Raw genomic sequence first — 61,212 nt, forward strand, 5'->3', positions numbered from 1 at the left:
ATGACCATGCTCCATCAAAATTGCACTTGACCTACCCCTCTGTAGGTTTTTTCCACCTCTTAATGCCATGGCCAGCTGCCCTTTTAGGTGGTTTGTGGTATTTGTGATACTCAGACAACCACCTTTTAGCTCTAATTAACAATTCCTGAAGTGGTAAAGTGATACCACTCCATAACGCATCATTTCTAGCCTTCCATAAGGTCCAAATAGTCATTAAACAAAGCTCAAAACTTGTTGGTAACAGAGGAGTAACAACCTGATTTAACCAATGCACCAAAGTTAATATGCTACTAGCTTCAATCCTCACCCCCACCGTATAAAACCACGCTACCATCACCATACTGCAATCACGTAACACATGCTCCATAGTCTCGATGTGTGACCCACAAAATAAACACAACCGATCAGAGATGACTCTACATTTGATTAAGTTCGATCTTGTTAGGAGAGAATCCAAACAAGCTTTCCATACATATATTTTTACTTTACCGGGAACACAAGCGTGCCATAACATTTTCCAGAATTTTTCCATTTCACTATTTGATGACAACGAAGAACCATTGGCTCCTTCCCCCGATGCCACTTGAATACTCTTTGCTATGTGATAGACATTATGAACAGAAAATCTTCCATTACGTTCGTGATGCCAGATGACGTGGTCCTCCACCGGACGTAAACTGAGAGGTGGCCCCATAATTAAACTGACTTCCTCCTGACTAAACAGGGAATCCAACATCCACTTGTTCCATTGCCTCAATGCATCCAACATTAGAGAATTCACAGTAGCCTCCTTATCCCAAGAACTTGGGGGTGAACTCAAAACTTTGAAGTACGAATCCCTCGGTAACCATTGGTCATGCCAAATCTTGATTTTTCTTCCATCTCCAACCTGCCACCTGAGCCCTTTTTGTAACACAGGTTGCGCTACTGCCATACTTTTCCATACAGAAGAACTATTAGTATTAACTCTTGCCACCATAAACCTCATCGTAAGAAAGTATTGAGCCTTGAACACTCAATATGCAACAAAATCAGATTGCCCAAGAAATCGCCAAGCTTGTTTTGCCAACAAAGCAAGGTTGAAAGTGTATAGGTCCCTAAAATATAGACCCCCTTCATGTTAGGTTTACACAAAAAATTTCAATCTAGCCAATGTATTTTCCATTTTCCCGGGTCTCCGCTCCACCAAAATTTCGCAATCATTCTATTTAACTCTTCACAAAAGGATTTTGGAAGGAGGAAACATTGCATTGAGTACATAGGTAGAGCTTGGGCAACTATTTTCACCAAAAGTTCACGCCTTGCACTATTAAGTAATCCACCTCGCCATCCTTGTAGTTTTTTCCAAAGCCGATCTTTCATGTAGTAGAACATCTCCTTCTCCAACTTTCTGATCATCACCGGTAAGCCCAAGTATTTATCATGAAAATCAACTCTCCTTACTCCAAGGCAATCAGAAAGCAATTGCTTATCATAATCGGTGAGGTTCGGGCTAAATGAGACGCAACTCTTCTCTAAATTCACAGCTTGACTAAAAGCCAATTCATAAGCCTGAAGCATCTTTTTAATATTTTGACATTCACCCAGAGTAGCCCGAGCGAATAGAAAACTGTCATCGGCAAAAAACAAATGATGTATACTTGGAGCTCATCGACACACTTTGATACCTTGTAATTCTCCGGTTGTCTCCGCATGCGTGACCAAAGATGAAAGTCCCTCAACGCACATGACAAATAAATAGGGAGAGAGGGGATCCCCTTGATGAATTCCACGTTTTGGATACACATACCCCATAGGCTCGCCATTAAGTTTAAAAGAGTATGAAACAATGGAAATACATAATAAAATCATAAGAATCCATATCTCAGAAAAACCCATGCGCCGCATAATTTCCTTAAGAAATTTCCATTCCAGTCGATCGTAGGCCTTGCTAACATCTATCTTCAAAGCCATAAGACCATTCAGCCCTGAAGCCCTCTTATGCATGTAATGTGCTACTTCCGTAGTGACAAGGTAATTATCAGAGATCAAAGGTCCCCGGATGAAGGCACTTTGAGTGGGAGAAATGATAAGAGGAATTACCGCTTTTAATCTATTCGTGAGGACCTTCGCCACAATTTTATAAAGTACGTTACAAAGACTAATTGACCAAAGTTGTGACATCATTTAAGCCTCATTTACCTTAGGAATCAAAGTCACATGAGTATAATTAATTTTCCTAAGAATATGCCCCAAAGAAAGCATTATACGAATACCATTACAAACGTCATGACCGACAACATCCCAATGTTTTTGGTAGAAGCCCGGAGATATACCATCAAGTCCAAGTGCTTTTGTTTAATGCATTTGGAACACCGCAGACTTAATTTCCCCATCCGTAATAGGTCTCAACTAATCTTCATTCATCGCCTCTGTTATCGAAGGTGTAATATGGCAAAGAATTTCTTCAAAATTAATAACACCATTGGAAGAAAATAATTTTGTAAAGTATAAGACTACCACCTCCTCCATGCCGGTTCTATCCTCATGCCAAATTCCAACATCATATTTAAGCCTCGCAAGCCAATTCTTTGTCCGCCTCTTATTAGCCTTTTGATGGAAATATTTGGTATTACGATCGCCAAGTTTGATCCAATTTTTTTTAGCTCTTTGCCTCCAAAATATCTCCTCTTGCTCAAGCAGATTATTTAGTCTTCCAATAAGGACCTTTTTTTTGCCCTATCACTACTACAAAAGAGTCTTATAGTGTCAGTAAATGGTGTCGGTTTAATATAATATGGTAGCAGACTAGACAATTGCGACACTTATTGAACATGATGTCGGATTTACTGTCGCTTATAAGCGTCATAAACATTTAGCGTCGCTTTAAAACCGACATACATTTTAATAATTTTTAAATACCAATGTCGCTTTAAGTAAAACAGTGTCGCTTTAAATATAACAGTGTCGCTTTTAAGCGACATAAAATATGAGTGTCACTTATAACCGACACTAAATTATTTTTTAAAATATTTTGAAACCCAATGTCGCTTTAAATTAGTTTTTTTTTAAATATTTTGAAACCCAGTGTCGGTTTTAAGCGACAGATTGATTACTCTCCCCCGTGTTTTCTTCTTCCTTTCATGTGTTTTTCCTATTCGTTCTTCTAATTGACAAACCCCTCCCCGTGTGTTCTCTCTTGTATCTTTCTTATTTGTTCTTCCAACTTCATTTATTCCTTCTTCAGAGCAGTAAGTTTTTCTTGCTTGTAATATTTTTATTTTCTCCTCTTATGTTTAATTTTAATTTACAATTTATTTTTTGTAGGGAATTTATTTGAGCTAGTTGAGTACATAAAGAATTGATCGACGACGGAATTCTTCCATAATTCAGGTTTTTATCACTAAATTCTTTAATTTTTAAATTGTATGATACACAAGTTTATTTATTTAAAAATTCTAATTTAAGTACTTAGTGTAACATCCCACATCGCCCAGGGGAGTGATCCTTAAATGTATATTCTCATCCCTACCTAGCACGAGGCCTTTTGGGAGCTCACTGGCTTCGGGTTCCGTAGGAACTTCGAAGTTAAGCGAGAAGAAGGCCAGAGCAATCCCAGGATGGGTGACCCACTAGGAAGTTGCTTGTGAGTTCCCAAAAACAAAACCGTGAGGGAATAGTAAGCCCAAAGCGAACAATATCGTGCTACGGTGGTGGAACGGCCCCGGGAAATGGTCCACCCGGGCCGGGATGTGACAATATGGTATCAGAGTCAATCCCTAGCCGCGTGTGTGCCGACGAGGACGTCGGGCCCCTAAGGGGGGTGGATTGTAACATCCCACATCGCCCAAGGAAGTAATCCTTAAATGTATATTCTCATCCCTACCTAGCACGAGGCTTTTTGGGAGCTCACTGGCTTCGGGTTCCGTAGGAACTCCGAAGTTAAGCGAGAAGAATGCCAGAGCAATCCTAGGATGGGTGACCCACTGGGAAGTTGCTCATGAGTTCCCAAAAACAAAACCGTGAGGGAATGGTAAGCCCAAAGCGGACAATATCGTGCTACGGTGGTGGAACGGCCTCAGGAAGTGGTCCGCCCCGGGCCGGGATGTGACAATTAGATAAATTTCTACTATTTTTGTTAAATTAATAAATATTTAGTCAAATTAATTAATTTTGTCACTTGAATTGTTATGCAAAAATGGAAATGAATAATATTATAAGCATTTATGTTAAATTAACAATATTAAATATAACATGAATTTGTAATATTTAGTAATATAAGAATATATTATGTTAAATTAATTTGTTTTGCATTCTAATTGTTATTTTAATTTTTTGTTATTTTAATTTGTTTTTGTTGTTATTTTGATAACTTTTGGTTGTCATTTACTAGAATAGATTAGATGAGCATAATTTTGATAACTTTTTGTTGTTATTTTAATTTGTTTTTACTATAATAGGTGTTGAAAATTAAAAAATTGCAATCGTGGTAGAGTTCGAGGGTTGAAAGATAGAAATTGAAAATTCTAATAGTTATGCCTACATGATAGGGATTGAAAGATTGTAGGCATCTTAGTGTCAACGTAATATTTTGCCCTCGTAAAGTGGTAAAACATGGACAAGAGTTGGTTGATGATACCCCAAAATTGAGACTTTTTTTAGGTTACTTGAAGAGGCGGATCAAGATTTGTGGCCAGGTTGTAAGGAGTTTAAGAAATTGGAAGCAGTTGTAAGACTGTATCAGATCAAGTGTTTATCGGGAATGCCAGACGAGATCTTCACCACTTTACTGGAGTTAATTAAAAGAATGTTGCATGAAGAGGATTGTTTGCCTGAATCTTGTTGTGAAGCCTTTCTCAAAAGTTTAAACATTGCCAATGGAACTCAAAGCTTGCATGTTATTCCTTTTACAAAATCCTCAATTTTCATCGATCTTCATGACATAAGATTTTGTGGTATCCACTTCTATAAATATTTTAAATTGACGATCAAATTAGTTCATTGTATTCCTATAGGATCAAGGAGTGACACACCCCGATCCTAGAATCAAGGCGTGTTGGCCGTCATGTGGGCATGACGTAACCAAAAGTGCGACGCGGAAGCAATAGATAAGAGAAATACGAATAAACAAAAACCAAATACTAGCAATAACAACCAAGTAACGTGCTAGAGTATGTTAAAGTGTGAAACACACAAATTCAAAGCATAAGTACTAGGTGCAGTCAAGTAGGACCATAACTAAATTACAACACCCGCAGGTGAGTCCTACATTTATGTAGTCTGTCAATACGCCGTGGGAATCCTCGTGGGCCACCAACACTGCTAACTAGAACCTGGAGGGGCGCAAAACAAAATTGAGTGGGTCAGTAAAACCAAAGTTTTTCAAAAACATTTCATTTAAAACATTTCTAACCCCTCGCTGTAAAACCTGTATACTTTCCCAGAAAATAACATAATATGCATATAATCTTCATATATCTCAAATCACAATTCTTTATCAAAACCTAGAAAATCTGCCATGCCATAAATGTCAATAACAGATTAAGAATGCATCAATATAACAGGTGACATAATGAATCAACTGGAGACCCTGCAGTTGGTCCTGTACGGTTAATTCCATAGCTCAATATCCCAACCAACCGGAGTCACCACGGTGACCTGTACGGCACTACTCTGCACATAAGTCGGAACTACCTGAAGTAGTCTGTACGACAAGAATGGTGTAATAATACGCTCTAGTGCTTCTCTCATCAATCATCTGTGCACATAATCTAAGGTCACCTACCAGTCGGAACCACCTCTAGTGATCTGTACGACTAGCATGTCGGAACCCTCTCATGGTCTATACGACATGCACCTACTTGGATCCAAGGTGAGCGTGCGGTGCAGTGAATATTATAAGCACTAACACCAAGGGTGCATGTTATGAGCTCTCAACACAATTCACATTACAATAAATCATATGAACAATCTAAACTCACCTGATACTCACATGTGCGTCCACAGCACCATTTCACATATATATGCATCAATTACTAATTCATATAATTCATAATATGCATGCATGGCATTTGAAAAACATGCTTTTATTTAAATTCAATTTCTGGGAAATTCAGTAGTATATAGGTAATAACAGAAAATAACTACCCACTCACTGATAAGTCGAAGGGTCGTAACCCCTATGACGTCCCTGGATGCGCTCGTCCTTGGGATAGGTATCACCTCTTTAGAGCCTCAAAACCTTCGAAAATCACGTCGGGAAACTTCACCAAAACCGGCCACCTTCGAACTAGGGTGTCCCGACGTCCAAAACTTATAAACGAACGTCCCCGAGCTTCGTGGGAACTTCCTAAAGCTCACTATGAGCTTGGATTGTCCAGAAAATGGTACCTTTGAGTTCGTAGGGCACTCACGAACACATTGGTGCTAATCTCCACTTCGATCCATGAAGTTTTGATGGTCCTTGGGTGTGGTCCATACAATTTCGAAGGAAGAGAGAAAGAGTGGCAAAGAATGAGGAGAGAGAGAGGGCACGGAGAAAGAGAAAGTGTCCCTTGTGTGTGGTCCATCCCAAAACAATCACCATTAATTTTTCTTAAGTCCCTAACCACACAAAACACATACAACCTTTAATCAAAATTCAAACTTTCCAAAACTTAGGGAAATATGCATTGTTCAATAATATGTCACACACCTACCTTAGCACCAGTCAAGGATAATTTCGTCATTTCACAACCTCGATAAAAAGAATCACGGGACGGGCTGTGACAATCTTCCCCCTTATAGAATTTCATCCTCAAAATTCATGCAACCAAACAAGCCATTAATATTCATAAAACAACCTCGGATACATCTCTCTCATTCGATCTTTTGTCTCCCAAGTAGCTTCTTCTACTGAGTGGTTCCGCCACAATACTTTTACCAAGCTCACAGTTTTATTCCTTAGAACTTTGTCTTTCCAATGCAAGATAGTCACTGGTTCCTCATCATACGTCAAATCCGGATTAATCACCAAAGGTTGAGGAGGAATCACATGTGAAGGATCTGAAATATAATGTTGAAGCATCGAGACATGAAACACATTATGTACTTTAGATAACTCCGGAGGCAACTTCAATCTGTAAGCAACTTTACCAATCCTCTCAGTGATCTCATATGGTCCTATGTACCTAGGACTTAGCTTGCCTTTCTTTCCAAACCGCATTACACCTCTCCAAGGTGACAATTTCAAGAATACCAAATTACCCACATCATATACTCGATCAATAGCATGTCTATCTACTAAACTCTTTTGTCGATCCTGGGCCGTTTTCAGGTTAGACTTAATCACCTGAACATTTTGAGTAGTCTCATCCACAATCTCTGGGCCTTCTAACACTCTTTCGCCAACCTTTGACCAACACAATGGCGTACGACAAGCTCTACCATAAAGTGCCTCAAATGGTGATATACCAATGCTCGAATGAAAACTATTATTGTAGGCAAATTCCATCAAGTCTAGGCGATCATGCCAAGAATCACCAAACTGTAACACTGAAGATCTCAACATATCCTCCAACGTCTGAATAGTCCTCTCTAATTGTCCATCGGTTTGAGGATGATAAGCCGTGCTGTAAAGTAGTTTCGTACCAAGAGCTTCTTGAAAAGCTACCCAAAACTTAGAAGTAAATCTTGGATCTCGATCAGAGATAATATTCACTGGAACTCTATGATACTTCACAATCTTCGTAATGAACAACTTAGCCAATTTATTCAGGGGATACTTTTCCCTCACGGGAATGAAGTATGCTGACTTGGTAAGCCGATCTACAATCACCCAAACACCATCAAATCCATTTCGTGTACGAGGAAGCCTATACACAAAATCCATAGTTATATTTTCCCATTTCCACTGAGGAACGGGAAGTGGTTGCATCTGCCCAAAAGGCTTCTTTCTTTCTGCTTTGACTTGCTGGCAAACAATACACCTACTTACATATTCTGCAATTTTCCTTTTCATACCCGGCCAATAATAAAATGGTCGAATGGTATGGTACATCTTAGTTCCTCCTGGATGCATCGCATAAGCCGAACAATATGTTTCATCCAAAATTTCTTTCTTTAGTTCCTCATTATTCGGCACATACATTCTGTTCTCCTGCATAAGCATGCCATCTGATTCTCGAATCCTGAGGTCTTTCTTTTTCCCTTCACTTCTTAATTGAATCATTTCTTGAATTTCTTCATCAACCATCTGAACTTCAAGTACACGATCAACCAAAACTGGCCTGACTTGGAAACTAGCAAGAAAAGCTTCTCTTTGTTCTTCTAACTCTAACTTTACTCCAGTAGCTCTCAAATCTGCAAGAAGAGGAACACGACAAGCATACAACGTATTGAGTCGACCTTGAGGTTTCCTACTCAGTGCATCAGCTACCACATTTGCACGACCCGGATGATACTCAATAGTGCAGTCATAATCACTTAGTAACTCCATCCACCTTCGTTAACGAAGATTAAGATCATGCTGAGTGAAAAGATATTGAAGACTCTTATGGGCACGATGAAAAGTAACTGACTTCCCATAAAAATCTATATGGGCACGATTATAATGCAACCAATCTGCCCCTAAAATCACATCAAAATCCATGATATCTAACGGGATAAGATTAGCTGGCATAACTACACCATCTACCATCACTGGACATCTTGGATAAACACTATCAACATAACATTTGTCCCCTCTAGGCATAGCAAACTCTAAATCAAATCCTAGAGGTGTAGGGTGAGGTTGAGTCATTTGAGCAAATGTATGAGAAATCACAGAATGTGCAGCACCACAATCAATCAAAACTCTAGCAAAATGACCAAGAATATTTAACGTACCCATAATCAAATCTGGATGGTTCTGAGCATCTTGCAGTGATATGTGATTAACACGTCCATGAGCTTGCTGTCGTCCACCACGACCTCTGTTGCCTTGGTTACCTCGCCCCTGAGAAGTACGTCCCTGTCCTGACTGATTAGACTGCCTAGATGGTCCTCCACCGCTAGCAGCAACCTCTCCCTGTCGGGGCTGACCTCTCTGATGCCACTGAGATCCGCTAGCTGGCATGGAAGGATAAGAAGTATAACCTCCAAGGTCTTGGGAATACCCAGTCTGAGAATAAGGATCCTAGGAATAGTGATATTGTCCGGAAGTATAGGGAGCAGCATCACCCTGATAGTGGTAAGCATCATCACGACCCGTCTGACCATAACTGCCTGATCCAAAATTCTGCTGAATCGGCGCTGGAGGTAGCATAGCACACTGCTGAGATCTCTGCTGACTCTGGGGACATTGAGCATCCCTATGTCCCATCTGTCCACAAGTGTAGCAAGCACCACCACTTCTCCTACACTCTCCATGATGTCTGAAATTACAACGGAGCACCAGAACCACCAGCACCATCAAAATCTCTCTGTCTCTAAAACCTGGGTCCACCAGCAAATCTTCCACCTCTTCTCAGGCCTGTGACACTAAATCCTCCACTGGAAGAACTCGAGCTCGCTGCACTTTTCTTGAAATTATGTGTCTTACGGGGTCCCTGAGTGGAGATACCTTTACCCCTATCATATTTCTTCTGATTATCATTTTTATCTTCATCATCCTCACTATTACTAAGAAGGTTGTCAGAATCCTCCATCCAAACCAAAATCTCAGAAAACTCATGATAAGTGGTGCAAGGAAGCGCACTAGCAAAAGTCCGCCATTTCCTCTTAGTTCCCAGCTTAAAACGGCGAAGCATCTCTGCCTGATTACCAGCTGTATCAGGGTCATAACGAGACAAGTCTGTAAACTTCCTGTAATACTCATGCGTCGACATATTCTTTTGCTTCAATTGAGTGAACTCATGCTTCTTACGATCAATGTACTCCGGAGGGACAAATCTTTTCTTAAAATTCTTTTTGAATACTTCCCAATCAGCTGCCATCTCAGGAAACATAAACTGAGTCTGATTTACCCACCAAGCTGCTGGCTCTCACCCCAAAAACCAAGTAGTGGTCTCAACCCATCTATTAGCAGGAAGATTCCCTTGACCCTGCATCACCTGAAAAGTCTTCTCAATATGGTCTAGCCACTTTTCTGCCCCTTCATGACCTTCATTACCCATGAAACAGTCCAATTTCAGATTATACATAGTCTCCAGGGGTGTCCTCTGAGGAAGAGGGGGACAGATTGCATTCTGAAAAGCATGGGCCGTCGCTTCCCCTAATTGAGTTATATCAGGGAAATTAGGCTCAGAAGCATGACGTGATTCCCTACGAGGCGGCATAGTTCTGACAGAAGACATCAAAAGATCATTAGAGCATTAACAATTTATACAGGACTGCAACCTAGGCTCTGATAGCAAACTGACACACCCCGATCCTAGAATTAAGGCGTGCTGGCCGTCACGTGGGCATGACGTAACCAAAAGTGCGACGCGGAAGCAATAGATAAGAGAAATACGAATAAACAAAAACCAAATACTAGCAATAATAACCAAGTAACGTGCTAGAGTAAGTTCAAGTGTGAAACACACAAATTCAGAGCATAAGTACTAGGTGCAGTCAAGTAGGACCATAACTAAATTACAATACCCGCAGGTGAGTCATACATTTATGTAGTCTGTCAGTACGCCGTGGGAATCCTCGTCGGCCAGCAACGCTGCTAACTAGAACCTGGAGGGGCGCAAAACAAAATTGAGTGGGTCAATAAAACCAAAGTTTTTCAAAAACATTTCATTTAAAACATTTCTAACCCCTCGCTGTAAAACCTGTATACTTTCCCAGAAAATAACATAATATGCATATAATCTTCATATATCTCAAATCACAATTCTTTATTAAAACCCAGAAAATATGTCATGCCATAAATGTCAATAACAGATTAAGAATGCATCAATATAACAGGTGACATAATGAATCAACCGGAGACCCTGCAGTTGGTCCTGTACGGTTAATTCCATAGCTCAATATCCCAACCAACCGGAGTCACCACGGTGACTTGTACGGCACTACTCTGCACATAAGTCGGAACTACCTGAAGTAGTCTGTACGACAAGAATGGTGTAATAATACGCTCTAGTGCTTCTCTCATCAATCATCTGTGCACATAATCTACGGTCACCTACCAGTCGGAACCACCTCTAGTGATATGTACAACTAGCATGTCAGAACCTTCTCATGGTTTGTACGACATGCACCTACTTAGATCCAAGGTGAGCGTGCGGTGCGGTGAATATTATAAGCACTAACACCAGGGGTGCAGGTTATGAGCTCTTAACACAATTCACATTACAATAAATCATATGAACAATCTAAACTTACCTGATACTCACATGTGCGTCCACAGCACCATTTCACATATATATGCATCAATTACTAATTCATATAATTCATAATATGCATGCATGGCATTAGAAAAACATACTTTTATTTAAATTCAATTTTTGGGAAATTCAGTAATATATAGGTAATAACAGAAAATAACTGCCCACTCACTGATAAGTCGAAGGGTTGTAACCCCCGTGACGTCCCTGGATGCGCTCATCCTCGGGATAGGTATCACCTCTTTGGAGCCTCAAAACCTTCGAAAATCACGTCGGGAAACTTCACCAAAACCGGCCACCTTCGAACTAGGGTGTCCCGATGTCCAAAACTTCCAAACGAACGTCCCCGAGCTTCGTGGGAACTTCCTAGAGCTCACTATGAGCTTGGATTGTCCTGAAAATGGTACCTTTGAGTTTGTGGGGCACTCACGAACACAATGGTGCTAATCTCCACTTCGATCCATGAAGTTTTGATGGTCCTTGGGTGTGGTCCGTACAATTTCGAAGGAAGAGAGAGAAGAGTGACAGAGAAGGAAGAGAGAGAGAGAGGGCACGAGGAAGGAGAAAGTGTCCCGTGTGTGTGGTCCATCCCAAAACGATCACCATCAATTTTTCTTAAGTCCCTAACCATACAAAACACATACAACCTTTAATCAAAATTCAAACTTTCCAAAACTTAGGGAAATATGCATTGTTCAATAATATGTCACACACCTACCTTAGCAATAGTCAAGGATAATTTCGTCATTTCACAACCTCGATAAAAAGAATCACGGGATGGGCTGTAACAAGGAGTGTAGCTGTAAAAAATCAACAAAATCGGAGTTAAAATAACCATTAAATCGTGATTTTTTTATTTATAACCGTCAAAAAGTTTTATCTCCTTACTTGATCTCTGAATGTTTGTTTTTTTGCAATTTTTGACATATGCAATCTCGAAGCATATATAAACAAGTTTGACAGTTGGATCATTGAAATTAGTTTCGTAGAATGCGTATCCTTTCAAAATGATAGATTTACTAACACTTAGAGTTTATTTATATTTTCATTAAGTATAACATAAGAATTTATCGTATCCACTAGGATAAATATTTTAAATTTAAGATCGAGCTCATTCATTGTATTCATATAGGGTCATGGAGTGTAGCTGTAAAAAAATCATCAAAATCAGAGTTAAAATCACCGTTAAATCATGATTTTTCGTTTATAACCGTTGAAAAGTTTTGTCCTGTTACTTGATCTCTGAATGTTTTTTTTTGCGATTTTTGGCGTATGCAATCTCGAAGCATATATAAACAATTTTGATGGTTGGATCGTTGAAATTAGTTTCGTAGAATGCGTATCCCATCAAAACGATAGATTCATTAGCACTTAAGAGTTTATTTGTACTTTCATTAAGAATAACATAAGATTTGTGTGGTATCCACTAATATAAATATTTTAAATTGAAGATCGAATTCATTCATTGTATTCATATAGGGTCAAGGAGTGTAGCTGTAAAAAATCATCGAAATTTGAGTTAAAATAACCGTTAAATCGTGATTTTTTGTTTGTAACCATCAAAAAGTTTTGTCCCATTACTTGATCTCTGAATGTTTATTTTTTGTGATTTTTGGCGTATGTGATCTCAAAGCATATATAAAAAAGTTTAACGGTTGGATCAATGAAATTAGTTTTGTAGAATGTGTATCTCATCAAAATGATAGATTCACTAACTCTTAGAGTTTATTTATACTTTCATTAAGTAAAACATAAGAATTTGTGGTATCCACTAGTGTAAATATTTTAAATTGAAGATCGAGCTCATTCATTGTATTCATATAGGGTCAAGGAGTGTAGCTGTAAAAAATCATCAAAATCAGAGTTAAAATCACCGTTAAATCATGATTTTTCTTTTATAACCGTTAAAAAGTTTTGTCCTGTTACTTGATCTCTGAATGTTTGCTTTTTTGCGATTTTTGGCGTATGCAATCTCGAAGTATATAGAAACAATTTTGATGGTTGGATCGTTGAAATTAGTTTCGTAGAATGCGTATCCCATCAAAACGATAAATTCATTAACACTTAAGAGTTTATTTATACTTTCATTAAGAATAACATAAGATTTGTGTGGTATCCATTAATGTAAATGTTTTAAATTGAAGATCGAATTCATTCATTGTATGCATATAGGATCAATGAGTGTAGCTATAAAAAATAATCAAAATCAGAGTTAAAATAACCGTTAAATCGTGATTTTTCGTTTTCTAACCGTCGAAAAGTTTTGTCTCGTTAATTGATCTCTGAATGTTTGTTTTTTTGCGATTTTTTGCTGGTGTGATCTCGAAGCATATACAAACAAGTTTGACTGTTGGATCGTTGAAATTAGTTTCGTAGAATTCGTATCCCATTAAGTTCAATGGTGTGTGTATATATATATTTATTAAGTAGATTTAAATTTATTTATTTTGTATGTATAACACTTAATTGAATGGTATGTATATTTAAGCTGATCCAGTGGTCACCAATTTTTAAAATTTAATTTAATAATATATATATAATTATTATAGTTTTTAGGGGTATAAAATTGTTACATTAATATACATATAATTATTATAGTAGTTTTTAGGATTATAAAATTAATATATATAAAATTATAGTATTTGAAATATTAGGCGGGAAATTTCCCGCTTGTTTGCATGAGGAAATGGATGGAGAGACTTAGTGTCGGTTTTAACCGACGCTAGTATCATTAAAGCGACGCTATGTGAATTTCAAAAAGTATGTCAGAAGTTGGCACTGGTTTAAACCGACGCTAGTTTCATTAAAGCGACGCGAGTTTCATTAAAGCGATGATATGTGAATTTCAAAAAGCGTGTCAGAAGTTGGCGTCGTTTTAAACCGACGCTAGTTTCATTAAAGCGACGATATGTGAATTCAAAAAATGTGTCAGAAGTTGACGTCGGTTTAAACTAACGCTAGTTTCATTAAAGTGATGCAAGTGTCATTAAAGCGACGCTATGTGAATTTCAAAAAATGTGTCAGAAGTTGGCGTCGGTTTAAAGGGAGAAACGATGGGAATTAGGCGGCAGATGCGAGGGGTGGGGTCGAACTCGTCGGGGTTGGCAGACACGCAAGTGTCGCCGTCATCAGAGCCGATGTAGGTGCAGAGCCACCAGACCCAGCGAATATAGCCAACTCCACCATGGCTTTTGGATTGTTGTTCGGTTTTCCCCAGACTTAAAAAAAATAATCAAAACATGGTTTGTAGTTTTGTATTTTGCCCAAAATGGTTGGGAATAAGAAAATTGAAGGATATGTTGGCAAATATGGAAGAAGAAGAAGAAGATGGCGGTGGGGCGGGTGAACAGACACAAAGGCAGAAGAATTACGTGGGCTTGCGTAAAAAAACCAAAAATTAATTGCGACAGCACGATTTATGTGAATTGCCAAGATTAAAGGATCCCCATGAATCCCTAGAGAGAGATCCAGATAGGATCCTCATCCCAAACATTCAACATCTTAATGGCCACTCAAACAGCCAAAACCAAATTATTCCTCTTCAGTACAAATGAAAATTCTTACCTTTTGTTTTATCAAACCTTCAGACTTCAATATTAAAAAATGCAACAGAATAAGTGGGGGAGTCAAACCTTCCGTCGCCTCTCTCGAACTGAACTTTACGAAGTAGCGTGGTGGCCTTGCCGGCGAACATGGGACCGACGATGACGTGAATCTCACCGGAGCGCTGGTGAGATTTCGCCCCCATTTGTACACATTGGATGTTCTGAGCTGAAAAAATGAATCTTCTGGCGAGAAAAATATTGGGTTTTTAGAAAAGGTTGGAGGGCTGAATGAGAATGACTTGGAGGAGGAGGAGGCTAAAGATAAAAGGGCGTAAAGTGTGGCGAAAGCTGCTACAATGAGAAGAAAAGGAAGAAGGAGAAAGAAATGAGAACTGAAGAAAACTGAGCAGGGGAAGAAGGAAACAGGGATGGATAAGGGGCGCACGAAGGAAATGGGGGAAGAGATATGTTTTATTTAAGGTGAAAACCTTGCGTCTACTAAAACCGTCAGTAATTGTAAATTATGTCGGAAAAATCGACACCGACTCTAAAATTGACAAACATGCATAATCAATATCTGACACAAACTGCAATGGTATCGATTAAAATCGACACCACCTATTTCGCATGCAAATTAAGTGGGAAGTTTGAAAATGAAAACAAATCATGCCAGCTAAAAGCGCCAGAAATAGTTCTTTAACCGACAGAAATTTTTATGTCGGTTAAAAGCGCCACTATTTTCTGACATTCTTGGTTCCGGTCGGTTATAAGCAACAATAATACTTTGTCATCCAACATCATGTAAAAAGACTGTCGGAAATCCAACACATTAAGCCAGTTTTGTAGTAGTGGTAAATCATAGAAAAAAACGATCTGCCAGTAATGCCCATATCAAAATCCACATGATTTTGATAATAAGTTCTCAAGTGCAAGTTAAGTTCTTCCTTCCACATGACATATAAACCTCCTAAATTGCCGCGACTAGCAACAGCAAAAACTCTATCAAACTTCAACTTCAAACGTAAGCGTTCCATGTGATCACCATCACTTTTGGTCTCACACAAGAACACAACTATAGGATCTTTGCTTATAATAAGTCGTTGAAGCGCATGAACTGCTCGGAGGTACCCAAGCCCCCGGCAGTTCCAAACTAAACAACTCATTGTTGTCGACGGGATTGACCACCGCCAATCCCCGCCGATGAACTAAAAGAATACTCAGTGATCATCACCTTCCTGCGACCCACTGGACGAGCCAGAAAGTCCTCCCCTTCCCTTACAGGCCGTTTGCCAAGCTCAGTACTTGGAAAACGGTGAAGCTCATCGCTATTTGTTCTGCTACATCTCGATTGCTTGCCCCCTTTACGTTGGAGTCTCCTCTGTTTCTTTCTCCGTTTGAACTGAAGGTGTTCAATAGTAGGCATAAGATTAAAATGATCTCAACCTAACTAATGATTCCATTTGGTCCTGGAATGTGTGATCCACGATAGCTTGCTTATGGCCCATATGATTGACACCAATGATCAAGGCCACTAAGAATCCCCACTGGACCATTATCAGAGTTAATATTTGACTGGGTGGATGGGATTAAAGATTTTTCCATTTCACGATGAGGTGGACAATTCAAGTCAACTCCAAATAAAATTATTACTTTAATGGCGTCATTATTAGCCTCCTCAACGCCCACTAAATCACCTCCAAAAGAAGTGCCTGATGGTGCGCCCGTTACCTCCAAAAAGGAGAAAAATCCTCAGTGGGAAACGACTGTTGGAAGGGAAATTACCACCCCTTCACATCCCGCATCAGCCGTAAGGTTTTGCACAGTCATCATCATTCTTACCTTTAAACTGCAAGCAATTTTCTTCCATATGCCCAATCATTCCATAAAGATAACAAGTAAATGGAACCTTCTCATATCTTAAAGTTATCTTCACCGTATTACCCTCCAAAACTAGCAGAAGACTCCCACATAAGGGTTTCTTAATGTCCATCTCTGCCCGAATGCGAAGTATACTGCCCAACAATTCACTCTTTCTGCTTTGGTCCTTCAAAATATGCTTCCCTCTCTGATTCCCAACAAATTGTCCCATGTGGCGAGTCATATATGCAAGGGGTAAACCCTTAATCTAGATCCAAAATTCCTGACAACTGAGTGTAATATTATCCTGCTGGGCAAGACTATCAGCCTCCGCCAAAGCCAATAAAGCACCATCAAACAACCATGGTCCACCCTTTTGCACTATTGCTCGTTCACATTTTGGATCGAAACCACAAGAAAACAAACCCGCCTTCAGTTCGACAATCGTAACCTTAGCCTTTGGCCTCCACAAATGCATCATCTAACGTTTGAACCTTTCTTTATTAAGGGTTTTTTTTTGTGAAAGCACTTTTCCAACAAGTAAGACTTTAGAAGATTTCAATAGAGCACCCCCTGATCATCTACAACCACCACTCTTTGCTCCTCAGTAGTGAGCGCAAGATGGGCTGCAAACTTCGTAAACATATCCTCCATGATCCTACACACGGGTAGCAAACCGAGACTAAAGAAATAGTCCAAGCAAGTAAAATACCAGAAACCACCGGTGCCGGGCACCGCCTACCCACATTACCCTTTCCTTCTCTTGCAATACAGAGATGAATATCACAACAGACAAGTTTAAGAATTAATCTACTTTTATCATGTCATTAGGAGGTATTGGGGTTTACAATAAAACTGATCATTTTTGTCATTAATATGCAAACTTCATAATACAACATGTCATTGAATCTATGCAAAAAGTAATATGTATCACATTTACTATATGAACTAATAAATTGCTTCAAAATTCGACTTTATAGCATTCACGAAGCATCAATAAAATGAGAAGTGATAGCCATAAACCATCTCTTTTGTTTACTTGAAGAGAACCGACTGTTTTGCTGAAGATGAGAGAGAGGGTAGCGAGGAGAGAGATGAGCGACGGGAGTCCGAGATTTGTCGAATAATTTTAAGGTTTTTTAGTTAGTTTTTTTAATTTAATATATATTAGAATAAACTGTTAAATGGGTACCCAATTATAATTGTGGGTAATACTCATAACCACCTATTTAAATTTCACAGATAAACGGTTATACCCATAACCGTTTATCAATTTAAACGGTTACCCATAACTATAACCGTTAATTTTAAATAGACGGTTAACCGCGGTTACCCATATCCATGGATATTTTGCCCATCCCTAGCTCTAGCTCAGGAATTAACCAATTGTGTTCCTCATGTAATTGATACTAGCATATGCCCCACACTTTGTGCGTGAATTTTATTTTATTTTTTAATTTTAAAATGGGAAGGAGAAGGGGGGGTTGGAAGAAAAAAAGAAAAGTGGATTAGAGAGAGAAGTTTTCTTTTTTATATTTTATTTTTCAAAATTAAAGGATGTTAGGATCACTTTTAGGTGAGGCTTTGAAAAAAACAGTAAAATTTAGTTTGTGTGAATTTATTTTACAGCCTATAATTTTGTTTTGTAATAGAAGACAAAATTATTTTTTTTATCCTCTTTTCATTGACAAATAGAAATTAATGTAGTTAAGGTTATGCGGTATAAACCTTCCATGTCTTTTCTAATTTACCTACTTTGATTGGATGCAAAAGTCTTGTCTGCATTTGACAAAAAAAAGGGTTGTCTGCATATTTGTCAAAACTAATCAGGAAAATCACAATTGAAAATAATATTAATAATAATATACTAGCATATGGGCACACACAAAATGTGTGAGAGAATTTTTTATTTTTGTTTTTCAAATAGGAGAGAGGAAGAGAGTGATAGAGAATGTGGGAGTGGGAAGGTTTTTTTTTTTTTTTTAAATGAGAGATATGTTAGGGTTACATGTAGGTGAGGTTTTGAAAAAAAAAACTGCAAAATTTGGTTTTGTGAAATTACATTTCTACCCCATATTTCATATTCATGTTCTGTTTTAATTAGAGGGTTAAACTGGTAATTTCATAGAATTTTGGTTGACAATGAGTGTTTTATTAATTAGTAGAGATAATAACAATTGAAGAGCAATTAGAGAAATAGAAATAAAGTAATGGCAAGATTGTTCCTTCTCTGCTTGACAACCAAATAGAAGAATGGAAGAAAACCATCGCGTAGTTAGGGTTATATGGTGAAAAAATGAGTCCTTTTTTTATGTCTCTTCAATTTGGTTCAGTTTGATTTTTTATATTCAATTCTTTTTTTTTTTCCAACTTCATTTCGGTATTCGTTTTGATTTTTTTAGGTTTTCGGTTTTTCAAACTCACCCATAGAGTTTGTGAGAAAAATTTGATGCATTAATCATGAAAATTAGTGTCAACTGGCTACTAGTTCACTATATAATATATATATTGAACTAAGATTAAGCCAAACAACCAAATGAACAGTAAAAAATGTCAACCTCACGTTGTGACGTATAAGTATTGAAAGTGACGAAAATACTTTTAACAACAATGAGAGAGAGTTGTGTGACACGAGATATATCGTCATAGTAGCGTTTTATGTCAATACTACTATAAATAAAAAGAAATTAATGTATATCTTTATATTATTATCATGAAAACACTACTATATAACCTGTGTCACGTGACATACTAGTTGAGAATCCATGCAAGAGATGAAAAAACTGGAGGGTGGAGCCAAATCCAAGAATTAGGACCCTACTTTAGACACGCGACTCTCGCAGTGATATACGTACGTTAGCAAGAGAGCTTATTATTTGGGGGGTAAAAGACTTCATGTTCTTAACGTGGGTCTTTTGAATTTTTGCAGTTACTTTTTCTATCCTATAAATATAGTGGGCACTATCACATGGAAATAACTTATGTGGGCAAGTAATTTACTTGACTAAAGGCACCAAGAGAAAAAACTTAAAGGAAACAAACAAAAGGCAGTTGTTTAATTTCCCGTAAATTGTATTTCTGGCCATGTCTTTTATGTGCAAATGTGAAGTCATTAGTTGGGACTTGTTTCCCCCCTCCATCCCTTTAAGCCACACAAAATTTCCTAACTATAAGACAAATTTTCAGGTTGATTATTTAGAATTAAAAATTTAGGGTGGTGTTATTGGCACTTGTAAGAAATTATGTTGCACCAAATGTATAGAGATATAAATAGAAAAATACATTTGAGAAGAGCGCATAATGACTTTTTTGGAGTGTCAATAATAGCTCTCAATTTTACTGTATTCTATACAACGAGAATTTTGATTTTTAGATATTGATCATTGAATCCTTAACTAAAGATTTATCAGCTAAAAATTTTAGTGTATAAAACACCCGGATTCAGCAAATACTTTAAATTTTATCAAAGGTGATTTAGATTTGGAAATTAATGTACAATACTTGTTTCCTTAAATTTTGTGATGGTGGTAGTCACCCGCCATTACCACACAAAAACGAGTGAGATTTACGGCATCTCTTAATCTAATAAAACTCTGGTCACAACAAGAATACCATTTCCATATTTGATTAGATTTGGAACCGGATAACCTTCTTAATTAAGGTTGATTTTCTTTTAATTCATTTCACGTATAAAAACAAATAATTATGATTAACATATTTGTTTCATGGTTGGCCATTGGATTCTATGAACTTTACCTAAGATTTTGTGTGAAACTTACGACGAGGATTTCTGCATGGTAAATTATCAAGAATTTTCCATGTAATTTTTTCTTCCTATAAAAAATAGGGGGTATGTATTAACTACCATTAAATATACATACTGAATTATTTTTGCTGAATGAAAATTTTTCAATCACAGATGGCGCTTTACCACGGTGGTGAAAAATAATAATGTCTATACACTTTGGTGTGGATTCAATCCCTATTACTCCTCCTCTCTAACATTTAACAACTTAACCCACTAATGCTATTATTTGTCCAAAAAAAAATTTTGTTAATCTTTGAAAACAAAAAAAAAAGACAAAAGGAGATTTTGTAAATTTATTATAAATTTAAGAATCAATATAAATATAAAAAAAAACACACTTAGGATGTATATCCTCAATCCAAAGAGACTTCAACAAAACATAAAACAAAGATAACACTGCAAAGCCAAATGAACTTCCTTCCTGATGAAAAACTCTCAAACTTAATAAGTTGGCATATGAAAAATTATGCGCACAAAACTAGCAATATAATGAACATGAGAACACAAAACCGGCATGTGTTGAGATGGCTAAATTGGTTTTCATCTTTGAGTGATGAGTTATGTGGTCTCTTATGTCAATGATAACTTGGTACGGTCTCGCTCTACTACGATGATCTTATATGAACTCACTATTCAGTGGTAACCAATTTGGCTGCCAGACTCTATTGTGTGTATTTATTGTTACATATCAATATCGTTGACGATTGTGCGCTTGGCAAATGTGTTATTGTGCGTTTGTGGTTGTGGTAGCCTTTTAGGGGCGGGGAACTGTGGCCACCAATGATAAGAACAACTACCTTCCTAAAAGTTGGTTGTATTATTTTCGTTGATCGTATCTTTTTGCGAGTGTGGTCTTCGTCCCCCCGCTTTTATTTGGTTCATTTGTATTATTTTATTAAGAGTAATATTAAGGAAACTAAATTTGTAGATTAAATTTTGTAAACTAAATGACATGGAAGTTGCTAATTTAGTCTACAAATTTAGTTTCCTTAACATTACTCTTTATTAATAGAAAATAAAAGGGAGGAGGGACAAGCAGGAGCTTTCTGAATGTAGTCCTCAACCCCATGGGGAGAGTCGGTGGCTTACAAGTGATCATTATACTAAAGAGTTAATCTCACCTAACATTTCTAAGTATTCAAAAAAAATTATCAAAGAATGAATGCTTACTATTTGAGCTAGAAACGTGTTTGTCAACTTTCACTACTTTTGACAAGTTGCTTTTTTTTTTCGTTAAAAAAAATGCAACTTGTCAAAAGTAGTGAATGTTGTGTTGTGTCTTCAATAGATGAAGTTTCATTTTTGTGATGACAAAATATAGAATCCAAAGGATAACACAAATTGGCATAGTCAAGTTGGCTACACCAATATCCTTTTTCATTTGCATTTAAGTTCAAATTCCTCTGTAGTGCATATTTTGTATGAGAAATAATTTATCAAAGAAATTTATCAAAGAATGAATGCTTACTATTTGAGCTAGAAACGCGTTTGTCAACTTTCACTACTTTTGACAAGTTGCTTTTTTTTTCGTTAAAAAAATGCAACTTGTCAAAAGTAGTGAATGTTGTGTTGTGTCTTCAATAGATGAAGTTTCATTTTTGTGATGACAAAATATAGAATCCAAAGGATAACACAAATTGGCATAGTCAAGTTGGCTACACCAGTGTTCTTTTTCATTTGCATTTAAGTTCAAATTCCTCTGTAGTGCATATTTTGTATGAGAAATCATTTTCACACATTTTTTTCTTCTCCTATGTACCTCTATATATTTACGTCCATTATTGATGTTTCAATTTAATGGACTAAAAAATAAATGAAAGTGTGTGTGAAAATCAATTTCCTCTCTAATTTTTAGTTATTTTACGTGATAAGAAATAAAAAGATAATAACAAAAAAGGAGAAATAGATGATCCTTAAAAAGAGAGTCAAAGATTGCAAGGTTATTGTTCACCAAATTATTTATTTTGGCAATGAGAATGCATATTATTTTGTGAATGAATGAGTGAATGATTCATTTGTACAGAAAGCTTACAATCCTTGTGGCTTAAAATTGAACACACTTACATCATGCGGCGACCTCACTTGTACACTGCACGGCACAACACAATTCAACCGACGACGCGACTAGAGTTTGTGCCATGTCCAATCTCTCATTCCTCGACTTGTGAGGTCGTCACCTTCTACTTGTGGATGCTCGTGACCCCTCTTCCCATCATCAACTTTATATAATCAACTCAACTCCACCAATTATATATCAAGCACTAGGAGTGTCTTCAAACACAACATCATGTATTACTGACCATTAATATCCTTTTCTTATAGTGCAAACTTTCTTATCCAACACAACCAATCATAAAGGTTGGATATGTTTGTTTTTATAATAAGACAATGTACAATTTGTTCTTTATCTTTCACCTCCACGTTAATGACATTTAGAGCTTGTTTGGTTTTGTTTTTATCAGCTAATATTTCTTGTGCACGACCTCATGGTGTCACTAGGTGCTCGACAAAATACTCATGTCGGCAAATTGTACTAGCTATCAACAGGGGTCGACAAACTTTACGCATGCACATTGCTTGGAGAGATTTTTCAGTGGGACTATCACACAAGGTGATACACCATGTGTTCCTATATAAATAATGGGTTTTGTGTGTTAAAAGGTTAATAAATTAAAAATTAAAATTTTCCACCACTTCTATAAAAACAAGTGGTGTACCATCCGTGTTCTTGTCACAACTAAAAATTTCTCCACTACTTGGCCACCCTCATCAAGTCATGCACACAAATCTTGACGTGTGCCAGGTGCTCAATCAAATGCCTAAATAACCTCGTCGCTAAAATTTGTTAATAGTAAACTGATTTTTTTACTATAATTATGAATGAAAGTACTATTTGACTTAATACAGTGACTGCATTGGTACAGAATCATAAATTCATTTTAGTGTGAGGGTTTGCGAGGGTTAGGCAACATAATATAATAGATTGCCTGACAATACCAACTCTTTTATCATATTCTTCAGAAGGTGACTATAAACATGACGCTAGCAACTTCTCATTTGAACCTTCTGATTTTATCTACTCAAATCTCTTTTTTCATCTTTTAATATTGCTTGATAATCGAAACAATCTACTATCTAGATGACCCATTAAATATCAATTTTGTGAAAAATCAACCAAATGAAAAGAAAAAAAGAATAACCGTTCGATTAACATTGTCAAAATTTCAGTATTTAAGTGAGAAACATAATTCGTCTATTTATAGATAAGCATAAGCACTACTGCACTAGTTGATTAAAACATTTCAATTTTTTTTTTTTTTTTTTTTTTTTGGCATGATCTTCAAGTGGTGATTTTGAAAATAGATGGTGATATTGCATGGTGAGAAGGGGAAGAAAGTAAAACGTAAATGTACAAATAAGAAAATTGCTAGGATTATTATGCTTCAACTGCCAACTTCCAACTTCCAAATCCAAATCCCAAAAAATCGAATCCCAAATCCAAGCTTAAAAAAACAGGAGAGTGGAGAAGAAGTCCCATCTCTGTTTGGTCCGACAAGATAGAAAGATAAGGTCATAAAGGTCTGTTTCTCTCTTTTTCTTTAGAAGCTCTACCCTTTAACCCTAATTATTAGGATTAGATCCATTTCAAATTTTTAGTGTCTAGAGTTTAGAGATTAAAAAATTTGAACCACATAAATAGAATTTGATAATTCTTATAAACTTATTTTGCTGATCGACCTCTCACAAATTAACGACTTTGATTTTTTTTTCATTTATTTCTAAACTTCGAACAGTAAGATTCAAAGGTAGACCAATTCCTATTTATTGTCCAAAAACAAGCCTAAAAGAGGAGTCAAATATGAGTCAGGTTGTAGGGTAGGGTTGTTATTATCCACTAGGTAGTCGTGGCAATAAAAGGTTAGGATTTAGAGGGCCTACAATGACGTCTCCCTCCCCACGTGGCACAAATCTGTAACTCTTCTCGACAGGTTGAAGGACGAGGAGAACGCAAAAGTAAAATTAGAGAAACAGAACCACTAGTAGTACAAAGTATTATGAGTTCTCAGATTTCGTAAACGACGATGACGTGTTATATATGTGTTTAATTCAATACATAGTTAGTGACCGATCCATCGAAATCGTAATATATTTTTGTCATAAGAAAAATAGAGAACATAGTGAGAAATATTTATGATTAATTTTGGATTAAATTAAATTGGGAAAATTCGAAAAGGGTAGGCGTCGTTTTTGGCTTATAAAATGGGTGGGAGCGACGGTTTCGTATTTTACTGAGTAGGGTTATGATCTTTCACGTGTCTCTCCCTTTCCTCTCTCTCCGTTTGTTTTCCGTTTCTGTTTGCTCTCCCTGTCTCTATTTATCAATCGCGCTTGCTTTCTGTTTCATTTCGCAGCAAAATAATAAATATATAATAATCTTGCTGCGGTTTTCTACCTTTCTTATTTGTTAAGCTTCGTTTGACGGTGCTATTTTTCAACATATATATATATATACACACACATATATTCCCCTATATAATATATACACCTAGCACTCTCCTAATATATAAAACAGAGAGAGAGAGAGGTTTAGGTTTATAATAGGGAAAGAGAAATGGAGGGAAGAAAGAAAACTGGGTCGTCGTCTTCTTCCTTCACCTCTGAGCTTTTCGGGTCGAAGGAGTCATCTGCTTCTTCTGGGATTTTTGGGGCCATATTTGCGCCTTCGTCCAAGGATTTGGTATTATTCCCCTGTTTTTTGAATTATTTTTCTGAAATTTTTGATGGGTTTTTTCTTCTTGTTTTCTTCGATTGTTTAATTAGGTTCCGATTTTTATCTCTGCATTTTTTCGTTTTGGCTTTTGAATTTTGAGAATCGTAGCTGGGTTTTGTTTGATGGCAAATGGGGTTCTGTTCTTTCCCTTTCTTTCATTGAATTTAGCTTCAAGCCTTCGCCTTTACGTCAATTTACGTTGTTTGGGGATGTTTTTGCAATTCTCTCTCTTAAAATCTTGGTGGGGTTTATATTTTCTCCCAAGTTGGGTGAAATTGGGTGAAAACTCTCAATTGTTGTCTATTTTCTGAATTGGATGATCAAGAAAAGTTTTTAATTTTTCATACTGAGATAACATTATTTTATTAATGAAGGGGTTTAGAATATAAAATGGTTGTACACGTTTGTTCTTTTGATTGAACTTTGCTTTATCTCCTCTTTGAATCTCTCTCTCTCTCTCTCTCTCTCTCTCTCTCTCTCTCCTGGGTGATCTTTTTGTTAGATTCTGTGTATATAGTATTTTATTTTTCTGTTGATTCAGGTGTTTGGGAGGGAATCTCTGCGTTCTGAAGTCACTGGGAAAAAGCTCACGGATGATCCATTGCACTTCAAGCCCAGAGATCAGCCAGGTTTGTACGCTTTTTGTATCTTTCATCTGTTGTTTTTCATACGTTATGGGCGAAGTTTGTATTTTTTTTTTGTCCTGTTTTGTTTAGATTGCTTCTTTCTGCATGCTAGGCATAAGCTGGGTTAACCTATTATTTATGAAGGGGGCCATGGCTAAAAGTGCTTCTGGGAAGTTCTTTCGGTTTTTATTCAGGAAGCAGTTGGATTTTTATTATTTCGACGTGCTTCCAATTAAAACTTTTCAAACAAAAGAGCTCGTGAGCATAACTGCTTGGGGTCCGATATGGATTCTGCACTATTCATTCTGGATTGAAAATTATGCTTACTTTCTTTTCAAATAAAAAAGTTTTAATTGGGTTGACCTTTTTAAAAAAAAAAAAAAATTTGTAATTGTAGATCCAAGTAATTCTTGATTTTGTAAGCGTGAATTGTGTGTTTGGGAAGTGTCTGATTCGGATGGATATCGTGTTGTTGCTGCTGCAGATGGTGCCTCGAAAGAGATCGAAGGTGAGAGTAAGAGCATAACAAATATGGACATAATAAGCTCCATCTATAGGGACCAGAGAGTGCAACAACCTTGCCATTTCAGTTCATCAATCTATTATGGTGGCCAAGATATTTATGCTCACCCCCAGAGTACCCAGAACCCTGAATATAACACTCCGGTGAGCGTTTTTCTTTGTTCTGTTATGTTTTATGTATAAGCCAAGCACAAATAGAGTAATTGTGTAAAATTTGAACATCGAGATGTAACTTGTTCATTTCATGCTCTCTATGGCGGGAAATTTTGCCTTGTCATCAGGTGTATTGTGCGTCTCTATCATTTTATGGCAAGAGATAACAAGTCACGTGATGAGAAATATTGACACACAGTTGTGGCACACAAGATTTTCTCTTATGTGGCATGTTATGTCAGGGGATATTGCAAATTATACAAAATTACTATATAACTAAGGAGTTTCCATTTAGAATATGGCTGTTCTTAATTGGGGGATTATTTCGTGATTATTTCAGTACAAGAAAGATGGGACCGAGGATGATTCGGGAAGTGCTTCTAGAGGAAACTGGTGGCAAGGTATAAGTCATACTGCAATGGTTTACTGGAGAAATCTGTATGTACTGTTCTAAAACTTCTGACATTGTTTTTTCTTCCAAATTTTCCATATCTGCAGGGTCCCTCTATTATTAAGGGCTCCTTTGCCGAGGCTTATACTCGTCAAGGTATGTTACTTACGAAACGTTACTGGAATTTACCATTCAGGTCTCCAACAATTATTCTAATAATTACGTATCTAATTTGACTCATGGACGAATATGCAAGAATACGTTTCAATATACAATATAGACACTTTCTTGTCGGTGACACGTCATCTACCATTTGAGTCTGTAACAATTATTCCATTAATTACATATCTAATTAGACCTATGGGCGAATATGCAAACATACGTTCAAGTATCTATAATATAGACACATCTTGTCAGCAGAATGTCATCTACCAATTGTCGGTGGCACATCATAGGCCATTAATTATATATCTAAGTTGACCTATTGACGAAGGCATACGTTTCGGTATATACTATATAGACACGTCTTGTCGGTGGGACGTCATACACCGTTGAGTCTCCGATAATTATTGAATAATTACGTATCTAATTTGACCTATGCGCAAGCATACGTTTGGGTATTTACACTTGTCGGTGGTACGGCATCTACGTTGTCCTTATCTTTTTCTTCTTTTTTTTTTTTTTATGACCTCGGTGAATTTCGTTTTTTAACATGCCTATATGTTCAATCATGACATTTACCTTTAGAATCTTACCATATGAAGCATAGGTTTTTTCCCTCCTATTAATATGTATACAAAGGTTTTTGTCAAAAATCGTTCATCCGGTTTGCGAACAATAACTTTGGTTCTTCTCGTTTCAAATTGATCAATGTTCCTCTAATAGTTTTATTTGTGTGACCTTTGTGTATCATGTTTTGCAGATAATATAGGAAGGAAATAGGGTAGCAGCAGATGGTTGTGGACACAGCTGGTTTGTTTTCCTCCAGCCCCCCAAACATAGTACTCACATGTATGCACCTTCTTTAGTTTCTCTGTGAAATATGTACTCTCTCTCTCTCTCTCTCTCTCTCTCTCTGTGTTCTACTATAAAGGATGTTTGGTTTAGTGACTTAATCATCCTCAACTGCTCTAATGTGGTTGAAGATTTGGATGTAAATTTAGTTTGTTTAATGAATGGTTTGTACTTCTAAGTCCATGTGGTTCTCTTTATCTCCGTTCTCTGTTGTTGTTCTTCTCTGTGGATGGTTGGATAGATAGTTTGTAGTCTCTAATCTACCTATTTGTGGTCCATGGATTCTGACCTGAGACAGAATCTGATCGATGGGCATGAACCCAAATTTGAACCTATGTTGTATATGTGGCTGGTTTTTAAAATCACCTCATATAGTCCCAGTGATAGGGTTATCCTTCGGGGAAAATGTTCTCTTTTCGGATTGTCTAGTTCACGTTCAAAGTAACAATATAATTATGACAAGAATTCTTTGGAAAAGGCTGACTATGAATTGGTAATCTAATTGATTCTTGTGCAAGTATGTGTAGTTAAGATTCATTATGATAATATAAGTATGACAAGAAAACATAACTTTATTTTTCATTCGTATCTATTTTTTTTAATTCTCTTTTTTACTTAAATTGGTTTTAAAAAAAAATTATTTGTATTACAGTTTAGTAGTATTCTTTTATATTTCTAAGTGAGGTTTTAGATACGGATCTTAAAATACAAGTTTATAACTAATTTATTTCTCTCACAAGTGTTAGAAAAAAACTTGAACACGACATTGCATTATGGAATCGATGGTGGTGCACTGTCCATTGTAATTTCTCAAGTGGATAAAAAGTTAATTCACTTTTCTAGCTCACCTCAAATTTAAGATTCCACTTGTAAGTCCCAACGTGCACGAAACTGACAAATCAGTCCTCAAAGGCGGTGGTGGCCCATCAAAGCCAGGATTATTTTGCTTTCCAAACCGTCTTTTCGATTTCTTATCCCAGCCTTTAATTCTGGAGTCGACCTTATCCAACCTGCAAACTATTCCGGACAAGGATTGTTAGTCCTTTTATTTTTTATGTCTTTTCATATCTTTTTATTTTGTGTGATTACAATTAAGTCACGTTATATTTTATATATTTTTTTTATAAAAATAAATAGTAATATAAAATATTAACATAGTTTAACCGCAACTACATAAACAAAAGAATATGGAAAGGCATGGAAAAAGAGAGAATAGACGATAGTTGTCCAACTATCCCATGTCTGATGAGACAGCTTTCGCCATGGTCGTTAAATTAAAATCTGGCCGTTGAAGGCGTGAAAGAAGATTCTTCTGCCACGCTTTTACAAAGTTGCTTCTGATCTTGATGTTACAATGAATGTTTGTCCCCAATTTCTCCAATCAATCATTCATTAAGGGTACGTTTACTTAACGGAAATGAGCGTGCAAACAAACGGTATTATTTTCGTTCATGATATCTCATGGGTTTCCAATATGATCAGTAAAAAAATTGAGTGTTTCCAATTTAAAAAATAAACTAAGATATTACGCCAACTACGAGGAAGTAGTTTATATTATACTTTTACAATCAGAAATAACACTCATTCACGATTTCTCATTATCATCATTCAAGATTCCTTTCATTTGAATTAAGTAAACATGTCATCAGAATCCAAGACAGCTTACCGTTTAGTTATATCATGAAGTAAACAAGTTACGAGGGGTTTGGCAAATTGCACATTTTATTTTACCAGAAAGAAGGATACGTACATGATACAGGCTACTAGCTTTAATTTATTGCCAAATTACAAAGCAGTAATCCTACTTAATTAGTCACACTAGTGGCCAACTGCTTCAAATTCCTTAACCAGACCACTCCACGGCCTTCAACCTTTCCTTACATTCAATCACGGCATAGTATAGGCTGCAACATTAGGTTATGTTAGTAAAAAAATAATATTAAACAAAAAAAAAGTTAGGTTGTTACTAATAAATCATAGTTTGACAATTGCGTAAAAGAAAGTTGTATTTTTATGTTTTAGTGAGTAATTTTAAGTACGTATCATACTGAGAATACTGAGAATTGCATGTATTTATAAATTTACCTCCGCACTTGTAACCGACTGGGCGGTTGGCAAAGTTGCAGCGCTTGGGAATGGTTATGGCAACCTCAGGCTTGACACCAGAGCTCTTGGCAGTGTTAGAAAGCAGGATGGCGCAGAGGCAGCTAGGGTTGTGGCCCAACCTCTTGACTTGCTGACAGCAACTATCGGAAACAGCAGCTTTTTCATATTTTGCAGCATCTGCACAAGGAGCAAACTTGAAGGCCTCCTCATCTGGACTAGCTTTTCCACAAGCACTTGCCCCATCAGCCCTTTCAATCACAGCAGTGCTTAAAACTGCAAGAAACCCTAGTACGCAAATAAATTTCACTGCAGCCGCCATTTTTGTGTTCCTCACAAAGTTCACTATACAGAAGTTTGGAGTTGATATTTTGTCCTATATCTTACAATTCCACAAGGATTATCTCTGTGTGATGAGGTTTTTATACTTGAATCCGATCCGAAAATGTGGGTTTTCCATTCATCCACCCGGTACTAGTGGACGTGGCACTAGAACCAAATTGCTTATTTAATTTTTAAAGCACTTTTGGATACAGAAACTGGCCAGAGGGATATCTGTTTCATTTTTACTCCAATAAAAAATATAGCATTGATCATTAGATAGTATGAGATGAAGCCATTACTGACAGTGAAGATCCTCAAAAAATCCCTTGTTGCTGAGACACCTCACCCAATTCTCCAAAAACTCCATACCGACATGTTCCATTGAAATTTCTCCTCTTCCTATGTGTGAATACGTGTAACCAACTACCACACTAGGTTAAATCTTCCAAGATAAACAACTGTTCAACCACTTCACCAAAAGCAGATAAGAATTAAGTCGGCTGGTCGACATAATGTATCAGCCTCTTGCACTCGAGTTCGAATAACCCTTGCTGTAAACTTTGTCTTCCATTAATCAGATTTGATTTGTTTATATGGACGTGTGTGCAACTATAATTTGTTTCCTCTAACAGACGTCCTACAATTTTAATGCTAGTTCCTTCTGTTTATAGATATTGGACATTTCCTAATGATCAAGGTCTAAGTAATAAGAAACTTCTACCTCAAATGATTAAGAGCATTTATCATTGTATCCGAAACTATGTGTTCAAACCCCACATCACCAACATTGCTTGAATAAAACATTCCCCTCCAGCCTGTGGCCTTATAAAACGTTGGTTCAGGAATATTATGATGCAAGAAGAAACAAAGGTCGAGGGAAGGATAATGAGTTTATGATGCAAGAAGAAACCCCTTGAAGAAGAGCTAATTATGGCAAACGGACTTCTGTGCAAATTATATATATATATATAAATATGTCTTTATCATTTCATATCACAAGTGGGCATTTGGTCTAGTGGTATGATTCTCGCTTAGGGTGCGAGAGGTCCCGAGTTCAATTCTCGGAATGCCCCTCCTTTTTGCAAGTTTTTATTGTCCATGGGAGATGATGCGAGCACTCCCTTCTCAATATCCTTCTCTCCGTATTTTAACAATTACCAGTATTTATTTTCTTATGATTTTTGAATTCATAGATAATAACGTAATTATGTTGAAAATTGCCGCCATTGTTTTCTTCTATTCTTCATATCCACTGCACGAGAAAATAATAAGAATTCATATACTCTAAATCCAAACTCATGTAAAATTTTCAGTTCTCTCTTTACAACTCTGTCTGATCCATGTCAAACAGCAACACGGGTCGGCAACAAACTCAAAACTGTAATACAGGATGCATATCTAAACATGAAACACTCAACTCGTCACCGTTGCAGACATCTCGTTCTAACGAGACTCGACAACCTAATGAACCTTCCTGGGTTCCCCACTCTCAGAAGTCCTCCTATCTCCTTCATAAAAACATGCATAAAGGAGCTAGTTGAAGTGGCTGAAGACTCGTGCGTGGGCAGCCGATGGATTCATTCCTGCGTGAATGAGTCCTGTGATTCCAGGCTTCTTGATGCTTTTGTACGCTCAAAAGAATCCATTCGCACGTGAGACCCTATCGTTTCTTGCATTGTGTTCGATACTGAATCTGGTTTCTCAATTGGATCACTGTAGTCCTTTCCTGTTGCATCGATGTTAAGATAATCAGTCAGAACTTTTTTTACACCCAACCCATGCTGAGGGATCTTGCCGATGGTGATGAATGGTGATCTGTCTCCCCTCAGAGGGCTAACTAGCTGTGCGGGTGAAAAGCTTGGTGTGGTGAAAGCTGTTTTGTATGGTGTGCTTGAGATGGGCACCGAGTATGGAGTAGGATTGCTCTTGTGTGAAATCAGACTCACGTTCGAGATTGATGGGAACTGATCAGAATGCCGCATCAAGTCATCTACATAAAGCAGGTCATCAATGCGTGCCACAATGTTAAATGCCAGGCTCTCCAAAACCCTTGAATAGCTCTCCAAGATGGATTTCCCGACATCCTAGCAGATCAAATTTGACCAATAAGTACAAAGAAAAAAACAATTAGAAGGCATGAATGAGAACAAATTTTTTAGTGGTAAAGTCGGCACCTTATTGTACTGAATCTTGCTCATATCGAGGGCTGTCTGTGGAAGACCAGGGAACCGTTGCTTCAAACACATTAACAAACTTTCTGCTCTTTCTGGAAGCAACTCCTTTTTCTCTGCATCAATCATCAGCTCCTTGACCATTTCCCATGATGACTTCGAACCAAATCTGTTCACAATACTCGTAGGTTTTGGGTTTGCTTTTTTATGCCACAGATAGATCGAGGCCTCCACTCTATTCGCAATCTCTATGGCTTGATGTTCAGAAGACAAATCAAGGAAATCAAGCAGGCATTCTGCGGAAAAATGATCTGACGTAATGTATCGATAAATAACATCCCCTAAGCTTGCTTTTCCATTCTGAAACCAAGTTAAAACAAAAGATTAACAACCATGTCTTTGCAATTACACATCACCGGAATCTTGAGGACGTTTCAAACCTTTGGAAGAGATTCCAGATATGATTCAGGGACTTCCATATCTGCTAAAGTAATACTATTGATTGCCATGGCAGCTTTTAATATTTGACTCGTGCAATCGCGTTTGTGCTGCAATTGCTTTCTTGAATTTTTATGGAGTCCACCGGAAGGAACTCGGGGCACAGGTAGCCACCATTTTTCCTCTTGGCGCTGTAACGCTTTTCGGAAAGAGGTTGACCCATCCGCATCTGGGGCTAGAATCCCTTGATCAACATACCAGAACTCTGTATTGTCAAAGCCATCTAAGATTTCCTGCAAGGACTGGCTAAATTCAGAATGGAACTCTCAAAAATGGATCTAAGTGGCAAATGAAGAAGTGTTTAGAAGCTTACAAGAAGCATGTTATCCAATTTACGAAGGGCAGGGAGATTAACGTAAAGATCTGAGCGCGGTCTGCAAGTCATGACCTGAATTGAAGTATATACGAGTCAGAACAATTTCAAGGAACCGATCACTTAGGACCTGAAATTGAAGTATAAAAAAACATAGCCCTACACTTTAGAGTTGCTTATCACAATATTATCACATAAGTTTATATGAGCATAAAGGCTCCAAGCCTGCATTTACATTACAAATGCACCATTTATAATGCAGCAAATTAAACATGACGTACGCTTTATTAGTCATTACGGGAACTTATACCTATAAGTTCTCACTTCAACTCACAATTGAAAGTTTTAACCATTCTTTAGGTGTCTGTTGCCATTCTCAGTACAATATTTAATTGCGCAGAGGGTTTCTGTATTGAAAGCCGAAAGATATTGTGCTCTTCTAAAAATCCACATTGGTATCAGATTGTACCTCCAATTTGCTTCCATCAGGAAAAGTCTGCCAAGAAGGCATCAACTCAACAATGTGATCACTCACACAAAGAAGCCATTCCATCTCTCTTTGCCACATTGATTTCTTCACTTTTGGTAGAGGTTCTAGTCTCCAAAGTTGCCCGAAAAGGGTAGCTACAAGAGGGAACCACAGAATAAGAAGAATTAGCATCAGAATCTACAACAAACTTTTCGTTAAACAACGCCGCAAATCAACCAATCCATAGTTTTAAGACATTGAGAAAGTAAATCAAGAGCACGTACCACAAAGATTAGTAATGGCATTTGATATCGCCAATGCTGTGCAAACTCCATTTCCACAACCTGACATGTCTTCTCCAAGCAGCAATTTTGAAAACCTTTCCTTCATCAACTCAGTCTCTACAATCCCATAAGCCAAAACCAAACATTTTTAGATGAAAAACCATGAAATTGACATGTAGCTTGAGTGTCGGGCCTATTTGGAATTGCTTCTGTAAGGGTTAAAAGCACTTTATAACAACTTTAAACGTGCTTCAAGGTCCTAAAAGCACTTTAAACCCTAGGTAGGTGCTTCTAATAAATGCACTCCCATCATAAGGGTGTATAAGCAAAAGTGCTTCCTACAAAAGCAGTTCCAAACCAGCTATGAATTGGAGGGGAATAATACCTGATATGGTCGACCCTTGTTTCTCTAGTTTCCTATCATCCAAATGGGTTTTCTCCGCCGCTTCATCACCATTCTCACTGGTGCAATCCGGCGCCTCGCCTTTCTGAACAGGCCAACCCAACGACGGCGGCCAAGATGACTCCTCCGAGCTGCTGTGGCTCTGCTCCTCCTCGTGCCCCGTCGTCTCCGACGTCAGACAATCCGAACTTGAACTGCTCTCACGACCCTTCTCCTCAATCAAATCCTCAAAGCTCCCAACTTTATCCAAAGCTTCACCAAAAAATCCGTCACTTTTCTCCCCAATAACGTCATCTTTCTCCACCAAACCCTCCATTGAAGCTCCTCCTTCGTCACCAAAACCCGGCGAATCACAGAAAGCAGAGTTGTTCACCATCATACCATCGTACCGAAGCCTTCCCAGGCAGCAGGAGTTGGAGATTCGAGCTCTGCAATGCAAGTTCCGGAGATACTTCGACGCCCAGAAACCGAAAAGAGAAAATGGGTTGTGGGAGCTGAGGCTTCTGAAGCTCAGTAATGGCAGACAGAGCTTGAGGTGGTGATCTTGTAGGTGGGTTCTTCCTTCTCTTTCCTCTTGGTGAGTGAAAGCTCTGTCCATGGGATCTCAACCATGTCTGATAGTGAAAGGCAGATGGTGAAATATGAAGAGAAAATGGTGGGGTTTTCTGGAGAGAAGAGGTTTGTGGAGCCGGTAATGATTAATGGAGCTTGATCAAACACATGAACAGCGAAAGAGAGAGGCGCATTTGAACTTTGAAGAGCGTATTTGGTTCGAGTTTATACTAGGAGAATGCTAGCTTTTATCTTCTACTACTGTTTCCGTCTATTTTTTTGGTTCACTTTTTAAAGATTATTTGTGTGATAAAAATTAGAGTAAATGTCAATAACCATCAAACTTTTTTGGAATGATTTCAAATTAGTTTCAATTTTTAAAAATATTTTAAATAACTACTCAACGTTTTTGAAATTAGATATATGTTAGATCATCAGCATTAAGTGACGACTTTATCAATATTAAGTTAGTCTTTACTAATGTTTTGGACAATACTAAATTAAAGTTTGTCTTTATTAATTGTCGTCTTTAGAGCTTTAATTTCCTAAATCGACTCTTTTTATCCAAGTTAAGATGTAAATTTGCCTAGCTAAATTGCATTGATTTGGAATTTCAAAGCTCTGTAGATGACTTGAGAGTTGAGAGTAAGAACCTAGCCGCTTTAATAATTGTCCAGACCATCACTTAATGCTAGTGAACTTAACAAATGTCCACTTTTCAAAACATTAGGTAGTTATTTGAAATGTTTTAAAATGTTATCACAAATTTGGAATCATCCCTAAAGATTTGGTAGTTATTTGGATGTAACTCTAAAAATTAACTAAAATGAATTCGTTTAGTCATCTAGTGTTTATTCATATAAATGGCTAAACTATATTTCTCACTTAAACATTGAATTGAAAATGTTAGTTGAACAGTTAAACAATTCCTAATTTGATTGATTTTTTTTTTCTTTTGCAGAATTAAAGAGTGAGCAAAAAATTAGAAGGTTTTAATCATCAAACAACATTGCAAAATTAAATGATAGAATATTGGTAGCATCTTCTTTCTATTACGTGAAAGATATACTACTTTAAACTAATCTAAAAAATTTAAACTAGGATGCATAGCAAGAGCCGATCCACTTTAATCAATGTGTTCATCTTAAATCTTGAATATTTTTAATTAACCTAAACCGCCAGTAGCTCGCTCTCTCTCTCGTTAGCATTTGACAAGGATTAGAAATGATACATGTGTATTAAAAATAATAATGCTAACTTGGGTTTGAAAAATACAATAAAGAATCGTTATGGGAATCGTGCAATCGACGGATCTCTCAATGATGTCTGCCAATTTATCCTTGTTTAGTTTGTAACTTGGAGCTCATTGGTTGTGGTTGCAATGACCATATTACCCTTCTATAAATTTTGGGATCAAGTGCTCATATGATTGTGTCACACCTTTAACTAGGTCCATAGAGTAAAACAGAAGCATTGTACAGAGTTTATATGTTGATTTCTTTCATATGCTTGTCCTCTGATTGAAAATTCTGCATACACTCAATGGTTAAACCACGAATGAAGGATATCAAAAATTTTAATGTATTTTCGTTGACGGTAAAAAATTTCTTGTTCTTCAAGGACAAGATTTAGTGTTTGCTATCACCTGAAATTTAAAAGCAAGTACTAAAATGTTGAATCCTAGCAAACTATTGTAAAAAATATATATATATTTAAAAAAAAAAAAAACCCTTTTTAGGAAATTCATTTTAAAATACCAAAAAGATGTAAACCCCCAACAAAAAGGTTGGCATTGAGCCCGGGGCATTCCAGTAAAACCGGTCTGCTTTTAGAAGCAGAGTTTCCAAGTTCAAAAACCAATAAATAATTCAAAGTATAGGCCAAAACACTTTGGAAGTATAAAACAAAGTTATGCTGGAAGAATATATCTCAATCTTCTAAAAGGAGTTTCAAATTGTTCATATAAACAGTGCTATAATCTTGACCAAAAAAAAAAGTGCTATAATTAAACTACTGTTGCAATTAATATTATAATAGAAATGTGAGTGTAAGCTAAGTAAGAATCCTACATAAATTAGAAGATTTTTTATTTGCATAATTTGTATTATTTGAAAGGTGAGTAAAATTCATCATAAATAGTATAAATAAGGCACAGATCAAAGAGAAATTAATTAAGATACAGCTGAGTCGATTCTCTCCATCTGTCTGCCCTCTCTTTCCCTCTAAGATATTATTTACTACAACAACTAGCAACTAGTTTTTTTTTTTAAAGTTATTATATCAGATTAGTTAAACAAGTTAACGAAATTGGAATATACAAATCTAAGATTCTATTGTTTGGTTCATATTACAAGGCTATGAAGTGTCAAGTTTACCTATAATGGCCAAGATTGATTAATTTGAATTTGAAATAGCTGTTGGAGAAGACTACTAGATTGACTATATTAAAATTTTCATAAGATTGGAAAGAGGCAAATAATCTTGAGTATGGCCAAAGATACATGGCCTAAGATGCAGAGGTTGAAGAATGTCAAATTTCACATCAGAACTTGACTGTTACACCCTTATCTTATCTAATGAATGTTTTCACCATTATTTGCATCGATACATTTGATTCGTAACTTCACACACACGTTGGTATGTGTATATGATTAAACCAAAATCAGTATAGTAGTCTCTTAATCATCTCTAGGAAATCTTATCGACAAAAAAAATTTGTTTATGGTTTAATGATTTGGGGCATTTCATGATTAAGTTTTGTTTATGCATGGGACAATGGACAGCATTTTCATGATATTGACCAAAGTAGTTAGTGAGAAAGAAATAAAATTAAGATCCATAATAGGGTACTAATTATATATGATCAATATAAAACAACTCTGAAGTCTCTACCAACTACAGATGCCCTAAATTAAGAGAAACTTTTCAAGGTGCCAGAAATATGGCTCATACACCAAGTGTCTGTTACAAGTGGTTTGAATATATTTTTTTTTCAAGTATCCAACTACTTGTATTATGAATTTAATATACGAGCCTGTATTCCCGGCACAAATAAAAATTTCTTGGCACACAAAAAAATTTCCCCTAAACTTATCTCAATTTTGTTTTGTCTGGTGACTTTCCGTGCAAGGCATTATTATGTAATTCCAATTTGTGCGTGATGAATGACATAATGATGGTAGTTGTTCCAAGTTCGAAATGATGAAAAACGTATGTGAAGAAAGAAAGGCTCCTCCCAACCGTTGTTTGGATGTTGACTGCTACCTTGAATAAACGTAGAGGGAAATGCAAACTTCAATTCCAAGCTGCTTCTCGATCTCTAGAAGTTAAAAAGAAAAGAAAAAAGAAGAAAGCAATGGAGCCTATGATAGCATGATGCACCACTTTTGTGCTTTAAATGTTGATTCCTCGTTAAAGCTTGTGTTTCCATTTATTGCCATGGCTCCATCCTCCATTTCAATTTTCATATGCAATTTTTTTTTTCAGAGAATAACTTATATGGCATGGATACACCGTCATGGTGATGCTGTTCTGTGCCAATGAAATAAAAATATGTATAAGTTATTGTTCATATGTCCATGTTTCATTGACACAACACGTCACATGACGGTGTACTCGTGTCATGTAAGTTATTCTCATCCTAAAGAGTCAGAAGCTAGCCCTTTGGCAATTTTTTTCCGGAAATGATGTAAATATGCTACACAATTGATGGACCACAATGCTAACTATTTTTTTTTTTTACAAATCTGGAATTATTATCATTTGTTTAGAGGTGTTAAAGAAGCATAGTGGACCCAAATTGAGATGTGTTACAATGTAACACAATCGCCAACACGTGTCTGGATGATTTCAAATTGTTGATTGTTATGAAATTTACATTTGATCAATGATTATAAATCTCTTAGACACGTGAGCCACTGACTTTAGCAAAATTCTACATGTTTTTCTTATCAAATAACAAATTTCACTAAAAAAACCTTTCAACAATTCAACTATGACAGCAAAATATCAACTTCAGAAAGGCAACAAAACTGTTGATCTTAGGTCAAGCTCATAAGACCAATATCCACCAAAACCCTAAAACGACTCATTAGCCTAAATGAGTACTACTGCCACTGCATCTAGCCGTGAAAGAGATTCTAAACTCATTGACTCTAAGTGACACGTTAGCAATTTTGGGGGTTTCCAAGAGGAACTGCCCTAATGGCTCCATCCATGGGTTACCTTGTTAAAATCAGAAGACGCCCACATACATGCAAGGCTTGCAGCCCAGCACCAGAAGGTAATAGCATTTTGGAGTCCAATTCTCTCGTCGGTGCAAATTGTTAGCAGTTGCAGTAGTATTTTGATTTGGGTAACTTCCAAATGCACCCTAGAATCTAATCAATACATCTAGCATTTAAAAATTTTATTTTCTTTATAAGTGAAAGGTATTAAGTTTGTTGTTCTAAGTACGAGTTCGGTACGATTATAGTTATCCCATTGTGTAGCTCAAATACCCATCCTAATTATCGTTGAATGAAAAAATCATTTAAAGCTTTTTAGGGCTCGATTTTAACATAGGGCTCGATTTTAACATAGCACTCAATATTACATGTATTTTAGCTGTTAGATTCGATTCTACAATTATTAATTCGTCTATTTCAATCATAACTATTTATTTTATGTGCTACTCGGTGCTACATACCATCTAACAGAATAGCAATGGCCTTATAGCAGATATGCTCATCTTGTCTCCCAAATTATCGTTTTTTAATGTCAAAGAAATAATAATTAGACAAACGTTAACATAATCCTTCAAAGAGCACCAAGTTTCAATGAAGTAATGCTGTTGGGGGTTTGGGGAAGCCCATTCAGTAGAGTGGAAATAGCTCTGAAGTTGAAAGGTGTGAAATATGAATACGTTGAGGAGGACCTGCCAAACAAGAGTGCTTAGCTTCTGTAATCCGGATCCAACCCAGTTTATCAGAAGAATCCTGTGGTCCTGCACAATGACAGACCAATAGCTGAGTCCCTGGTCATTCTTGAGTACATTAATCTTTGAGGATTAAGTATATGAGAAAAGTTATCTAGCTAGACGGTGAATCTAAATCATTGATAATTAAGGTTATTTTTAATAAAGTTGATTATAGCATGAATGTATAGTTTAGAGTAATAATCTATCAATATAAGTATGTGCTTGGTGATTTTGCAATAAGTATATAAGCTACAAATTCGTTGTGTCTAGCAATACAAAATGTTTATATTACTAAAACTTAAACATTGATTGAAGTTGAATCTTGTTCAAAATGCATATTTGTGTAGTTTGAATTAAACCTGACCATACATGTCTGAACCCACATAATATTATGGTAGCATAAAAGGTTTATGCTATAAAATATGAATTGTTGATCAAGTTAGTTCTGGTATGAAATATTTCTAGATTAACAACTTGAAAACATATGTCTAGTTACATAAAATGTTTATGTCACAAACTCTTAAGCATTGATCAAGTTGATGATATGTGTTGTCTCATATAATAGTCAAACAACATTAGTTTGACAACTGAATATTATTGTTGAGTATAGGCTAGCTTGGGGTTCCTGTGTTTTTTTTTTTTTTCAAAACTGTTTCTGATGTGTTGTGAGAATAAATGGTTGTGAAAAAAAAACATAGTTAAGTGCTTGGTAAACTATAATGGTGAAAGTGCTTTTAGCAACAAAAAAAAAAAAAAAAAAAAAAAAGCTATGTTAGAGTGTTGGTAAACTTTATATAAAACAGCTATTTCTGTGTAAAACCAAAAAAACCAAAAAAGATATGTTGCTAAATGTATTTTAATTTAACTAGGTAGTTAAAATACTAGTTAATTTCTTCTTTTTTTTCTCTGTCTTACTTTACCTAGCTCCAATTTTAAATAATTATTACGACAAAATTACTTTTAAATATTGAAATAAGATAGTTAAAATACTATCAAACATATAATAATAATCTAAAATTCTCGAGTTAATTGAAATATCGTCAATTATATAATATATATACTTGAAAATGTAAATATGTAAAAGTTGTTCAATATACAAAATAATCTAATTAGATGCATTCTTCAAAATTGATGCTATGCTATTTCTTAATGCTTCCATCTCTCTTTGATCATGGTGATTTTGGTCTTCTTCTTCATCACCATCACTATCATTCTCTTGACTAAAGTCTTCAGGGTCATCAAAATGCTTATCATGTTCGGAATGCATCCTTATGTAGTTATGAAGAGTCATTGTAGTAGTGACAATCTTCACTTGCTTATTGAACGGATAATTAGGATATCCCTTAAAATTGCCCATCTTTTTTTTTCATACTCCAAATGTATGCTCAATGACGCTTCTAAGAGAAGAATGTCTATGGTTGAATACCTTTTTATGCCCTGTTGGTTGGCCACTCCTACAAAAATATGGGAAATGATATCTTTCGTCTTTTAAACGGTCCCAAACACCCTCTCATTTGTGGGTACCATGCATCTACCAAATAATACTTCCCTTTCAAATGTAAATTTTGTTTAAACAATATTATTATTTCCAAAAGTGAAAGGATTTATAAAATTTTCAGAAATAAGAATTAAGAATAAAGGATTACCACCTAGGGGCTTAGGAAAATTCACACTCCGGCTTCTTAGAACCGATAGAAAAATCCTTGTTCAGGTGCAGTGGCTTCCCATCTAGCACAAGCATATGTGAATTGATGTCAAAAATATACGCGGCCATGACATTTTGATTTGGTCTTCTTTTCCTACCATTATGTGGTACTCAATCAGGAGGAGGTATTGAAGCATCAACATGTACACCATCTATGGCTTCAAAACAATCCTAAAATTAAGGAATTAGGTTTTGAGTTGATCGCCCACTAAAACTCCACGCTGCTGACTTGTCCATAATGAAGTGTGGCTAATCTCATTCGCTAAATATATCCCATTTGTTGAACCGACGGGTATCCGTACTGACCTGGTTGTTAAATTGAGTAACGCAGCTGCGTTTGTCCTTTACTCAAATTCATATTCACATTCACATTTGGGCAAGGAAGTGGACCATGTGCCTGCCACATCATCATTTAACAGCCAAATTGACTCAAAATTTAACGAATGTCTAACATTGCAATAAATCGTAAGTTGATGTATGACATTGTAATGTTTAAAGGTGAGGTATGAATTTGTTATGTGACCTCAAATTAAGGTGGTAAAATGTAATTTACCCTATTAATGAATATCCTTAAAAAAAAACCCAAGTACATCTATGATCATTGCTCCTTAAAATCAGCCTATTGCTAATACTCACAATTCAAACAGCAGACAAGTCGTACGCGGATCATGTGATTTCCTCTTATCGTTTTTTATGATATCGAAAAATGAATTAATAGACAAATGTTAACTACGTCTATAAAGTTAACACAGAAATTGTGAGGAGCAATTTATGAGCGGATTTGCTAGCACGTAATATTACTAATCAAATAAGTTTACATGCATAAACTTGTCATCCGCCTATGTTATAAATTCACACCTCTACAAAATCACGATTCAACAAACCATCCAGTATTCATAATATTTGACTATTGTAAACTTTGTGGCACTAATGACAAATTTTGATGCTTATTTGTAATGCTTTTATAAACACGAAAATCTTGTAATAAATGAGACAAGAACACATATACAAAATAAATTTGCATTAATGAATTTGTAGTGTTACAATCTTTATTTACAAGTTTCCTCTGATTCGATCTCCAAAAGATGTGTAGATGTGTAAGTTGTTGATCCGAGGGTCGCAATGACTTGATCTCGGATGAAGGGTTGCCGTGAGGTTTTGGCTCTTGGCGATTTGAAGGATCGGCACGGGTAGTAGTGCTTGATGATTTTTCAAAGCTTTCTGAATTCTTTTGAGTGTTTTGGGAATTTAGGTGCTTGAGCTTTGGCAGCGTCTAGGTGCTTGAATGATTTCTGAGCCTTTTTCCTTTGCCTTGGAGCCTTGTATTTATTGACTTCCCGAGTCTTGCCTATAGTTAGATTTGGTCTTAATTGTGAGCTTGATTAATTGACAAAAGAACCAGGATTTGATTTGTGGCTTAGATCGTGATTTGTTTCCATCAATCAATCAATCAATCAATTATTTGATTTTAAATCAAATAATCAATCTTGCCCAATTTGGCATTTCTATTTGTTTTTTAAATTAATTAATTTGTTTAATCTAAATTAAAATCAAATATTAATTTCCGCCAATCGTTGACATGTGTCCTTCTTGATGACTCGTCCGATTTTGATGAGTCACATCCACGTGTACGATTTGTGAGACAGATGACATATGTCATGTATGCTTTGAAATATCAAAACTTTAATATGTTGGTGAACATTTATTTTACCTAAATTTCGATATCTATAGCCTTGTTCGCTATGATGTCATAGAAAACAAAGGTTTACTGATAAGTAACTGTGTGACCAAAGTATTTTCTTTTAATATCACTCAGTTGTAATTATTAATAAATATTCTTAAATCAACTAAGTGCATCTCTAACCACTGTTCTTAATAAAATCAGCCAATTGCAAACTAATACTTATAAAGAATCAGACAGCAGACAAGTTGTATGCCGTTCATGTGATTTATGAGTGGAATATCCGTTCGCACATAGTGTTATTAGTCAACTAATTTTATGTGCATAAATTCGTCATTCACCTATTTTATAAATCCGCACCTCTATAAAATCAGAAGAAAAAACCAGTCGTCAGCACAGACAAATACTACTACGTACCACTGTAACATATCATGGCTGAGGAAGTGAAGAAGTTTGGGATTTGGGGAAGCTTGTTATGTCACTGAGTGGACGTAGCTCTGAGACTGAGGGGCGTGAAAGCCGAATCTTATGAAGAGGACCTGCAGAACAAGAGTGCTTTGCTGCTCAAATACAACCCCGTTCACAAGAAGGTTCCTGTGCTTGTCCACAACGAGAAACCAATCGCGGAGTCCCTCGTTATTGTTGAATACATTGACGAGACTTGGAAGCATCAAGGCTCTCCCATTCTGCCTGAAGACCCTTACCAAAGAGCCAATGCACGCTTCTGGGCTCGCTTCATTGATGAAAATGTAGGGATTAGTGTTTCAGTTTAATCATTTTGTATGCAATTCAACGTAAAATGCACGCTTGCGATGCTCAACAGTAAACCTAAATCATGTTGGAGCAATATTAGAAAATATGAAAATCATAAATATAATTCCAATGATAATAATCATAAAGCAATTCACAACATCAATTATATAGGAGATTAATATAAACAACTAGAGTGAAAGTTAGAATAACTGACAAACTTGGAGATTGAGGCTTGCATAAATGCAATGTCCTAAAGATAGAATTTCGCCCATACTCTTGTGCTTGTAGTTCGGTAGGCGTCCATCTCCCATGATTCAACAATCTATAATCCGAAGTCAAAGCACTTCAATCTTCGGACTCTGGCGAACTTTATATATTCCGTACTCTCAAGACACAACTCGGAATTTGACACACAAAGCATGAGAGAAACAAAGTGGGGAAACCCTATTTCTCAAGAGTAAAAATTAACTCTAATTTTCTATATTTAATACCAATGGTTTCATGGGTTTATATAGAATCCAACTTCTACTTATTAAAGAGATGTAACTTTTCATCTATAAGTATACATCACTTATCAAGGGAATATCACCTAAACAACATAACCTTTCTAAGAAATTGGTTAACATAATTTTTCATTCAATTATTAAAATTATATATTACAATATTTCATATTATAATATATAATTTCCAACAATCCCCCACATGAATGAAAAATTAGGAAGAATTTGAGAGTACAGGCAGACAAGAGATGCATCGGGAGAGGTGTCTTTTCGACTTGAACCTACCCTAGTGAATACTTATCGGGTTTACTTGGTGACGCAGTGGATGTAGAAGATCTTGAACTGTTCACCGCAGTAGTAAACAGAGACAATAAGCAACACACATCACTAACCCTAATATATAACGGTTCATACGGTTGTGTTCATTTTGGTCCTGAACAAATCCCGGATTCATGAGAGCTTTAGAGAATTTAGCCATCTCATTCTCATAGAAGCGACCCACTTGTACTCTCACATAGGTGACCACTGATTAAAAATAGTCTGCTCTATTCCTCTTATTTATAAGATATCACTGTCATTAAGTATAAATATACACCTTGAAACTTCTACAGACAACACACTTGTTCCATCATAGGAATGAGGTACGTAGTGTGTTAACTTCTTTGAATTATGCCCAACTAGTTTGCCTATTGAACTTAGACCATGGGATCTCCAATCAACTAAGTTAGGTTTCCGCCCGGCTGATTCATTAGTTATGTTGGCTTTAGCCTCATTCCCCTCGATGATCAACTTACTCTCTAGTCTAACCTTGAATAATTGGATCCACTACTAGGTTGACTTAATGGTGTACACAATCCATCTTATGAAATTATATTTCATATGAGAGTAGTTGTTTTCCAATGTTAAGTCCTCGAAACATAGGTTAGGACTTATTCAATAATTTGCTAACACTTGGAAATAGATTTCTCCCACATTTAAGGTATTTGTAAGAAGGTCTCTAACCTTGTCATACCTTAAACAATTACTCATTACAAGAGATGACATCTTAAATGTCGTTCAATTAGCAAATTACTTTTAACCAACCCCCACAATTCTTTCATAATTGTGGTTGCTTTTAATGGTATCACTCAATTGATCATTTTTCATACTTTAAGAAGTAGGAAGCAATGAAGACTATATCTTCATATAATTAGGGCCTTAATGCCTTACTAGCCGTTTTTGGAAAAGCACTTATTGGCCTTCATCCTTTAGCTTATAAGCTTTCAAAATTGTCACGGGTCTCAAACCCCCACACAAGAATGTTATCTCCCTTTTTGCCTCGGCCCCCCACAATTCAATCATCATCTTTCCAAGACAAGGTTAATTAATTCATCTCAATAGAATTTTGGGTTTCTCAAATAACTAATACTCTTGACTTGTGGCAATACTCGGTTTGTAGTTGTCATGACATAACTGGTCTTGAAAGAAGCATTAGGCTATAGTCATTCTTAGCACTACAAAGTTATCTCTGTGATTTATGGACCACATTCTATAGTGCCTTCTCATTCAAATTATGTCAAATGGTGCATCATTTTAACAACCTCAAACACCATCTAGTGATAGAGAGAAACCATATCATCAGGTTCTTCAGCCCCAAAGTCCAAATGGATTACATTTTGCCTCTTTCTGATCATTTGGTTTCCTCAATAAAAATAGATCATTAATCCTTCTTATGCCAAACCACAAAAAGTAAATATTACAGCAAAAAAACCCATTGTTTACAGTATAAACAACTTTTCCACCAACTGGTATGAGAATGCACAAGAAAATTCATCATGAACCGTTAGAGATTTCTGAATTCCTCATTGAGTGAAGACGTCTCACATATTTTCCAGAAATTCTCAAGATTGAACAATAGATGTCATTCCTTTCTGCAAAAGAAACTTTATGCATGAACTGGGCATGATTCCCAGTACCAAATTGACATCAAATTCCAACCCAATACAACAGTGTGGTCATCTCTAATTAACCAGATAATGCAGATTTTGTATCATATCATTTGTTTTCTAACAGAAGAGTAAACATCAAACATGGCCTTTGAAAAGATATCTCATATGCAAACCAATTAACAAAAAACGATATGCCTCGTTTTAGCAAAACTTTTATGTATAGCAAATGTATATGGTGATTGTCCACAAATATTCATATCTGTTCGTGCATAAATGACAAACAAAGGATAGAATAGTCTGTCTAAAACCTAGCAGGCTTCAAACATCGAAGACCAAAACTTCCCTAGTTATCCTCATAACCAACACTAGTATATAATCATAACGTAACCACCAAATGAAGGCATGCATAAATGTCCAAGTCAATCTAAATATGAGTCTAAATGCTGCAACTATTAGCGTCAGTTAACAAGGCATTCATATAATGAAATAAATAACATGGCAGTAAGTATTTTAGTAAAGTAACCGCATGCACCGCTTCACGCATGCTTTCAGACATAAGAACAATCACAGCAACGTTCGCAAAAGATACATTACCTTTTGCATTAGACAGAACAAATTGCAATTATAACAACCTCATGCCATGTTAAATATATATATACCAATGGACAGCATAATCATTCATCAAGAATCTGCAGTATAAGGCAGTGGTACTGCACTTTCAATATCAGATTTATACATGTCAAGTAATCAAACTTTTCCAAAATCTGTCACATAAATTGCGCGCACACATTCATATTTCTAATTGTTCCATAGAGGTAAAAAAATTCTATCTTTAGATTGTTGGAGCAATATTAGAAAATATGAAAAATAACACAAGAACTTCAATGATAATAATCATAAAGAAATTTCACAACATCAATTATATATGTGATTAATATAAACAACTAGAGATAAAGTTAGAAAAACTGACAAACTTGAAGATTGAGGCTTGCATAAATGCAATGTCCTAAAGATAGAATTTCACCCCTACTCTTGTGCTTGTAGTTCGATAGGCGTCCATCTCCCAGGATTCAACAATCTATAATCCGAAGTCAAAGCCCTTCAATCTTCGGACTCTGGTGAACTTTATATATTCCGTACTCTCAAGACACAACTCGGAATTTGACACACAAAGCATGAGAGAAACAAAGTGGGGAAACCCTATTTCTCAAAAGTAAAAATTAACTCTAATTTTCTATATTTAATACCAATGGTTTCATGGGTTTATATAGAATCCAACTTCTACTTATTAAAGAGATGTAACTTTTCATCTATAAGTATACATCACTTATCAAGGGAATATCACCTAAACAACATAACCTTTCTAAGAAATTGGTTAACACAATTTTTCATTCAATTATTAAAATTATATATTACAATATTTCATATTATAATATATAATTTCCAACAAATCATTGATTATGTTGATTCTTACTAGAATGTTTGTTACACCTTAAGACGTACAATCTGACAACATAAGAATACGTCTATTTTGTTTTTTTTATATTTATGTTCAGTGCAAGCCGGGAATAATCAAAGCTTTCTTTGAGAAGGAGGACCGTGAGAAGGCGGTGGACGAAGCGCGTGGGCTTCTAAAACTACTTGAAAATGAGCTCAAGGACAACAAGTTCTTTGGGGGAGAGACTATTGGATTCGTAGACATTGCTGCTAACTTGATAGGCCACTGGCTTAAACCAGCTCAAGAAGCTTTGGAGTTGGGTCTGCTGAGCAAAGAGAAATCTCCTAAGCTCTGGGATTGGTATGATGAGTTTGTCAGTTTTGTTAAGGAAACTCTGCCTCCTACAGATAACCTAATTGGCCTCATCCTTAGTCGCGCAAGTTCGACATAGATGCTTTACAAGCATTTCATAGCTCGTGAATAAATTACAAGAAAAATTCTAGATTGTTATATCTTGAATTTGTTTATTAAATATTCATTCAGAGCAACTATCGTATTATGTCGTTGAATTGTGAATTTTGCCCGCCAAAGATTTAAAAACTTTGCATTTGCTTATAATAAACTAGAATCGCTCCTCTCTACAAATAAATTTTGAGAATTGATTCTAAAATAAAACTTCAACTCGGGTCTTAGACAACTCGTTATAGCGAAAGATAGAGCGGATAGAATTCGTCAATTGACAGATTGGCATGACTTGTTTCTTGCAAAGAAATGCAATAAATCCATAAATGCGCGCAATGACAATGAGACAAAGATGTTCATTGAACCGTGTCTTGTGGTCAATTGGGATGGCTATGATTTTTTATTTTTTTGGACAAGAATGAAGCTTTATTAATGAAAGAGAAATACAATTTGTGTTAAGAAAGGCCTAAACCTAAACAAAACACAAAGTCCTACATAACAAAGCAAACATAAAAAAGAAACCAAGCCCAAGAAAACAAGCCCAAATAAAAAAGCTACAACCTCAGCCACAAAGGGAGACCCACACAAATTTAGGCCCGTATGCTACAAAAGAAGCAGTGAACAGTAGAACCCTAATCTCCAATCGCCAAAACCCAGCCACCACCGGCACAACCGCTGCTACCTCCACGAAGGAAGACATCACACCAAACTGAAAAATGCACCCTAACCAAAAACTAGATCTGAGAGTATTAAGCACAGTCAATCCACCAAGAGCCCAAGCCTCCATAGCCACACCTGCAAGAAAAGTCACCAAAAGTAACAGGAGGAGGGGGAGGGCGAAGGGGGTGTGTAAAACACCCTTGTTCCGACGTGAATCGTTCCGCACTTCACCCAATTTTTTCGGTAAGTCGGATTGACAGTGAGTTATGAAGGTTGGGCCTTGAGTCAAGATAGAACCCAACACTCCGAGATCTAATTCCTGGTTAAGAGTTGGAATAGATGAAGGGCAGGAAGAGGGAGGTAGGAGAAAAGGGTGTGATGGGGAGGGAGGAGGGCGATGGTGGTGAGCAGCAGTTGGTTGAGGAGCAGGTACAAAACTGAGACAAGAGCTCAGATAGATGAGACATAACTCATAATGACAGATTATTATAAAAACCAGATCCAAGATTGTAATTAATTATCGATAATACAATTTTAATGGTGTTGCATGCTTGGGTCCTTGACGACGGTCACAGGGATTGGAGCATTCGTGAGCACATAGTTGCTCACACTCCCCAGTAGGATCCTGTTTAATTTCCACAAAACAAATAGATTAAACATATAATCCCAAATTAATTAAGAAACTCTTACTATAAAACTAAAAGAGAAAATTGGAGCATGGTCCAAAATAAAAAACCATTTGTATTCATCCCTATACTCATCATAGTGTGAAGTACTAGTCGTTTCGGATAATTTTGTTAGAACTCCTATCTTTTATTTGTGCTATTTTGAATAGAAGCTCTTGAGGTGTTACCTAAAAGGTCTAGTACTCTACGTTGTGACAAAATCGAAAAACCAATCCTCACAGAATTTTAGTTCAGTTACCAAAGTTCAATTCCATATAAAATTCAGATCAATGCTCCAATTTTCAATTCCATATAAAATTCAAGAAAACTGCATAGATACCTTTTGATGGTGCCAAGGCCTCTGCTCCCCATGACCAAAGAGTCCAGTTTCAGATCTTCAACTGCTTGAAGCAGCTTCTCCCTTGCATCTCCCCAATACAATTTTGTCACAACATTCACCTGCAAATTAAATCCCATCAAATATCAAGCACAAAAAAATCACTGATCAAAATCCAGATCAAAATTATGCCATTAATCAAAGCAAACCTCTCTCTGCCTGGAAGCAGTGTCGAGTGTGTCAAGAACTTCTGTATCAGTTTGGACACCGTACTTCGTCATAATCTCAGGCTCCCTAAACTCTGTCAATGGAATCAGAGCTGCAAAAAGCAAAAAATCCCAGATCAGATACATAACCAATATCATCAAAGCTTCAAACTTTACCTATAAACAGTACGTTTTGTAGGAGAGTTTAATATAAACTCATTTTCAAATGGCATATTTAGAATAGACATTTGTTCCATAGACTAAAATACTCTGGTCGACGAGAAGGATAAGATGACCTAGCTAACTGGCATAAGCTCACATCTACGAAATTATAAGTGTACTTACGAGAACCGGATTGGGCCCAGAGCTGGGTGCGGGACTCGTCGAGGGAGTTGGGGTTGATGTGGATGATATAAAGGGTGTCACCCTTGTCAGCCAAGTTGGCAATCGCCCATTCCAAAGCGTTCTTGCTGCTCTTCGAGAAGTCCATCGCCACACCAATCTTCCTATCCTTTCCCATTCCCTCTGATCTCTCTCTCTCTCGATCTCGATCTTCTGCAACTCTAGGGTTCTATATCAGACAAGAAAACACAATCGTTGCGCGTGAACGTTTAAAAAAGACGAGTTTCGAAGCTTGTAGAGTAAGCAGAATATAAAGAAAAGATGGAGCGTTTTAGGCCTGTAGGGGTTGTGCGTTTTACTGTTGGCTGGTATTTGTTTTTCGTTTCATCCTGACCGCCCACGCTGGTCCAGGGGACCAGTGGTGGGTTCCACTTTTGTTTAATATGGGATTAAAGGCCGTTGGATCGTCACATGGGGCTTCTTGATGTGGTCGCGTGATAGAAGCACCACGACACGATGAACGTGAACTCGTTAGGTTTCGGATTGGCATGCCTGCCCGGTGTGGCAGTGATTCAGTGTTCTGGATATTGGATGTATGATACTTTAATGGGTCGGTTGCTTAAGCTTTATAACACTAATTAATCAAAGAAAAGGAGTGATTTTTGTGCTCTTGTTTTTACCACTGGATTTTATTTTTAATTTTTTAATTAATGAAAAAAATAAATTAAAACATAATCAACGGATAGAAAATAAAACGTGCAGAAGGTCGAAATGGAGTACGAAAATCATAATGTTTGTTCGATTCAATGGTTCTAGAAAGGTGGTAAATGTTTATTCTCACAAGTTTGATGGTCTCTCTTTGTAACTTGTACAAAAGAAGAAACAAGGTTCACTAGAGAAATATGCATCCATGATGAAGAAAATTGATTTGATAGATTACCCGTACGAGTTTGATGGTCTCTCTTTGTAACATGTTGCTCACTGTATGACAAGCATTAAATTAAGGAAACTTTAACGAAAAATTTCCGGTACTATTCACTTTAACGAAAAATCACATTTTTACACTAAAAAGTCAATCCTAGTACTATTCACTTTACTCTTTATTTTGTCCTTATCATTCAAACTCAAAGTTTTCAAGCCTTTTTCATTAGTTTTCCTTTAAATTAATAAGGTTCACTTCTTAGGATTGCACAAGTGTCGTTATTATATTTTGATTTCGAGAGATTTTTTAGTATGCTAGAAACACAGTCTGATAAACTAATTGTAACAATATAATTAGTTGTATACTTAAAAAGTAAACCGCACCTTGGAAAAGCTCTCTCTAATTCAAGAGATAACCTCTTCCTATTCTCATGTCTTGAATGAGTCAAGTAAACTTAGTCCACTTGTCCCTTAACAAGAGAGAGATGAATAATATAACAGGTGGCGTTAGCTAAACAAAATTCGTGTTAAGCCGATAGTGGCAAGGTACAGGCCGGGTCCAGCTTTGGCCCTTTAGATTGGGGCCGGCCCTCTTCGGCCCCCAGCCGCGGACCAAATGGTTGCGAAGCTGCCTAATATCAAAACCCCAAAGGAAAGGAAATAAAATGGATGCGGATGAGTTGCCATTATTGTTTTGCTTTCCAGAATTTGGAAGAAGGAAGCTGATTTGCATTTTCCTTTGTCCTTGTCGTGTGACTCATACAGTCATATGACTTTTTTTTTTTTTGAACAAAACAGTCATATGACTTATGATCGTATCTCCTTAATTCTGTAGCCAATATCTTCGCTGCAGTTTCAATTGAATTACAAGAAAAAGAAAAAAGCAATAAATTATGTGGTGCAAATGCGACAAAGCAGCTTTTACAATACATATATAACTGTTGAATAATGTGAAAAGACTTTAACTTGACTGTTAAATAGTTTTGTATTAAGTTACATTTAAGTTTTTTATGATAAAATTCAACACGTATATTGTTGTGTAGGTGGTTAAATTGAAACACTATTAGTGATTAATTGTGAACTACTAAGGGCTGGTTTGGTATTGATATGCTTTGAAAAAAAACTGCTGTGAAAATAAGCGGCTGTGAAATAAATCAGTAAAGTGTTTGGTAAACTTTTTTGTAAAAGTGCTTTTGGAAAAAAAAGCAGTCTGATAGTGGGTCTTTTCATTAAAAGAGCACTGTAGCTCTGTGTGCTTTGAAAAAAGCCAGTTTTCCAAAGCTGCAAATAGTAGCTTCAGTTTTTTCCTTTGATTTCAGCTTATTCTCACACCAGCTTCCAAAATAAGCTTTTTTTTCAGTTTATCAAACACCTAAAACTCTCACAGCTTTTTTTCATGGGTGCTTTTTTTTTTTAAGCATCTCACTCCCAAACCACCCATAACCCATCTCTCTGAAATCCTAACATGAAAACATTGAAGAGATTTTATGCAGAAAATTCAGCAAGACAAGTCAGTCGAGGACACCTCGCTCTGTAAATAACCAAATCCAGCATTGCTGAGTTTGTGTACACATTGTTTTGTTTTGGGTTACTGGAAGATAGGAAACACACACCCATTTAATAATTTGACCCCAAAAAATAATAATAATAAGTTCTAGTAAGTTTTGGGCTAGTATTTTGTATTTTCAGGTCTCTATGCTGTGGTATATAGACTTGTGTTTTTTAACCAAGAATCTAAAAGTTAGAAAAACATATCCGATACTCCGATGGAACCATAAAAAATCTCCTCATACCAAATGAAATGATAATTGATACTAAGATAGCAGGTTGCAAGATCATAAATTTAGGTTTAACTATAATGGTACGTAGCAGTCAGTGGTATGGGGTTTACACAAAATGTGGAAATTATCTATTAGATCCATATCTACTAGATCTAACCGTTGATTTTTCAAATCACTAACTAATTGGAATGCATCATGATGAAAGAATGCATAAATTCATAAAAATTCTTGAGTTTAATAATAATAAGCCCTTATAAGTGGTTTGAAAAGCATAACAGCATAACGAGAGTCATGCTGTTTTGGTATTTTAAATGAATAACGTGATGTCATGTATTTTAAAATTTATACATGACGGTGAATTATTGATCCCAAATACCATGGTAACATTCCAAGATGTGTGTACAAGTCTCACGCTATAAAAAAAAATAATTTTTTTTTTAAATCTCCCTAAACAAATGAGTTGTGCTATCATCCACACCAACGACAGTCGCATATCTTTGCGACAAACATCAATAGTTGAACATTTTACTAGCATTTGGCGTCACACTAATTACATAAATTATTCAAGTTCAGATAACCTGCTAGCATGACTCAGGCGCACGAGCACAACCAATGATCTTGGCCATGGCAAAGTCCATCCTAGTTCGTGTAGTTTCCTCTTTCCTGTATGTAAATTAAATTTACATTCTAACTAATTGTCATTCTTAGGGCTGGTTTGGTATTAATGTGCTTTGCAAAAAAAATTGCTTCTGCTGTTGTTTGGGCCCAAAAATATTGGTTTGGGCCGAGTTTAGAATTGTTCTCAGCCCGGTGCTAGTTGGGCCGAGTGTAGAATTGTTCTCGTCCCAGAAGCCGTGTTTAGGTGTCATTGAGAGGTATCTAGCTCATGGGCCGCGCAGTTGAAGCTGACCATATCTCGTCGGGAACCTGTGGGATATGGGTGATGCTTATTACGAGAAGGAGTTTCGGCATGATAAGGATGTTAAAGTTTGAAATTGAATGCGGCCTGATAATGAGTTAAGTTCAAAGTCCTAGTACAAGTAGGACTGGCTGAGATAAGGTTGAATCGAGAAAATGAGTTCTGATCCGAGAATGATTGGGATTCAATACAGGTTGGCTACTATAAATAGGGAGGGAGGACATTGAACAAGCCCCCTCCAATTCAACACACAAACTACCATGTGCAAACTCTCGCTCTTCGCGAAACCTCTCATCAACTTTGAGATTTTTACTTTCTTTTTCCGCCGACATACCTTCAGTTTGGATAAACAACACTGTTGCTGTAGAATCAACCGACTGCGAAGCACCTTCAGTTTGGATAAACAGTACTGCAACAGGGTTGACTGGTTATCTATCTAAGTCTCGGTCGGGAAGGATTTTCGGATCCTTATTGGCAGAGGTCATCTCATCAGCTTTCTTGGCGAAGTAAGGTGTTACTAGGGCTCGACACATCGAACGCCGAGTTGTTCATGATTGGGTATTCGCAAGTAGGTTTTAGAGTTCGGCATTCTGACGGCCAAACCACTTTCACAATCTAGACGTATATTTTTTTGAGTATTTGTGTCCCTATACTCTGGTGTCGATTCGACGTGCTTATACTCTCACGAACATAATCATCGTGATCGAATCCAGCGCCGATGATTTGTGAACTTCGCACAACTAGCAGCTTTGTCTTCAGACTCTAGAACCCGAAGGCCGAGAGTGTTCCTTCCTCGGTCGCAGTCGCAAGATCGAAAAGTCAGTCGTGCACCCAACGCAACATCAACAAATTTTACTCCCTGGCCGAGCTCGGCTGAAGAGTTGGCACACCCCGCATACAACCGAATGACATAGTTAGCTTACTAATTACTCAACCTGCGCACCACGTAGATTTAGTAGTTTTTAGGGTCAACAGCTGTACTGTGAGAATAAGCAGCAGAGTGTTTGGTAAACTTTTTTGTAAAAGTGCTTTTGAAAAAAAAAAAAAAGCAGTATTATAGTGTTTGATAAACTTTTATGTAAAACAGATGTGAAAAAAAAGCTGGTTTTTCAAAGCTGGGTTTTGCAACTTACCAAACCAAGGCTTAACCCATCTCATGTAGTCTCTGTTGCGGTTTATATATTTATATATTAGTTAAAATGTAAATAGTAGTATGTTGTCTTACATTTACAAAGTGCATATGTAATATCAATTGTAACTCATATATATATTCTACTTTAGAGATTAATGAATATACAAGAAATTCTCAAATATTGTCATATATATTTTTGGTATTTTACCATGTTTAATTCAACTTAGTATCAGAGCCAGGAAGCGGGCTCGTACTGTACTGTCACGTAATGGGTGGGTTCCCTTGGCCTCGCGCGATAATGGTGGGTCTCTTGGCCCTGCGTGTAGGAAGAGTCCCCTTGGCTTCACATGGTTATCGAGATGTGTGGATCTCCCACGTATGATCCACTAATTGGGTCCCATGTGAGACCGACTAATTGGGTCCCACGTGAGGGGGTGTGTTGAAATGTCCCACATCAACCGTATCAATGAGAAAAGACAAGTTTAAATATCCTAACCGCACTCCAATTAACACCGAGACTTTTTGTGATAAAACCTCACAAATGACGGATTGTGCAAGTAGTAATTTCTAAGTTTGGGACAATATCGATGTTGTAGGGGACAATTCGCTCTTGGTGATTTGTGTGCTTTAATTTTGTGACCAGCTTTCTTAGTATCGTGCCAAAAAAAAGAAACGGTGATGTGCTAAAATACATTACCAAAGTGCCAGAATAGTGATTCCGCTATAGTGTTCTGGTAAATTATCTTAATTTCGCTGCTTATCTTTTGTGCCTTTATTGTTCATGTTTTAGCTAAATGACTCAATATAATCACAGTGTTGTTATGCATCTTGGTGGAACAAATATATAGATAATTGATACTGGGGCCACTCATCATGTGACTGGTGACCCTAAAGTGTTTGATGAGTTACATGACTGTATTCGTGATCTGTATTTTTCTAGTGCAAATGAAGCATCTTTTCCTGTGAAGGGTGAAGGCATTATCTCTCTCACTCCGACCTTATCACTGGTCTATGTTTTACTTGTTCTTGATGTTAAGTGTAATCTTTTGTTAGTAGGAAAACTACTTGATACCTTATATTGTTTCGCTCACTTCTACCCCACATATTGTTATTTTCAAGACATTTAAACTCAGAAGATAATTGGTCGTAGTAAAAGAATTGGGGGTTTGTACATCTTAACTATGGAGGATATTGTTGCTTCAGGTTCAAATAATCATCAAGTTCTAAGTGCTAAAATAGATAACAAACATCAAATTTGGTTGTGGCATCGACATTTGGGACATCCATCATTCAGTTATATGAAGCATCTATTTCCTTCTTTGTTTCACACTTGTAGTGATTCAAAGTTCAAGTGTGAAACATATGTCATGACCAAGAGTCATTGTGCTTCATTTCCCATAAGTGATTATAAAGCTACTTTGCCATTTGATTTGATACATTCTAATGTGTGGGGTCTGGCGAAGGTTACTTCTAATGGATTTCGTTGGTTTGTTACTTTTATTGATGATTGTACTCGATTAACTTGCGTGTTCTTGATGAAGAATCAGAGTGATGTCCCTTTACTTCTTCAAAAAGTTTGTGCAATAGTGTCTACTCAGTATCAGACCAAAGTTAAGGTCTTCAAGTCTGATAACGGAAGAGAATATGTGAATCAAACTTTGGCATGTTTTTTTGTAACCATGGTATTATTCACCAGACAACTACTCTTTCTACACCCCAACAAAATGGTGTGTCCGAATGGAAGAATTGTCAAATAATAGAGGTTGCTCGCTTCTTGATGTTGGATAAATATGTTCCTAATCATTTGTGGGGTCATGCTATTTTGGTTGTTGTGTACTTGATAAATCGTGTTCCAATTAGGGTTCTTGATTTTTAGACACCATTTGATGTGCTACAAAAACATGTTTCTCCTATTTCTATATCCAAACTTCCTCCAAATGTGTTTGGGTGTGTGGCGTGTGTGCATGTCTACTCTCATCAACGGAGTAAACTTGATGCATGTGTTTTTCAATGTGTATTTATTGGATATGCTAACAATCAGAAAGACTATAAATGTTATCATTCTTCGACTTAGAAAACTTATATTACCATGGATGTCACCTTCCATAAGGAAGTTTCTTATTTTGTGGTGCCGACTCCCCACTTCAAGGGGAGAGGGGAGTGAAGTGCAGATTCGAAAAGATGGTATGGATGATATGTTATAGGTAGAGTTAGGGACAGAACCTGTTATGCTGTGTGATACTGACTAGTCGGCTATAGGTGACGATTGGTCGTTTGTCATTTTCAATATTGTTTCTACTGATGACTCGTTAGATGTGCCCAACGAGTTGCTTGTTATTGGTATGTCTGATGAATTGCCTTTTGATGACTAGTTGTCTACTGCTAGGATGACTAACAAGTTACTTGTTGATGGTTGTCCGATGATGACCTTCTAATGGTTTAGTACAAGATGGTGATACACATGAGGTAAATTTTGATGATTCTTCTACTTATTAGTTGCCTCCACGAGTTAATCATGGAAAACCTAAAATTATGAGCATGATATGCATGCCAAAGCCAAGTATCATATCAACAACTATGTGTCTACTCATCGTTTGTCCAAACCATATGCATCTTACATATGTCAGTTATCTAGTGTATCAATTCCAAGAAATTGCAGGATGCTTTGTCTGACCCTAAGTGAGTTAATGTCATGTGTTTGTACCGTATTTGGAGCCTCCGTATTTAGATCTCGTATAAATACTTGAGGGACTCAAACGTAATTATGTAATAAATGAAGGGGCAAATATGTAATAAGTGAATAGCCCTTATTCTATAAAATGACTCATCACTCTCCTCATTGAAAGAGGTCAAGATTCAGACCATGGGAAGAGAGAAAATAGGCTAGAGAGCACAATGCCTCTAGCCTTCTTGTATATTCACCATTCAAAGTGAAACAATATCAACATCAGTATGGATGTAGCCCAAACATTGGGGTGAACCACGATACATCTTGTGTTCTTTACTTTCTTGCAGATTCACGGTCGGATTTACGTTGTTCCAAGACCTCTCCGGTTTTGTGCATCAACATTTGGCGCCGTATGTGGGAAACGATACGAAACGTTGTGTCGGTTCTCTTTCATTTTTTCACCTCCGCCGTGAATCTGCAAAATCACAAAAACCCAAGAAACCAGTCACATCTCTCTCTACACATTGTTCTCACTCACTTTCTTCTTCAACACCTTTGTCTCCTCCTCATTACCTCAATCCAGCATCTGGGTTCTGTTGTCTTTTCGTTTTCCTCACCTGAGTTTACTTCCATTTCATCGTATATGCGATCCAAGTTTGAAGATTTCAGAGAGCTGAGCTCAAAATTTGCAGAGAGACGAATGATCTGTTTCTCGAGCTCAAAATTCCAGATGTTAGTACCATCTTCCTCCAAGCATCGAGATGTGAAACGTGGAGGAGGAGCCATTCGCTTCAAGCAATCTTCTGGACCCAACAACGACATCAAGCTCTTCCCTTGCTTGGATTGTGGTGGGGACTTTGTGCTCTCTAGAAAATCAACGAAGAAAGAGAGGCTCAGAAAATTAAGTGCTCTTGGTACTGCAAAAACGACGAGCTTTTGAGACTGCGAAATAGGTTGCAACGTGTCTAACAGACGCTGCCGTCAACCACCAGCCATGAAGGTGCGCTCATGAGTTCTGTAAGACAGTTTAGCGCCGTTGGATGCGTCGACTTCTTCCACGAATTCCGGTCTGACGGAATCATGGGTGTCTGATCTCGTGGTCGCCCTTCAGGCCGCCAAGCGCGTGAACCAGGACAAACCTTCCCCATTGCTGTTTGTTGCTTATTCCTCTCGAAAACCCACTATCTCTACTCATTACCACATTTCTCTCTCTCTCTAGCCATTCCTTTTAACCAGACATTCACATTCTCCCGAAATCAGTTCACCAGAAACAAACGGAAAATCAAATCGAACCAAACAAACAGAAATTTCGTTAACCCATCTCTCAAAATCCCCAAAATACCCAAATCCAACGTCAAGTTCCAACCTTTTTGTCCCCTCATTTCTCGAATATATTTGAAATCCGATGGCCGAAACCGTGTTCTCGAAGCTCTCCGACGACGTCGTTCTGAATATCCTCTTCAAGCTCGAGGAGGACCCGCGGGACTGGGCTTGGCTCGCTTGCTCCTGCACCAAGTTCTCTTCCATGATCCGCAACGTTTGCTGGAAGATCAAGTGCTACAAGGTCATCCCCTCTATCGTCTCCGATCTCCTTACCGGCTCCACCGAGCCTGCCGGCGGCTAGGCCGCCCTTCATAAGCTCGTTGTTTCCTGCCCTGGCCTCCTCCACTCTGGTGTCCTCTTCGAGAACTCCGACTTTGGGCTCGAGCGCGAACTCGGTCCTGACGAGAATTACCAGAGATTGGACTCAAATCCGGTCGGCGCATCTCCATCGGCGAATCCTCCAACCGAGGCTTTCTCGAGCCAAATTGACGCGAATCAGGAGATGGGTTCATTTGGAAATGATTGTTCTTGGTCTCTATTCGATAATCTTTATTTTGATAGTCTATAACGATTCTAAAGTCCATCAAGAGCAAGATAATCCCCAATTATAATCAGCAGCGGCGGAGGAGGATCAAGTCACCGTGGAGAATAGCGCCGTTCGAGTGGGCCGTGGAGAAAGCCCAGATTTGAGACACTGCCGGCCAGGAAAGCCATGAGAGAATGGTAACTTTTTAGTTAGCTGAGCTGAATCTTACTGGTGGACGGTATGGACGGTATGTATGTTTGCTGTAAAGCAGGCATGCAAATCTGCAAATGAGCATGCTCTGAAAAATGAACCCATTATTCTTGAAATGGACATTTACAGGTGCCATGGTCACTTTATGTTTGATCACACATGATGAGATTTCTGGCATAAGGCAGCCACCCACGTTTTCATACATGCAAGTGGAGAAACAAAAGCAAAAGCAGAAAGCAAAAGTATAAAAAATAAAAATAAAAAATAAAAAAAATAAAAAAAAAGGAAAATATGTCAGGAGATGGAGAAAAGCTGAGGAGGAAGTGGAAAACATAGCACACCCATACCCATTGTCATTGATGAATATTTTATTAAGTTGTCTTCTGCAAACTAAAGCAATTATTGTATAGTTATACTGATGTGTAAAAAAGGCAGTATGCCAAAAAAAAAAAAAACGGCAAGCCCAACATAATGGGCTGGAATGTTATGTGGAGGGCGAAGGCCCATATGCCTAAAAGAGCCAGGCCCTATGGCTTCAAACTCCAACCTCCATCCCTCCACTTAAAGTTCACCCTCTATTATCACCAACCAGGTGATCAAAAGTACGTCCAGTACTCCAAAATTATTCGGTAGTCTGCCGTTATTATCACCAACCAGGTGATCAAAAGTACGTCTAGTACTCTAAAATTTTCGGCAGCTTGCCGCTATTATCACCAACCAGGTAATCAAAAGTACGTCCAGTACTCCAAAATTATTCAGCAGCCTGCAGCTATTATCATCAACTAGGTGATCAAAAGTACATCCAGTACTCCAAAAAATCATACATGAGCATCACTCATGTCAATCATACATAAACATTCATGAGCATCCCTCTTCACAACATTCATGAGCATCACTCATGTCAACATCCATGAGCATCACTCATGTCATTCAACATAAACATTCATGAGCATCACTCATGTCAATCAGCTTCGCTTTATTT

General features: G+C 36.9%; 6 protein-coding genes and 1 non-coding gene across 8 annotated transcripts in view; 3 read left to right on the forward strand and 4 right to left on the reverse strand.

Annotated features, from left to right (window-relative positions):
- LOC139189881 (uncharacterized) overlaps positions 1-988 on the reverse strand; it is a 1,310-nt gene extending 322 nt beyond the window's left edge. Inside the window, exons 1-2 of the mRNA XM_070809137.1 lie at positions 485-988; positions 36-256 (exon numbers count right to left, since the gene is read on the reverse strand). Of these exons, the coding sequence (XP_070665238.1) occupies positions 36-256; positions 485-988 (725 nt within the window). The remainder of the gene's footprint in view (positions 1-35; positions 257-484) is intronic.
- A 23,657-nt stretch (positions 989-24,645) lies between these two features.
- LOC103450500 (uncharacterized) lies at positions 24,646-28,180 on the forward strand. Of its 2 annotated transcripts, XM_008389864.4 has the most exons (6): positions 24,646-25,260; positions 25,835-25,922; positions 26,404-26,585; positions 26,935-26,995; positions 27,093-27,141; positions 27,908-28,180. In XM_008389864.4, exons 1-5 carry the CDS (start codon positions 25,135-25,137, stop codon positions 27,107-27,109), a joined length of 474 nt encoding a protein of 157 aa, XP_008388086.1. In that variant the 5' UTR covers positions 24,646-25,134; the 3' UTR covers positions 27,110-27,141; positions 27,908-28,180. The 2 variants fall into 2 exon arrangements, with proteins under 2 accessions (XP_008388086.1, XP_070665075.1); XM_070808974.1 differs by lacking the exon at positions 27,908-28,180 and having other exon boundaries at positions 24,811-25,260; positions 27,093-27,144.
- Positions 28,181-29,703: 1,523 nt separating this feature from the next.
- On the reverse strand, positions 29,704-30,737 carry LOC103450502 (probable non-specific lipid-transfer protein 2). The gene is made up of 2 exons (XM_008389866.4): positions 30,085-30,737; positions 29,704-29,903 (listed from the first exon to the last, which is right to left on the reverse strand). Exons 1-2 carry the CDS (start codon positions 30,422-30,424, stop codon positions 29,887-29,889), a joined length of 357 nt encoding a protein of 118 aa, XP_008388088.2. The 5' UTR covers positions 30,425-30,737; the 3' UTR covers positions 29,704-29,886.
- A 690-nt stretch (positions 30,738-31,427) lies between these two features.
- Positions 31,428-31,499, forward strand: TRNAP-AGG (transfer RNA proline (anticodon AGG)). Its single transcript has one exon. It is a non-coding gene; the product is annotated as a tRNA-Pro (tRNA).
- A 207-nt stretch (positions 31,500-31,706) lies between these two features.
- LOC103450501 (rop guanine nucleotide exchange factor 7-like) lies at positions 31,707-35,338 on the reverse strand. Its single transcript, XM_008389865.4, has 7 exons — positions 34,547-35,338; positions 34,162-34,278; positions 33,878-34,032; positions 33,409-33,483; positions 33,038-33,328; positions 32,601-32,957; positions 31,707-32,510 (listed from the first exon to the last, which is right to left on the reverse strand). The coding sequence occupies exons 1-7, from the start codon at positions 35,160-35,162 to the stop codon at positions 32,004-32,006; spliced, it is 2,118 nt and encodes a 705-aa protein (XP_008388087.2). The 5' UTR covers positions 35,163-35,338; the 3' UTR covers positions 31,707-32,003.
- Positions 35,175-48,529, forward strand: LOC103423477 (probable glutathione S-transferase). The gene is made up of 5 exons (XM_029089862.1): positions 35,175-35,255; positions 39,894-40,019; positions 40,190-40,196; positions 43,994-44,208; positions 48,197-48,529. The coding sequence occupies exons 1-5, from the start codon at positions 35,175-35,177 to the stop codon at positions 48,527-48,529; spliced, it is 762 nt and encodes a 253-aa protein (XP_028945695.1).
- A 407-nt stretch (positions 48,530-48,936) lies between these two features.
- On the reverse strand, positions 48,937-51,093 carry LOC103413838 (universal stress protein PHOS32-like). Its single transcript, XM_008352279.4, has 4 exons — positions 50,754-51,093; positions 50,412-50,521; positions 50,206-50,324; positions 48,937-49,825 (listed from the first exon to the last, which is right to left on the reverse strand). Exons 1-4 carry the CDS (start codon positions 50,926-50,928, stop codon positions 49,735-49,737), a joined length of 495 nt encoding a protein of 164 aa, XP_008350501.2. The 5' UTR covers positions 50,929-51,093; the 3' UTR covers positions 48,937-49,734.
- Between the last annotated feature and the right edge of the window lie 10,119 nt (positions 51,094-61,212).

Source organism: Malus domestica, chromosome 12 (genome assembly GCF_042453785.1).
Source record: "Malus domestica chromosome 12, GDT2T_hap1".
NCBI classification, from domain to species: domain Eukaryota; kingdom Viridiplantae; phylum Streptophyta; class Magnoliopsida; order Rosales; family Rosaceae; genus Malus; species Malus domestica.

What these genes read in the sequence shown, in the direction of transcription:
- LOC103413838 (XM_008352279.4), bottom strand. Translation starts at nt 50,928, where the DNA reads ATGGGAAAGGATAGGAAGATTGGTGTGGCGATGGACTTCTCGAAGAGC. An exon ending in CTGGGCCCAATCCGGTTCTC is followed by an intron (nt 50,522 to 50,753) that starts GTAAGTACACTT and finishes TGCTTTTTGCAG; the next exon opens with CTCTGATTCCATTGACAGAG. An exon ending in GGCCTTGGCACCATCAAAAG is followed by an intron (nt 49,826 to 50,205) that starts GTATCTATGCAG and finishes GAAATTAAACAG; the next exon opens with GATCCTACTGGGGAGTGTGA.
- LOC103450502 (XM_008389866.4), bottom strand. Translation starts at nt 30,424, where the DNA reads ATGGCGGCTGCAGTGAAATTTATTTGCGTACTAGGGTTTCTTGCAGTT.
- LOC103423477 (XM_029089862.1), top strand. Translation starts at nt 35,175, where the DNA reads ATGTCTGATAGTGAAAGGCAGATGGTGAAATATGAAGAGAAAATGGTG. An exon ending in AGAAGAGGTTTGTGGAGCCG is followed by an intron (nt 35,256 to 39,893) that starts GTAATGATTAAT and finishes AATAATAATTAG; the next exon opens with ACAAACGTTAACATAATCCT. An exon ending in CTCGCTTCATTGATGAAAAT is followed by an intron (nt 44,209 to 48,196) that starts GTAGGGATTAGT and finishes ATTTATGTTCAG; the next exon opens with TGCAAGCCGGGAATAATCAA.
- LOC103450500 (XM_008389864.4), top strand. Translation starts at nt 25,135, where the DNA reads ATGGAGGGAAGAAAGAAAACTGGGTCGTCGTCTTCTTCCTTCACCTCT. An exon ending in CGCCTTCGTCCAAGGATTTG is followed by an intron (nt 25,261 to 25,834) that starts GTATTATTCCCC and finishes CTGTTGATTCAG; the next exon opens with GTGTTTGGGAGGGAATCTCT. An exon ending in CAAGCCCAGAGATCAGCCAG is followed by an intron (nt 25,923 to 26,403) that starts GTTTGTACGCTT and finishes TTGCTGCTGCAG; the next exon opens with ATGGTGCCTCGAAAGAGATC.
- LOC103450501 (XM_008389865.4), bottom strand. Translation starts at nt 35,162, where the DNA reads ATGGACAGAGCTTTCACTCACCAAGAGGAAAGAGAAGGAAGAACCCAC. An exon ending in AATTGGATAACATGCTTCTT is followed by an intron (nt 33,329 to 33,408) that starts GTAAGCTTCTAA and finishes CAGTCCTTGCAG; the next exon opens with GAAATCTTAGATGGCTTTGA. An exon ending in GCAAGATTCAGTACAATAAG is followed by an intron (nt 32,511 to 32,600) that starts GTGCCGACTTTA and finishes TTGATCTGCTAG; the next exon opens with GATGTCGGGAAATCCATCTT.